General features: G+C 33.2%; 7 protein-coding genes across 11 annotated transcripts; 3 read left to right on the forward strand and 4 right to left on the reverse strand.

Annotated features, from left to right (window-relative positions):
* Positions 1-6,348: 6,348 nt before the first annotated feature.
* Positions 6,349-9,503, reverse strand: LOC7464107 (protein STRICTOSIDINE SYNTHASE-LIKE 10). Its single transcript, XM_002323219.4, has 3 exons — positions 9,018-9,503; positions 7,834-8,097; positions 6,349-7,179 (listed from the first exon to the last, which is right to left on the reverse strand). The coding sequence occupies exons 1-3, from the start codon at positions 9,311-9,313 to the stop codon at positions 6,612-6,614; spliced, it is 1,128 nt and encodes a 375-aa protein (XP_002323255.1). The 5' UTR covers positions 9,314-9,503; the 3' UTR covers positions 6,349-6,611.
* Positions 9,504-28,418: 18,915 nt separating this feature from the next.
* LOC7464108 (two-component response regulator ARR8) lies at positions 28,419-30,660 on the forward strand. Its single transcript, XM_002322589.4, has 5 exons — positions 28,419-29,041; positions 29,146-29,249; positions 29,375-29,452; positions 29,882-29,952; positions 30,084-30,660. Exons 1-5 carry the CDS (start codon positions 28,933-28,935, stop codon positions 30,403-30,405), a joined length of 684 nt encoding a protein of 227 aa, XP_002322625.1. The 5' UTR covers positions 28,419-28,932; the 3' UTR covers positions 30,406-30,660.
* Positions 30,661-31,711: 1,051 nt separating this feature from the next.
* LOC7458928 (uncharacterized) lies at positions 31,712-37,789 on the reverse strand. Of its 4 annotated transcripts, none has more exons than XM_052447989.1 (8): positions 37,647-37,789; positions 36,328-36,513; positions 35,226-35,331; positions 34,309-34,491; positions 32,955-33,443; positions 32,585-32,668; positions 32,425-32,508; positions 31,712-32,065 (listed from the first exon to the last, which is right to left on the reverse strand). In XM_052447989.1, the coding sequence occupies exons 2-7, from the start codon at positions 36,373-36,375 to the stop codon at positions 32,444-32,446; spliced, it is 975 nt and encodes a 324-aa protein (XP_052303949.1). In that variant the 5' UTR covers positions 36,376-36,513; positions 37,647-37,789; the 3' UTR covers positions 31,712-32,065; positions 32,425-32,443. The 4 variants fall into 4 exon arrangements, with proteins under 4 accessions (XP_052303949.1, XP_052303950.1, XP_052303951.1 ...); XM_052447990.1 differs by having other exon boundaries at positions 31,712-32,079; XM_052447991.1 differs by lacking the exon at positions 37,647-37,789 and adding an exon at positions 36,647-37,595.
* A 1,854-nt stretch (positions 37,790-39,643) lies between these two features.
* Positions 39,644-44,467, reverse strand: LOC18106110 (cystathionine beta-lyase, chloroplastic). Its single transcript, XM_006373648.3, has 13 exons — positions 44,266-44,467; positions 43,997-44,165; positions 43,795-43,907; positions 43,382-43,452; positions 43,155-43,246; positions 42,766-42,853; positions 42,553-42,664; positions 42,072-42,168; positions 41,905-41,986; positions 41,157-41,274; positions 40,899-41,006; positions 40,700-40,802; positions 39,644-40,058 (listed from the first exon to the last, which is right to left on the reverse strand). Exons 1-13 carry the CDS (start codon positions 44,329-44,331, stop codon positions 39,883-39,885), a joined length of 1,395 nt encoding a protein of 464 aa, XP_006373710.2. The 5' UTR covers positions 44,332-44,467; the 3' UTR covers positions 39,644-39,882.
* A 5,324-nt stretch (positions 44,468-49,791) lies between these two features.
* Positions 49,792-52,686, forward strand: LOC7458929 (uncharacterized). The gene is made up of 2 exons (XM_024587511.2): positions 49,792-50,163; positions 52,317-52,686. The coding sequence occupies exon 1, from the start codon at positions 49,995-49,997 to the stop codon at positions 50,139-50,141; it is 147 nt and encodes a 48-aa protein (XP_024443279.1). The 5' UTR covers positions 49,792-49,994; the 3' UTR covers positions 50,142-50,163; positions 52,317-52,686.
* A 415-nt stretch (positions 52,687-53,101) lies between these two features.
* Positions 53,102-55,465, forward strand: LOC7458930 (pentatricopeptide repeat-containing protein At2g35030, mitochondrial). Its single transcript, XM_002322592.4, has one exon. It carries the CDS (start codon positions 53,287-53,289, stop codon positions 55,177-55,179), a length of 1,893 nt encoding a protein of 630 aa, XP_002322628.2. The 5' UTR covers positions 53,102-53,286; the 3' UTR covers positions 55,180-55,465.
* A 471-nt stretch (positions 55,466-55,936) lies between these two features.
* Positions 55,937-59,243, reverse strand: LOC7458931 (DNA-directed RNA polymerase V subunit 5A). Of its 2 annotated transcripts, XM_024587510.2 has the most exons (5): positions 58,682-59,243; positions 58,046-58,222; positions 56,680-56,793; positions 56,276-56,347; positions 55,941-56,180 (listed from the first exon to the last, which is right to left on the reverse strand). In XM_024587510.2, exons 1-4 carry the CDS (start codon positions 58,994-58,996, stop codon positions 56,300-56,302), a joined length of 654 nt encoding a protein of 217 aa, XP_024443278.1. In that variant the 5' UTR covers positions 58,997-59,243; the 3' UTR covers positions 55,941-56,180; positions 56,276-56,299. The 2 variants fall into 2 exon arrangements, with proteins under 2 accessions (XP_002323257.2, XP_024443278.1); XM_002323221.4 differs by lacking the exon at positions 56,276-56,347 and having other exon boundaries at positions 55,937-56,180.
* Between the last annotated feature and the right edge of the window lie 2,972 nt (positions 59,244-62,215).

Below are 62,215 nucleotides of genomic sequence, written 5' to 3' on the forward strand. Positions count from 1 at the left end.
AGGCAGTGAACTCGAAGGCACAAAGGATTGCTGGGATGTCTTACGATGTGCCGATAGTGCTGGATCGGTGGAGAGGTAAGCAAGATGTGTTGGTCGTAACTCTTGATGATTACGACATTATTCTTGGCCTTGATTTCTTACGGAAAGCCAAGATTGTATTAATGTCATATCTCAATGGAATCATGGTTGTGAGTGAGGGATGCCCATGCTTCATCCCATGTATAAACGTCGCAATTGCGAACGTTGTGAAAGGAAAGAAGAGCTTGATATCGGCAATTGCTATTGAGAAGGCATTGCGGAAAGGAGGGGAAGTTTTCCTAGCAACAATAGTGGAGGAGGAAGCCGACTATTGTGAGGAGGTGCCGAAAGAGATTGCTAGCGTGCTGCAGCAATTCGAAGATGTGATGCCGCCTCAGCTGCCAAAGAAACTCCCGCCTAGGAGGGCCATCGACCATCGAATTGAGCTGGTGCCAGGGGCAAAGCCACCATCTCAAGCTCCCTACCGAATGTCGCCAAAAGAATTGGCCGAATTGAGGAAGCAGTTGGAAGAGCTGATTGATTCAGGATTTGTCCGACCTTCCAAGGCTCCATATGGTGCTCCGGTTTTGTTCCAAAAGAAGGCGGATGGGAGCCTTCGCATGTGTGTGGACTATCGAGCACTAAACAAGGTAACAATCAAAAACAAATATCCTGTTCCTTTGATTCAGGATTTGATGGACAGATTGTGTGGCGCTTCGATCTTTACGAAGTTGGACTTGCGATCGGGGTATTGGCAAGTGAGAGTTGCTGACGGAGATGAGCATAAGACTACTTGTGTGACGAGGTATGGCTCGTACGAGTTTCTAGTTATGCCGTTTGGCCTAACAAATGCTCCAGCAACGTTTTGTAATTTAATGAATGATGTGTTATATGATTTCTTAGACAATTTTGTTGTAGTCTACTTAGATGACATTGTAATCTATAGTAGAGGAATTGAAGAACATGTAACTCATCTTTCCAAAGTCTTAGGTAGATTGAGAGAACATGAACTGTATGTAAAGAAGGAAAAATGTGAGTTTGCAAAATCTGAAATTATGTTCTTAGGCCATGTAATTGGAGAAGGACAGGTGAAGATGGATCCACGGAAGATCCAAGCCATCGTTGAATGGACAGCACCAAAATCAGTCCCGGAATTGAGGTCATTTTTGGGGCTTGCAAACTACTATAGACGGTTCATTGAGGGATATAGCAAGAAGACAACTCCTCTCTCGGATCTTCTCAAGAAGGACCGGAGATGGGAATGGACAGTTGACTGCGAGCAAGCTTTTGAGAAGCTGAAGACAGCGGTAGCGTCAGCTCCAGTTTTGGGGCTGCCTGATTTTGAGAAGCCATTCGAAGTGAATACTGATGCTTCGGATAGGGCTATTGGTGGAGTGCTCATTCAAGAGGGACATCCGATTGCTTTCGAGAGTAGGAAGCTAAGTGATGCGGAGCGGAATTACTCAACACACGAGAAGGAAATGACGGCAGTCGTGCACTGCCTTGGCATATGGAGAGTATATCTGCTGGGGCCAAAATTCATTGTCAAGACCAACAATGTTGCTAATACATTCTTCAAGACGCAAAAGAAATTGTCGCAACGACAAGCTCGGTGGCAGGAATTTCTGGCCGAATATGATTTCGTATGGGAGCACAAACCGGGGAGCCACAATCAGGTTGCGGATGCACTCAGCAGACGCGAGGTAATAGCTACTGTTCTTGCTATTGTTCAGGTGGAGTCAGATATGCTGGATCGACTTCGCCAAGCTGCTACGGAGGATGCAGCGTACAAGAAAATGGTGGAACTTGTACGAGAAGGGACAATACGGAGGTATTGGTTAGAGCAGGACCTACTCTATGCAAAAGGGGGTCGAATCTTCGTGCCAAAGGGAGAGCTGCGAAAATACTTAATGACGGAGACGCATGATCCGCAGTGGGCTGGACATCCTGGCCGGGAAAGGATGGTTGCTCTCCTATCACAAACTTATTATTGGCCGAAGATGGAGGAGGACGTAGAACTCTATGTCAGGACTTGTCTAGTGTGCCAACAAGACAAGACTTTACGGCAGCGTGAGGCAGGCTTGTTACAGCCGCTGCCGATTCCAGAAAAGCCTTGGGTGTCGGTTTCAATGGATTTTATTGTTGGTTTTCCAAAGGTGGATGGCATGAACACAATCATGGTTGTTGTGGACAGATTCACCAAGTATGCGGTGTTTGTCGCTGCCCCGACGGTGTGTACAGCCGAAGTGGCCGCCGAATTATTCTACCGCAACGTGGTGAAGTACTTTGGAGTGCCTTCAGACATTGTGAGCGATCGCGATGTGCGATTCACGGGCAGATTCTGGACAGCATTGTTCAACATGATGGGAACAAGGCTGAAGTTTTCAACTGCGAACCATCCGCAAACCGATGGGCAAACGGAAAGGATAAATGCTTTGCTAGAGGAATATTTGAGACACTACGTGACAGCAATGCAACGAAACTGGTTGGAGTTGCTAGATAGTGCGCAGTTTTGCTACAATCTTCAAAAATCCTCGGCAACGGAAGCAAGTCCGTTTGAGCTAGTTTTGGGAGCTCAACCCCAAACTCCTGCGGAGATTGCAGTGCAAATATCGGGTGGGAAGAGTCCAGCAGCATACAGGTTTGCGATGGAGCGGCAGGAGCTATTCGAGCAAGCGCAAGATAGTTTGCGCAAGGCAAGGAAAAGAATGCTCAAATATTCCAATCAAAAGCGGAGATTGCTGGAATTCAGTGTGGGTGACAAGGTGTTGCTCAAGTTAACTCCGCAGATTTGGAAGAAAATTGTGGGGACGAAGCACCGAGGGCTGGTGCCAAGGTACGATGGACCTTTCGAAGTCATCGAAAAGGTAGGCGCTGTTGCCTATAGGCTGAAGCTGCCCGAACGGCTGAAACTTCATCCTACGTTTCACGTAAGTTACTTACGGCCTTTTCATGAAGACAACGAGGATCCAAAACGAAGCAAGTCACAACGAGCTCCTCCTACGATTCATAAACAATTTGACGATGGGATTGTCAAGATTATGGATCATCGTAGACTCGGCCAACATCGAAAGAATCGGCGGACAGAATTCTTAGTAAAATGGAAGAAAAATGAGGAGGTTTCATGGGAGAAAGATACTGACTTGTGGCAATTTGAGGATCAAATACAAGACTACCTCACGTCTATTCCGACGAGGACGTCGGACTCTTCTAGTGGGGGTGGTTTGTTAGAGGTCTAGGCGCGGGGCGCGCCAACGAAGGCACATTGCCTAGAATTCAGCAGCGATGGACTGCGGCAGAAACGAATTCGGCAGGCAGCGTGCAAGGGTCTGTGCAAGTCTTTGAGCTGGCGACTTGGCATGGACGTGGGGCTTAGACAATGGACTTTCTAAGTCAGCAGCTGACACAGCAAGGCAGACAATTGGGGCTGCTATGAGGGCAGGCAGAATCATGGGTGGAGGGGCCAGATAATGGAGGACAAAGTGCTTCACCAACCCACTAAGGATAATGGGGAAGGTAGTGCTCCACTAGTCCATGTAAAGGGTGATCATGGGGGAGATAATGCTCCACTATGCCCCGAAATTAGGGGATTATAGGTGAGGATGGAATCTCACATTTGGCTATAAATAGGCTGCCAAGCCTCTGCTGTGTAGCATGCGATTTGTGCATAGCACACACCATATTTGTGTATTCCTTTGTTGATGAGATAAATAAAGGTTGAGAGGGATTCTTGTAAAACTCTAGTGTGCTTGTGTTGCTTGTATTGCTTGTGTTGCTTGTGTTTACTTGTTGTCTACGACGAGGCGAGTGTGAGAACCTCCTTGAGTGAGCGAAACACATAGTCGTAGGAAAACACGAGTGAAAGGGTGAGGCAAGGCTGAGTCTAGTTGGGACTAGACTGCCGCATTGGGTTAAGTTTAGTTGCGAAAAATTAACCCCGTGACAGTTTCCATATGTCATTGGAATGACAACAACTCATGATGCTTGGCAAGCACTATTAAATTAAAAATTGTCGATAAAATTCCTGAACCTTGGGCTCATATATGAATGAATCTATGATGATATCTTTTTATGATTCAAATCCAAGGCCAGATTGTTAGAAAAAGATTATTTTTTGTGTGTGAATGATTTAGTTAATATCTAAACGTGGAGGAAATTAAATTTAATGTGAAAAAATAAATGTCATTTCGAACAGCTCATTTTACTCCCGTATAGTAGACGAGGTGGCTCCATATTTATAATACATTGGTCAAAATGGTCTTTAATTAATGTAATTCAGTGCTAACTTTTGAGTCCCGTTCAACATCGACCACAACGTGAATGTCTTGTCAATTTCTTTAGAATTTCATGTCAAGTTATATGAAATCAGAGGTCACAGCTCAAAGGAAAGGTTTTAAAAAGATATAGACTTTATTTGAAATATATTAAAATACTTTTTTTAATTTTTTAAAATTAATTTTTAAAATTAATATATTAAAATGATAAAAAAATAATTTAAAATTAAAAAATTCTAATTCTAATAATAACAAGGACGAAAAAGATATATGTAAGCCATTCAAGAAAACTCATAAAGTTAAATGGGCACTACAACTTTTTTTTAGTTTAACGTGGGTGTCCGGGCTAGCTTGCGCGCACCTCTACTAATTCTACGGGCCCTAAAGTTAACGATCATGTAAGCCTCCAGTGGCTATCATATGAGCAATCACAGAGCTCGAACATGAGACCACAGAGGGAGCAAACCTCTTGATTCCAAATTCTTACCACTGAACCACCACCTAGATAGTTGACTTAAACGTTGATAGTTTTTTATCTCAAAATAAAAGTTCGGTAGGCTAAATTCAAAAAATTGATTTTGATCCCTACAGTGGGGATGATGCTTGCGAAGTCAACATAAACCTTTTTTTTTTTTCAACTTTTAAAAAAGTCGTGCTTCGATATCCTTGTATGATTCAGCTTCTAGTCAATTCTAAAAGAATGTTAGAGGATATAGTTATAGTTGTGATTATTTTTGAAATGTTTTTTTAGGTAAAATATTAAAATAATATTTTTTTATATTTTAAAAATTATTTTTTATATTAATAAATCAAAAAATATGAAAATACAAAAAAATTAATTTAAAATAAAAAAAATTAATTTTTTTAAAATATTTTTGAAACACAAAAATAAACAAGTCCATTGGACATTCAATAATCTTGTGCTTGTATTTTTGTATATTTTGTAACAATATTAGTTTGGAAAGACATATTATCCGTCTAGAATAAAAAAACCTAATATTGTATAATGATATTGATGACTCTAAATGATATCAATAACAAATACTTTCTTGCAAAGAGATCGAACCCTCTATTGGCCTTTAAGTCAATTAATGGCTAAAGTACCCCCATTCAATAAATTCATGCTCCATATTTGGGCCCAATCCCATTCAATAAATTCATGCTCCATATTTGGGCCCAATCCCATTCAATAAATTAATCATAAGGCATGAGTTAAACTATGCCAACACAACATTTCTCTAATATTCACACCGCAACTCCTTTTTTGGCCATGTTTTTAATATATTTTCCAAAAAATTAAAAAATTATGAGATTATAAAAAATATATTTTTGACATGATTTGATTCGACTAATCTTCTGTTATTTCATAGTTTTGAATCATTTTGTTTATTATTTTCTTGATAACAAACTTGTTTAAAAAACTTTAATGTAAAATAAAAAAAATAAAAAAAAATTAATTTTTTTTTAAAAACTTTTAAAACATGAAAACAAACATACCTTTATCATCTGTTAATGTCATCTCAACATTAGAAAGTGTGGATGGCCATTAATGCATTAGATTTTTATTCTTTAGATTTTAAAATTCAATCAGAAAGGTATTGCTGTACTTTTTGTATAGAAATATATTGAAATAATATATTTTTTATTTTTTAAAATTAATTTTTAATATTAATACATCAAAATAATTAAAAATCACCAAAAATTATTTTAAAACAAATAAAAATTTAAATTTTTTCATAACATCTTTTAAACACAAATAAACTGACACATCCTGTTAAAACTGGTATATAGGAATCGCAGCAACCTGAATTGAAGGGCGAACACTAGTAAAAAAAAATGAATTACTTAAATTTTCTGAGATAATTTGGTTAAAAGTTTTTGAAAATGGAAAATTCAGGTAATTCTCCGAAATTATTTTGGAGAAAATTGGTAAGGGTTCAAGAATTTTGGAAAATCCAAATTATTCTAAATAAAAAAAAAAATTCATAAATATGCAAGTAATTTGTTGCCTGGTTGGAAAAGAAATAAATTACAATGAACCAAAAAGATACTCTAATTATTCCAGAAAACTCGGAATTTTATTATTTTCTTAAAATATAATTAGAAAAATATAATTCGGAAAATCAGAAAATCCCCATCTCCTCAATCTTCTTCATATCAGCACCATTGAAGTTGGGGGCTGCACAAGAAAAATGACATACAGCCTGCTTGTTCACCCTTTTCTTTCTTTATTACTCTAGTTGTTTTCTAACCACAAGGAAATGAGAAGGAAAGTTGGGGCAAAATTCTTACACAGGAGCTTTCTGCGAAACGTTTCGATTACAAGTTGTAAGTGCCAAGAAAAGGCATTAGTACTGAACCAATCCAGAGCTTACCATCCTTCTCCTCTACTTCACTAATAAACCTTAATGTTTTTCCGTCGCAGTCTTCTAAGACATCCAGAACTTTCCCTTCCTCGCTCAGCTTTATGGCAGTTGCATGTGCCTTTCCTCCTACTAACAGTGAGTGCAGTTGCTTGAAGCTGAGTGGAAATTTTAACAATGTTTTCCCAATCCATGAATTTGAAAGCACCACCTTCGCAAAAAGTCCCTTTTTAGAATGCAAAGCCACCCAGAACTCCCCTTTTGAATTTCTTCTGATATTGTCTGGGAATCCCGGAAGCTCGGTGAAAACATCAGACTTTCCAGCATTAGGGCCATGAAGCCAAAACCTTAAAATCCGACAAGTTGTGGTTTCAGCTACTAGCAGAAAGGTAGAGTCCTTGCTCAATGCAACACCATTGGCAAAAGCGAGGCCTCGTGCTAAGACTGTTACTTCTTTGCTTGATTTATCATATTTCAGTAACCTACCCGTCTTGTCTTTGGTCAGGAGTGATAAAATAAATTGTCTGCCAATAAAAAAATATAAACAAATAAAAAGAAAGAATGAACAGACCGCGTATGTTTTTGGAGAAAAAAAAACTCAGGATACAAATAGAAGAATGAAATTTGTTATGCTTCTATCCCACCAAAAAACTTCTAAATGCAATAAGTAGGGGTAATTAAAATCAAAAGGTTAATCTGAATGCAACCACACCTCTCTGCAAATAAAGGCATAAAGGAAATAAATGGCCTGGTCTCCTGTTACCCTTCAATCTGGCATTCTTCTGACCTTTTTAAATAGCAAGTGGTATCTCCTCCTTTAAGATATCTTTAGAGGAAACTTCGACACTGTTAACTATGAAAATCCGCTTAGGTTCTCTACAATAGTCTTAAACTTCCATAGCTATGCAATAAGTTTGACATCTAAAATGCTCAAACTCATAGGCCATTTAAGGCTTCAATTTTAAAATATTTGCATTTCAACATGTATTATTCTCACTGAATTTTCTTTTAACTGGTATTAATGGCACAGGTTTCTCAAGTCTACAAATAGAATTCAAGGTTTAAGCCAAATATCCTGATAAATTCACCCCCACCGCCACAGGAGAAAACTATTAAATATCACAACATTCATGCCTTGAGAATAAAAGCAAATACATGCTCTTCTATGCTTAAAGTACCTTCTTTGGAAGACCATGCTCGTATCTGTGAAGTAAATCACATCTTCCTGCTCATCAATGTCCAAATCATTGGTGAAGCGCATGGGTTGGCCTTCTAATTCAGTGACAACTGGCGTGGCTAAACCTCCAGTTGGACCAACAACTTGAAGACCCAAGTAAGCATCAGCAATGTAGAGATTTCCAGTTTTCTTATCAAATCTTAGTCCTAATGGCCTTCCACAGACATGTTCCATTTCAGGAGCAAATGGGCGAACACACTCGTTCCTTGCAAATTGAGATTTGCGGTGAGTCAAAAAAATGTGAAACTTTATAATGTATGATAGAAAAAATAAATAAAAAAATCCAGTGTGTATTCCTGATAGTGAGTCCTCTCGGTCTATGAAACAGAGGGAATTTACACTTTCCACACAATTGAATACCACCACTGTATCAAACCATTTGAAGTAGTCAACAAATCCAGCAACTACATTTCAAGCAGCCAGTTAACTAGACAAAGCTACCACCAATCCACTTCCTTGACAAGGGAAAGGCAGAAGGAAGTAACGAGCTCTATGCACTTAGATGGTTGAACAAACTGAAATCTAAACCAACAATTATCGGCATCAACTACTGTTTTCTAGAATCAAATACAGCCCCTTAAGCAATCCTACCCGTGGAACAATTTCGTTCAATTCAAAAACTCATTCATGTGATTTCTTTTTGCTTATGCATTCAAATTCGCTCTCAACTTGTGAAAAGCTGAATCTTTTATTTGTTGATAAAAGCTACATGAAAAGAAATACAATCAGAGTCAATTGCAACGGATGCTCAGATATCCAATTAACAGTATTTGACAAGATGCGATGTAATAACAAGAAAAAAGGTGCTTACTGCAATCCCTATCAGCACAATCTAAGCAACAACTCTAGAACAAGAAAATTTCCAAATTTGATCTAAAACGACTTCAGCCCTTCATGAAAATATAAATTTGCAAAAGCAATCATGCACACAGTCAAATTTTTTCACTAAAAATACTCTCTTTTCCATTCCTCCGCTGCTCAAAGAGGAAGATCTTTGCTGGCCAATCATGATTAAGGAGCACAATTTAACACCAAACAATCAAAACAAACACTAGTTTTGATAACTCAAGTAAAAATAATCCAATAAACAATAAAAGACACAAACTTTGCTTCATGGGCTGTTACCGATTAGAACTGGTGGTGGCAAAATCAGTCCAGCTTCCACTACCATCATCTCCTGCAATCCACTTGAGAACTCTACCGTCAGCAACACCAGTATAGGGTCCTTCCCCATTGGGATCAAAAACCAAGCTCTCTGGCCCTACAGCTCCGCTGACATGAAGGATCTTTGCAGAGTGAAGATGGTCATTAGATGTCGGGATGGTAGGTGGTCCAAGGAGTTTAGTTGGACTTGTTAGGAGAATTGAGACGATGGCCACTAACGTTGTTGTTGTTACAACTAACAATAGATTCTTGTTCATGGCTTTTTGGATTTTCTTAGGTTCCTTGTCAAAAAAAAAAGGCTTTTTGTTAGGTTACCCTTTTTGTTAACACAGTACCATTGGAATTTGAGATGGTTATTGCGATAAAAAGAGAGAGAGGCTTTCTCATCTCTCGTGCAGTGGTAAACTAGATAAGGTGTTCTGCGCTTATCATGGCCGAATCAAATTTAAAAAACAACTCATACAATGATCGCATTTTCAGAGGAGAAAAAAACAAAGAATCCGTGTTACAATGTTGATTAATTTAATAATATAATTTACAAAAAATAATGATAAAAAAAACTAAAAAAAACTATTATGTTAAAAAATTTAATGCTTGTTTAGTTGTTTATATTATGAAATGATATTCTTTATATGTTATTAAAGTTCTCAACAATTTTTTTGGGTTGTGAGATTGTGATACCTCACGCATAGAAAAAACCAAATAAAATAAATAAGGTCAATTATCAAACAAATTAAATGATAAAAGGATAAATTAAAAAAATAAAAATAAAAATAAAACAAAACCTGAGTCAATCTGGGTTAATTCGACTATCTCATGACCTGGCATATAAGATCGGGATAATCTTAGAAGAAAAAAAATCACGAAATTCAAAGCTCAATAACCTAATGTCGAATTATAAAATTAAAAAAAAAAACACCTAAAAAAATATCAAAATTAAATCGAGTTAATCTTCAAAACCCATAACTCGAGTTATGAGACCAGGATTATTCTATAAAGAAAAACATTAAAAACTCACAAAGAAAAATTTTTAATGATCCAAAATTATCCAAAATTAAAATACAAAACAATGAGGACAAAATCATTGTTGGCCATCAATATCCATTCTTGCTTTTAATCAAACTCTACTATAATAAATTCCTTTAACCATAGAGACATAACAATAACAGATATAGAAACAGTCTCGGAACTGGGCTGGAAGCTCTAAGCAAAAAGACTGACTGGGTCCAGTTTTAGGGTTTTGAAGCTGAGAAAAATGTCAAGGCACCTGTCGTAGAAGGCCAATCACTAAGTCATGGTTGGAGCTTGGGGCAAACCATGCCAGCCCAAGCATTTTCTTGTTTTAGGTTTACATCTTCTTTTCTATATTTTTCTGCTGAGCCGAACCCAAATCACTCTTACCCTAATCAAGCTGCACCTTCAATTTAACTTGTCTAGATTATCGAGAAACTTAATCCAATTCTGAAAAAAAAAAGGATCGATGGTAAATGAATCAACCCTTTTATCTTGGACATTGCAGAAACTTTAGAAGGCATTTAAACATGGCTGTAAAATCCTGTTAGGTTGATTTGAAACCAGGTAATCGAGATTTTAATTGGATTTTATATAAGTTAAAACTAAAATTGCAATTAGCCCGGGTAACCCGGTATAACTCGAGTGAGACCCGACATCTATAATTTTTTTTCATTATCAAAATGATGTTGTTTTGTTTAGAAACCCCGACCTCCCTTTCTTCATCCCCTATTCTTCCTTTCTTCTTCCTTTTGTTCTTGAGTCTTTTACATCTATAATTTTTTTTTGAAAAACTCAGTCCAATCCCCCACTCTCGCTCCCTCTGTTATTCATTTCATTTCGACATTACTGCATCAAAAGTTCATCGGTAATGTATTCTTTCCCACCGTTGCCAAATCTTATTACAATTGAAATTAACATGCTCTGGTATTTACCATAAGAAGTTCTTACAAAGATTACCATAGTGAACAGTGACATTGTTTTTTCCTATTTGCAAATATTTGAGTGGCGGGAACAAGCTCACAGGTTCACTTTCCCATACTCTCAAGGAAGAGTCTAGCAGTAGACAATTGCAGCTGAGGTTTGGTTATCGTCTTCAACGATTATAAATTTTGGTATGCTAGCCAAATTGTGTTCTTGAAACTACTTCTGGGTGTGTTGGTATTCTCTTTAATTTCTTGCAAAAACATGTCTCCAACAAAACCCCTTTGGATACCATGTGACGAGGAAAAAAGTAAAAAACTTGTCATCCTCGGCAAGTTGGATAGACTTTTATTTGCAAGTTGCCGTAGGTATACTTAATGATGCAAGCCATGATTAGAATTTATGCAAGAATCGTAGCTATCTGAAAGAACAATGCTAATATAATGTGTGATATTTATAAAATTGAATTTTATGAATTATAAAATTTGGAATTGTAATCAATTAATTGCTTTGCCTCTTGGCTTGTAGCTTGCTTTGTTGCTTTTCGTCAAAATATGCCGAAATGCTTATCAATTCGTTACTTTTATTAACATGTTGTTATTCTTTTTTTTTTTTTGTTAAACTTTTTAATAAAGTGGATTAGTGGAAGAAATTATAGTAACTTTATTTGTTTAGGTATTTAATGTGTAGTCCCCCGCAAAATTTTTTTATCATTGATTGAAAATTAAGATTTGAGTTTTTTATTTTTATTTTTAAAACTTAATTTTCAATTTATTTTCATCTAAGAACACAAAAAACATATCCTAAAAACTACCATAACTTAATTTTCAATCTTAAAACACATTACTTTAAAAACTTAGAATTAAACCAAATCAAAGCACACATTTTAAACTTCAATCTAGTTTTTCTAGCATTAATTAAGGCTCAAATTATCTTCATTAAACTCCCTTTTTCAATACAAATCCAATCATATTAAGATTGACATTAGTTGTGACATATGAAAATTATAAACAATAGACATGGCATCACTATATATGAATGTGGGCTGGGACCATTAGTTTATACTCGATAGCTCATGGCATAAACAGCAAAACAGGTCCATAAAAATTTGAAGTTCCTCGGAGGCCTTTTCATACATAAATACCAAATCGAACTTCCTTTTCTTTTTTTTGCGCTGGCTTTGGCCAGTTTTTTTGGTCTAAGGGGTAATTAAATGAAATGGCCCCAAACTGCCTAATGTCTGATCTAAAACCAAGTGCTAAATGCATGGTTGTTTTATGAAAGGGAGGGAAAAAAATTAAGACCTATGGTCCACCCATTGCTTGACCATAAAGAAAAGAGTGATATTAAGAGAGCCTAAAGCAAGCAAATCGAATTTTTTCTCCAAGCAATATTACCAAATATAATATGATCACTTTAGCTCCATCAATGTCAAAGTATTCATTTTCTTGGAGAACTTAAGCTTGAAAACTCCTTCAAGCTTCTCACTATTGAGTCCAAAAGTTCATATATAAACGTCTTGATTGGTTGCTCTTGTTGAGTTAAACTTTCTCGTGAAAGAAAAAAATTAATCATTTTTATCATCTGGATTGCAAGGTTGATGTTCTTAGCTTCTAATTAAGCTTGATTGATTCAGCTCATATTATCAGAAAAATCCAGGATGAATATTGAGTACCAAGTCCAAACCCAAGCCCAAGAACAAGTTCAAACTAAAGGATACATCATGCTTTTTAGGGTTTGTCCACACTCCACTCAAACACAAATTATTGCCCTAGAATTCCATGTCCCTTTTCCCAAAAAAAAAACCTTGTCCATGTAGAAAATAATCGAGCTTGAAATCCGATTGGTTCTTCATTTTTATTTGCCATGACTTTATTAAGCGTAATTAGGCTCTAATTAAGTAATCTGCCGAGATACTTTCTACTTTCTGAAGTTGCATTATTTGCTTTATATCTTTTCATCATCCAGTGTTGAATATTGCTTGTAAAGAAGCTTTTGTACTTAATATTCTTTCAAGGCACTTTCTAATAATCCATTCATGTGGCATCCAAAGCAAGAAATGATTTTGAGAAAGATTTTGGATGCCCCCAACAAGATATCCTAAGGACATTTACAAATGTCCCAATATGGCGTCTTAGGGGCACCGTTTTGCATTGGAATGGGTTAAGCAATGCATAATTCTACCCTAAAAATCACACGCAACGAAGCTTTTGTGTATAAAAAATGTTTGTGATTTGATGTATTATTTATTATGATAAGTTTAATCATAATATATTGTTGTAATGATTTTAATGAGTGTGTTTCTGAGCGTGATTGTTTTTTAAAATGTTTTTCACTCGGAAATATATTAAAATAATATTTTTTTTATTTTTTAAAAATTATTTTTAATATCAGCGCATCAAAATGATCTAAGAACATAAAAAAAATATTAATTTTAAGCAAAGAAAAAAATATAAAAAATTTAAAATTTTTACAAAAACACTTTTAAAACGCAAAAACAAAATCCTATCCCTAAAAAATAATTCCATGGTTAGTTTTTGTGTAAAGATTGCATTTAAGTGCGTTTTAAAAATGTATTTGATTTAAAAATAGTTTTTTTATATATTTTTATATGATGTTAATGTATTAATATTAAAAATAAAAAACTATTTATTTTAATATATTTTTAAATAAAAAATATTTTTAAAATGTACCATATACAATAATATCAAACACTATAAAGATGCCTTACAACTCCCATGATTGACTTGCAGATCCTAAAGTGAAGCCTTATCATGGTATAAAAATAAAATCCTGCAAAATTCAGGCTGGCAAAAAGATCTACGTATCCATTTAATTTCTAGAAATCTACCTGTTTTTTTTTTAATGAAAAAAAATAAAACAATCGCATGTATAATTGGGCAGCTAGATAGGGTGGATCATCACCATGTTTATTTAACCGTGCATGTTATTATTTTTTAAAGCAAAGATGGATATAATTAAAAACAATTAAATCTTCACATCCACACTAAAAAATATTATTATAAACGAACATGCTCAATCTTGGACGTCTGACTCTGGATCATTTCTTTGTGATTTTAATGGCGAACACGCTGAAAACCAATCATCGAAAAGTTTAACTAATGATATAATTAAGTGGTTTATTTATCTCTATTCTATTTTTATACTTTTTAATTTGAGGATAATATTTTTTTTATTAGTGTGGGTGTCCGGGCCAGCTTACACGCACCTCAATTAATCCCACGGACCTTGAATTTAACGACTATGTAAGCCTCCAGTGGCTATCGTATTTTAAGATGGTGGGAGAAGGTAAGTTTATTTTTTTGTGTTAGTATTATTTTTTCTAAATTTAAAAATAATAACATGTGTTAAGAAAATAATTAAGATAAATATTTTTTAATTGTTTTATAATCAATAAAAATAAATGAATGAATTGAATAACTCAAGATAACCATAAAATTATTTTAATCATCTAATTAAAGAAAATGATCAAACATTTTGTACATATATATTTTTTATTTTTCACATGTCTTGTTGCACGACTATATAAATTTTACATGAGCCGAATGTAATTCATATATTAAATAATATTATTTTTTATATTTTAATTTTTTATAAAATAAAAGAAAATTTTTCTTATATAATTGAATGAAAATGTCGCTTAATAATCGAACATAAAGAATAATTTTGATAATAAACTTCGACCTAAGCGTATCTTAATTGTTGAAAAATAATAATTGGGGGGAAATAAAATGTGCTCTTTAATTAGTAAAACTATGAGTTTTTTAAAACACCGATTAGCCAAGAAATCCAGAAAAATAATAAAAAATACCAGATTAAGAGAAAAAAAACTAAAAAAACAAGTTAAAAATCAGAAAATTCACAATGTTCGTGGATGAAAAAGACATAGGTGTAAACTTATTTAATGGTTTCAAGAAACTAAAACCATTAAATAAAATAGGTGTAAACTTTAGCCCGACATAGGTGTAATGGAATTTTTAAAATGTTCGTGGATGAAAAGGACATGCACAACGTTTCTTGTGGGAAGAATTAAGCCTAGTTTAATGATAAGGGGACCATGAAACCCTATACTATAGAAATTTATGTTTTTTACTCTTAGAATTTTGATTTTCTTAATTGTACCCTTCGAGTTTATTTTATGGGAAATACATATTTTGCACCCAAATATGTTTCTTTCGTTTCCCCTCTATTATTTTATGTTAATAAAACCTTAAATTATTAGCTGCATTAATGTGTTCTGTCAAACTATATTATTATTATTATTATTATTATTATTATTATAAAAGAAAACACACAATCATGAGGTCAAAGCACATGTTTTTATATGTATATATCGGTCTTCTTCTTTCCCTGAAATTTGCTCAACTTTTTTTTTTCTTTTCTTCGTTGCTTACCTATTTTCTTCTTCTGGGAAAAGAAGACTACAAGGCATGGACGCCATAGCCCCACGGTAGCCTTTTGCATGTTCTTTAGAAAAGAAAAGTCGACCCACAATGCCCGGCAAGAATCATGATTCCTGAAAGCTCCCAGTTTATAAAGGATCTTTTGTTTGGAATGGCAAAACCTTTATTGGGATGCGAGACTGGGACCATCCACCTTTAGAAACAGTTAATAACTACAATTTGTTGAAGATGTTTGCTTGACTTGTGCTTTGGACACTGTCTATGGATCCGCCATGTCCATCTGCCTCATGCAAGTTGTTCACTTTTCACGAGGGTTAACGCTACATTTGATCCCTCTATTCTCAATTTTGTTTTAGTTTGCTCCCTTTTTGTTTTTCCCCCCTTCCTAACCCCATCTTCTTGCTCTCTGTTTTATAAATGTTAAATCCAGCATTTAACTATTATAATAGATGATATCAAGTGACATTCATGTTTTAAAACCTAGATCACCCAACAAGTTGGTCTAAATTCAACCGACTTGAAACTTGAAAAAATAGATAAAAATCTCTATGACCTGATAAGAAACTCAGGTAAATCTAGTGACCTGATCGAACTATCCTGACAAAAAAATTTTATGTTGATAATTTTTTTATGTTGATATCAATAACAATAAAGGTAATTTAAAAACAAAAAGAAGAAGAAGAAGAAGGGAGGATTACAATAAGATAAAAAGGAACAAAGAAACAAGAGGACCAGACAAAAAAAAAAGTGAAAGAAAGAGGACTGGATACACCAATACCATTAACCACTTTTCATATTACATGGCACTGACCTATTAGAGAAGATATCATTCATGTGGAATCCTAAGCTTTATCAGATGCAAATTGCCCAATTGCTAGAATAATAAATTAAATTGTCAAAAAAAAAAAGGAAAATTGTAGGAGAATATTTGCAACTGCATTGGAATATGGAGAAATATTTTTTAATGGATATTAGATCTTTCCTCTAGTTCCTGACTTCCTAAAATTAAAAACTAGTGAGCTATTTTGGAAATTATCACTTAATTATCTTGTTGGGATATATAAATTGAAGTGGTCAGAGAAGTTGAAATAAAAGGTCTACTAAAAAAACAAAACTGTTTTTTAATGGAATTTTATAATTCATTAAGAATTGAATGACACGGTTGGTCGTTAATTTCAGAACTCGTGAGATTAGTTGAGGTGCATGCAAATTGGTCCGGACACCCATAATAATAATAATAAAAAAAAGAATTGAATGAACATGTATAAATGTAATTACTAATTAGGGTAATATACAAAGGATAATTTGTAAACTTTTTTCTCATAATAGTATGTGTTGTCTGTGACTCTGTGCACGTTTGCAACAATGGTGGAATTAGGGCCTTGTTTAACTTAATCCGTTTTAGTGTCCCAATGGCTTGCTGGGTTTGTCTGCGTATAAGCTAACAACTAGAGCTAGGTTGCTCTATAAAGTATAAATTAATTGTAGCCTTTCTTACTACTACTTGATTTGCATGTAAATTAATCCCAAAAGGGATCTTTGTGAATACAATTATCTCTTGAGATTGCCTCCTTTGTCCCAATCACTGTAGTGTTGTATCTAGCGTAATTAACCTAAGTTTAGCATGTAAAGACTCAAGAGCATGGAGAGAGAGAGAGAGAATGCTTGAATGGATTTTTCAAATTAAGTTAATATTTTTGCCATTTGTTAATTCTTCAAAACAAAATCAAAACATGCATCGACCTGAATTTAATTTCTTAGTGTAATTACATTGTTAATTTTTCCAACACATCAAGCAATCAAATTCTCATCCTATATATCCCTGATACTTGTTCCAACATTCGGTTGATTCTTTCCCCTCGGATATGGAAATCGAAGTGTGAAGAACTAAAGAAGTAAATCAAAGTATATTAGGCTTAATTTCTTCTCAAAATACATGTACAGCACGGCTTGCTTCGAAGAAAGGCAAGCATAACACGTAATGCTTGCGCTAAATAGATATCAAATAATTAATATTGACTTTGATAAAACGCCCATCACCATATCTACTCATGTGCTCAAGAAGATCCAAGAAAATCTATTTTATCATCCCATTGAAGGTTGACCTTTCCATGATTTGTTTGGGAGAAAAGATGATAATGATTTGTAATTAATTACTATTTTGTTTGGTTAGGAATTATTAATACATATGGCATCATTTGGTTCATCTAAACAAGCCAATGGTTTTGTAATTAATGTTTTTTGTTGGTTCTTTTTCCATGAATAACATCATTTGCAGAAGAATACAGAGATAAACAAGATGTGAGAGAATTTTTCTAACCTTGCGTTCCTCTCATGGATCAAGCAATTGAATGATCCACCTAATTAAATTAAATTTCGAGAGAAAAATTATAATTTTGTTTTATAATTGAAGTTACTTGTACTATTGGCATCCATATATATAAACAAAGACTAACATTTTGGTGCACAGTTTTGATGAAAGCAACAAACCAATGTCTCTCAGTCAATCGGCTTAATCCAGTCTTGTTTGTCTAGTGAATTTTTTAATTTTAATTAGAAAAGTAGTTCTTCAGCTAATGATTCCCGAGGTCCCTGTTGGTTCTTACAATGGTTTAATTAAGCTTTTCTGCTTCAAATATCCATCTGTGGCATTAATTTTATATTTGCTTAAATCTTCCTACTTGGGCAAATGGGGTTGGCCTTATACGAAACTTATTTTATTTTAAGCCATGGTGCCCATGATTTGGCCATGATATGCACCCATGACCTAATCTTATGTGTTGATTACAGAGCTTTAACTAATCTCTTGTCTGAATTTGTATGTTCTCCAAAAGATATATCTGCAAAGTAAAACTATATCTTATAATCTAATAGCTTCTGTGGAGGATTCATTGTATCGAAGCTTTGAGACGCTATAATTTAACTGATCTAATAACCTAAGTGGTTGCCTCCTCCTTCTAATCCCTTCAACCACCCCCTTTTCTCTTTGTTAATTTGTAGTATGGTTTCATGTAGTTTTAGAAACCTTTTTTTTAATTTCTCCCTCCAAGTCTTTCGGTTAATTAGGACAAATATAGAGACATTAATTAGCCGAATATTGACTCTTTTTTTGAAGAAAAAAAAGATTGATTTTGTTTTTAATATTGTATTTTCCACCTAGTTTGTCTTAATTTGTTCGATAATCAAGGGGGAAAAAGGGTGAAATATTCATAAATGGATGATGTTTTAGTTGAAGGGGCACATCTTAGGAGTTCGCCATTAATGAAATGAATCTTCAATAGGATCAGACTTAGGTCCACCATATCATGTTCCTCAGCATGCCAGCATTGCCATCTCGTTGACATTGACCTAAACAATTTTTCGTTGTATAGGTCAAATAATAAAAAAAAACAAGGTAGGTTAGTTTGTGAACTCTCTTTCTGCGCCATTTATAACAATTTTTTTTTTAATTTTTTATTTTGTATGAATCATTCTTTCGAACGTATGGATTCCTAACTTACTACTATAGTGACCTTTCGACTGAAGAAACCATGGTAAAGAGATTAGAATTTTTTTAAAAAAATTACATTTCTATAGTGTCCCTACTAATGAGCTAGTTTGAAGTAAAATTATTGTGGATTCCTTAGTTTTTACATGGATTTTCTCTTAGGAGGATGGATTATCAAGTTTTGTTTTACATGGATTTTCTCTTGGATAACATGGTTTTGATCTGATTAAAAAAAGAGATGAACATGCATGGTTTAATGTAAAAAAACCAGTACAAAAATACTACTTAAAAACAATTTGCTGGCATTAATTGATGGGGAATAATATCTCTCGATCCTCATGTAGTGGAATCCAATAAGAAATTAAAACTAATTAAGAAGAAAAAAAATCCGTGATTTACAAAATTCATGACTCCCGGGCATTAGCTCATATACAAAAATGAAAAGATTATAAAACTAACCCTGAAATTTAATTAATCACCTCACGACTCCAAAAAAAAAAGGAAAAAATAATGTTTTTTCTTGAGAAGGCAATAGATATTTCATTGGAACGTAATTGAACCACCATGGAAGCCGTATCTTACCAAATTAATAGTGATTATATATAATAGATGATGATGATTTTTTTCTCTCTTGATAGGGTGATTATAAGAGATCATGATGAGTACCCAAAATCAACTTTTAAGGCCATCTTCTCTTTCAGATATGGGAGAAATGAAGGAGAGGGAGCTGGGAACCATGTGGAGAGAAGCAAAAGGAAGGGGGACCATATTTATTTGGCACCCAAAAAGCCTAATTTCTAATCAAGTAGAATTTCCTCTGTCGAAGTTCTCTATTTGTGTGACAACAAGCCATGTGATGACAAGATATGCCTCCCTAGCTTGTAGTCTTGTACTCTCTACAAGATGATTTTCATCTCATGATTTCGAACCCACCATGTACGTTTTGATTTATTGATTTTCTTGATTTTGAACTTGCTTTCTGATGATCTGTAAGGTGGCCACGCCAAAAACCCATCAAGATCAAGGTAACTATCATACCCGGACCAGGGTTTAGGTTCTGGTAATTGATCAAATTAACTTATCTAAAAAAAACAATGTTTTTTTTTGGATTTTAAAAAAATAAATTAATAAAACAATGTTGTATGAAAAATAAAATAAAATGGTGTTATTTTAAATAATTAATTCGATGAAATCTCATTCGAGTTTAGTCCAGTTAATTGAATTACGAGATTGATTTACATGCTAATCTAGGTTAATTTCAAACATAATTAGAAAGCAAACTGAACATAATTAGTTTTTGTGCTGATAAATCACTAAATTAATCTATCAGAGACCAGAGACGGAGTGTAAAGGTTCTGTGTTGATGAATCTCTATATCATTTTGTTAGAAGGAATTCAGTAACTATTATAAGTAGTAATGAAAATTTGTCAAAACTCAAAAAACATGCATATAGTTAGTGTAATCTACCGTTCTACCCGCATTCAGATGGAAAGAGCAAATAAATCGGCTCTTCCCTTAATTTTCGAGCTTAATATCTCAATCCCTTTCAAACTTCCTTCCAAACAACAAAAAAGACAAAACCATAAATCTTGGACCATCGAGAGTCTCTCCTCTTCCACCAGTTCATCACCAACCTAATCTAACTCTAGTATGTACCCAAGCCACGACTAAGACCTCTAGCAATCTCGTTGTTGATTTTTAATCACTGCAAAGCTTCTCCAACGCCTCTAGCCGACTACCAACATTGTGGATACCTAATCTGACCCTCTCAACAATTTTTGATGGTTTATAGGTCTGATGTAGCCTCCTAGTGGTGTGATTTATGGAACTAGATGAAGAGATGGAGGAGAGGACAACGACAATGACGATGGAGGAGGGGCTTGGGAGGAAGTGGAGGATTTGAGTTTGAATGAAGATTTATGCATTTTTAGGGTTTGGAATTTAGTGCGTCTGTATTATTAATACTCCAATTGAAAGGGGATTTTTCTTTGAATAAGGTCCTTTTGTATTATTTTTTTAATTTCGATTGAATTGTTCTCGCATTTTATCTGGTTTTTATAGTTTAGGGTTTTGAAATTATTTTTGGTTCCTTCCTTGCTAAACTATAATTAGCTGACTGATCCGACGAATTTAAAAAAGTAGATAAAATTTAAAAGAGTAAATTATAACGTAATTAATCCCTATATTGTGCCAAACTTGTTTATTCCTTTTATATATATAGTTTTTTTAAATGCCTTTTTTCTATATAAAAAAAATCCCATCTATCTACTTTTGTTTTCTTTTTTCTATTTTAACAAATTAATTGAAAAACAACATAGATTCGACAAAATAACTATATTATAAGCAAATTTTAGAACATTTTTTTTAAACTACAAGGATTAATTGATTAATTTCATTAAACTAAAGAGACTAAGTTATAGCTAATTCAACTTAAAACTGTGCCTTGAAGGAGATAAATTAAAAAGAAAAAACTTCAGCATATCTTATAACACTCTAGGATAACATAATCTGGCAGTTGTAGATGCACATCATTTTATTTGATTTAATGACTTTCAACAGTATGGATTGATAATCTGTAGCAGAGAAGGAGAACGAATTTCAAAATTCTGACATCCACATAAAAATTTTGGGGCTCGAGCCCTAAATGTTCACCGATTATTTAAATAATTTATAGCTGAAGGTCAATCCCCTTGTGTAAACATGCGTGTGCGTTAAATCAAATTCATTTAAAAATAATAATAATAATAATAATAATAATTAGATAATAATAATAATTAGACAAGATCCAGAGACTTGTATATTTGGTCGATGGAAATACCAAATGTCATTGATACAAAGGTAGGGCCAAGGCGATCATGAAATCTGACGAGTGAACGTGTGAGGTTGGTTCTTAGGCAGACAAGCTCAGCTAGAATCACACTGTTATGATGTAGGTATAAACCTTGTCTAGAATGGTGGGATATAGATGGCCTAGATGCGTACACCCATTCCATTTTAGCCTTGTACATATCAACCCACCAAGGCCAAAACATCTATAGCGATTCATGAACAAAGGGGGGTCTTGGCCACTTTAATGGCATGCCAGAGTATGTAGATTGCATAACGAACACGGCAATTATGGAGTGCAAGGACAATTAGGGTTTGATTTGTTAACTTCTGGGTGGAGGTAATCTTGACCTTGTTTTTTTAAAAAGGAATGGATGTTTGTTAAAGTGTTAGAAAATAATATAAATAATATTTTGAAATTTTATTTTATAATTTAAATTTTTATGTTGAGATAGTATTAGAGTCTTATTGACCAAGTGATCACGTGTTCGAATCTTGTCAACTCTATTCTAATTAAAATCTAATTAATAGCGCAAGGTAAAGTAGGCTCGGGTAAATTTCAAGTTTAAAAAACTTTCACTTGAAAGGGGTTTTAAAGAATAATATAAAACTATTATTGAGATCTCACTTAAAAGCTTATGTTATTGGATTGAGATGATTATTTGACATGATATCAGAGCTTTGTTAACCGAGAAGTCACGAGTTCAATTCTTACCACCTTATTCTATATGATAAAAATTAAGCACAGGATACCGTGAGTCTGTGTAAATTTCAAGTTTAAAGAGTTTTCATTTGAAGTGGTGTGTTAGAGAATAATATAAATCATATTTTTGGACTTCACCTAACAACTTAAACTTTTAGGTTGAGATGGTTCTTTGACGTAGAGATGAAATTCAAACCACAAACATCAGATCTCAAGTGATGTTATTGGACTTGCGATAATGAGTGGTTCTGAGCAGTCAAAAATAAGTTTGCCACGACTAGATGAGGATCTACCAGACCACAATAATAACTCAAAAAAGCTATAACTTCTGATCTGATCGTTGAATCACGCTTAATTTTTTATATAAGTTTCTGGAGGTTGCTTACCTTATATATATATATATATATATATATATATATATATATATATATATATATATCTTTTCATCCTACAACGTTTATACTTATTGGAAATTAGACTTTCTAATTTGTTTCGTTTTACTTTTTATGATGTTATCATTGTTTCATAATCTAAGTTGGAAGCTTTACAAAATTAGCTAGGGTTGATCCGACTCAATCTGAAATGTCATCATTTTACTATTTGAAAAAAATAGTCTTATTTATTATGTTATCATCCTAGTATTTAAAAAGATTTCATTTAATATACATCATTTTTTAATTAATGGTTGATTTGTTTTTATTAAAAAACACTTTAGTAACATCCTTGTATTTTTTTTATATTTTTTTAAATGATCTGACCTATAGCATATACCGCGGGCTAAGGATCTAATTTTCAACTACAGGTAAAAGATTTATAGCATCTTGATTAGCTGCTTCTAGCAAAAAAAAATAATAATAATAAAAATCAAAGAGAATGCTTTCATAAACTAAATACGAGTGAAGGTAAGAACAAGTTTTAGTCATTGGACATTGCCAACAAGATTTATGTACTTTTTTTAATTTGTTTATAATAATATTATTTAAAACTAGCTGATTAAATTAAACTAATTTGTGACTAAATTTGATATTGCTAAACAAGAGATGGTTTAGTTTTGCATACTCATCTCATATCCCCACTAGATAGCAAGTTAAAGTGTGCTCTAGCTTTGTATAAAAAAAAAAACTCTAAAATTATTCACTATTTATATTAATAGATTTTTTTTCTTCATAGAATCGTCCATGCTCATGTGATCACGAATACAAAGTTATTAAATTTGATATAACTATTGATTCAGTCTAAGATTTAAATTATTAATTTGACAGGTTGATTTAGATTAATTAAAACAATTTTATTTTGATTTTTTTAAAAAATAAATTTTGATAATATTATCAATTGATTTATTTATTTTTTCTAACTCAATCCAACCAGATTTGAGTATAATAATAATACAAAAACCAAAAAAACCTTCCCTGTCTACGTCATCATGAGTCATGACCATGCTAGTCCAATCAATAAAATTTGGAACTGAAATTTATATCAATAAAAAGAAATTTGATGCATATACATATACATATACATATACAGATACATATATGTACACACACACGTACATATACTCACACATCCTAGTTATTATTATTGGTGTAGCTAAGTAGGGGGGGTATCATATCATATGTAATGTTTGGCAATTGCTTACATGGCTCCACTAAACAATTTGTAGTAATCTTGCAGGATTGGATTGTACGTGACAGGTTGTCCAACGATTTAAAGTGTGTCGGGGAATCTCTCATTTTTCTTTAATGTTCGTAGCTAACCATGAGAAGGGAATTTTCTTTCAAATTATATATTTTTTTAATTTTTGTTTTAATAACAAATAATCGATGCTCGATTGACTGTAAAATTATTATTTTTTAAAAAAAACATGGGATTCTGCCACTATTTCTTAGAGTGCAGATTAAATTTGATTTTTTTTAACAAATATCAGAAGTTATCGCTAGCTAGTTATTGGTTAAAGAATATGCAACTTGCTGATAATTCATGGCTGTAGATTAATTATAAATTATAAAAAATATTAAAAAAATTAGGGTGTAAACATTGTTTATATCAACAAGACAGCGAAATCATCTCGATTGTTTTTTTTTTTTATATATATATATATATATATATATAAAAGAGTAATTGAATTAAGTTATGGAGGAAAAATATATTTTGTTAATGAATCTTTTATGACGAAAACATATTTTTTCATTAGTAGTATGTTATCTGAAGAAAAACTATTACAGCATAATATAAGGGGATGAAACTATATAAAAAAAAATTCGATAATAAAAAATAAAGAACTGTTCAAGGAACAAAGTAATTAATAGTAAAAATAAAAACACTGCACAATAATGCACAGTATCTCTACGTTTTGTTTTATTAAATAGTGTAATTTTGGAAAAATCCTCTAATTATGATCATCCGCAAATCTCCTCCCTCTTAATCATCATTCATTCAATGTGCAGTCATTTCTCTTCACTCAATTTTTTTACTGGATTTTCTAGAGCCCCAGTATTGATATTGTAGAGAATTTCTTCCCCTAAAAAACAGAAATTAAACATGTTGCATGAAATTTACCTTTTGAATGTATATTTCCCCTGTTATTATCAAGACAAGATTCAAATAATTAAGGTCCAAAAGGACAACACGAACTCTCACAAAATTTGAATGCTGTTTGGTGAAAGACTTTAATTAGGGAGACATTTAGCTCTGCGGTCACAACCCTAGTGGGGAGCACTCCAATGGGAATGCAAGGCAGCAATCGTCTTCCTTTCACCATACTATTCTGGGAGTGCTGAGATGATTAAAAACAAATTTATTTAAAATATAAATTGTAAATCCCCTCGGAGCCATCACATTAAATATTTAATGTGGGAAGAAAAAAAAATTGAAATCTAAAATATATTTTAACTTGGGCATCTCATGATTAATTACTTGAGGGGGTAAGATCTTGTCATGGCAAGGGAGCATGCATCCCTTCTCCTTTTTAACTCCTAGTGTTTACATTGCAAGCAAAGATGTTGAATTTCTGTGGGTTTTCCGATCCTCATTGAATTTTCTAGTGGGGAGCACTCCAATGGGATTATTTGAGTTCCTGAGAATTTTCTTACCTTCATTGAGATGTCTTCAATAAACACTCAATTTTGATATATAAAAACTGATAAAAAATAATAATAAAAAAGCTCGTTCAAGATTTAGATTATGAGTTAACCGAATCAACTTGAAATTTCTTTTAAATTAAAACAATATAGATTAGATTTAAAATCAACAGGTCACTTGATTGACCCATAAAATCAAATCGTGTTTTATAACTATAATATTAAAAAAAATAAACTTAACTTAGAAGTCTCGGAATACAAATTTTAGACGAACAGCTAAGGCTCGCACTCCTGTCTAGTCTACCATGCCTTTGTGATAAAAGCAGGAGTGCATGGTTTTTGATTCACTAATTAGGTCGATTGACAAAATTATTGGAGCAGAAATATGCCCTTTTAAAAAGGAAATCATAGCAACTGCAATCACCAAGAAAGTGAACGCGGATTGTCAAAATGCTGACCACTTTTCTTCATCATTTACATGATCAAATTCTGCAGTCTAAGGTAAAAAGAGAAAGGCATGAAATTTGAAGATTTTAAGCTCCATTGGCCCCACTATAATTTTCTCCCTTGGTCACTTTATTATTTGCAAGTGCCGTTTGCTAGCTTTAGTTAGTTTTCTTGTTAATGGATCTAAACTTTATTATCTACTGTTGCTATAATTATAAGATTATGATAAGTTTTGACAGATTAATACAGGATTTAGATCGGTTTATGTTAATATATATATATATATATATATATAAATTGATTTTAACTTGATTTTATTAAAAATTTAAGTTAACTCGCGACTCGATTAACCCAGATAAAATTTATTTTTTTATTTTAAAAAAATTACTTTAATCATTTAAGAAAAATAATTAGATTACCCCAGATTTACGCTATTCCCTTCACACTTTTCTTGGTCTTGGTCAACTTCACGTGGAGTTTAAAAACAAGCACTAATAGTAGTAGAAATCTAATAGCACGGTAGACAAAATATTTTGGGTCTAATCATAACTATATTTGACGTAGAATTTGTTGACCTATTTTCATAACAATCTTGAAGAAAATCGATGGCTTTCCAGAAAGTTATAAGGTGAATGAGCTTGGAAGCGTGTGGGAGTGCTTCGAAACGTGGAAATAATTATTTTTTAAAGTGTTTTTTATTTTAAAATATATTAAAATAATATTTTAGTTTGTTTTTTTAAATTATTTTTAATATCAGCACATTAAAATGATCTGAAAATATAAAAAATATATTAATTTAAAATAAAAAAGATAAATAAATTTTTTTTAATTTTTTTTAAAAACGCTTTCAAAACACAAAGCAAATCTTGAATGTTGCGAGGTAGAATCCTAGTAAAATCTAGAAAAAATCCACTAAAATTCAAAGTTGTGAAATTTCAAAGAAAAGTTGTTATGAGTTTCCATGTGAGTAGCAATGTTATTATCATAGTACAAAGCCATTTCTTTAATTAATTCAATCTTGAGGATCGACTTGTAAAGCGACATGTTCTTGTTTTTTTTTTTCTTTCTTTGCTATGAAAACTTGGACCGTCTCTCTCCACCTTACCTTTTCTTCCTTCAATTATAATCATCTTTGAAAGAGCATACACCGGTAGTGTTAATATGCTAGCCTTGCTTTTCGTGTTGTTCTCTTGAGTATGAATTCCAATAAAAATTATAATATTTTTTATGAATATATTAATTTAGTTAATTTATCTATGATCTATACCATCAAAATGAAACCTGATTTTAATATATAAAAAAATCCGAGAATTCTCTATTTGTTAAGAAAAAAAAAAAGTTAATAGGAGAATTATCCATATACCACTTGCTTGACTTTAGTGTGTATTTGGTAGCTTTTGCCTTTTGAATTTTAAAAAGTAAGTTTAACAAAAATTATAACTTATAATTTTTTTTAAATAAAGTTTTAAAAAAGTTTTTAGTAGTATCCTTTACAAAATTATAATGTGTATTAATTAACTAAATATTTTAAAAATTATAATTAAAATGAATTACAGTTTTATTCACATTAATTCATACTTTTAGATGGATCGTTAATCTTTTTAAATTCTGCTTTAAGCTAAAAAAATCCTTAATTTAGACCGGCTAAACCAATTTTTTTACCAAGAAGATGTAGTTGTAATGAAATGATTAGATTTAGTAAAAAAAATAAAATAAAATTTGAAATGAAATCCAATCTAGATTAGATTTTAGAATTTTATCACAAAGTTGGCTTATAAAATCAAACTGAGTTTTGTAACTTTTCTTTAGGGGCTCTAAAAACACTCCTTGTAAGTAGGGTGAAGTAAAAAATCAGAAATAATACGGAAACACAAAAATAACTAAAAGAATTGAACCGGTAAAAATACTAAAAAAACCAAAACAAATAGAAAATCATCAACTCTACTTGAAAGCACCAAGCCAATGAAAAATTAATGGAACTAACCATCTAGTAAATGAATTAATAATAATAACTTGGAATAAAAAATCTACTTTCCTGTAGTTTCAAGTTCAGTTTTTTTTGGTTGCTAATGAAAAATCAATGGAACTATTAAAATAGCCATTCAATATTTAATTTTCATTGGTTAAAGAGTTGAACTGCCAGCTCTCCGGACCCTGGTTAGATGCATGTATGGCAGCAAGGATGGACATAAAGAAATGGATAGATAGCAATGTTTTATGAGCTTGTGGGCGTGATGTATGGGCATGGGAAGCAAATCTCGAAAGGGAATCAAGGCAGAAAATTGGCCTCTCTTTGCCCACAGACCACACCATTCCCCCTCTGCTCAAGATATGGTAAGAGCCACATGATTTCACATTAGGGAGAAAAAGGCACCTCTGCTGACATCACCTGAATCTCTCGGGGGATTTTGATGGGTCCCACTGCCACCCCTCTATTCATTTTCTCTCTCCATGTATTTTGCTTTCCTCCAAAACTTCCTCCCTATTCTCCCCTTCCCCTCCATCGTTCTTATTTATATGGTGCTCTACTCCCACCATGTGTGGTCAGTGTAGTGGTCTGGGTCATATAGGTAAAACCCGCCTCCCCCATCTCCTCCTCCGCTTTAACCTTTCCCATGAAGATTTTATTCTTTTATTTTATCAGGTCTTTGTGTTTTTCTTTTATGCATTGCTTGCCCTATAATTCAATCCTGAAATCAACTTGGAAAATTTGCAAGATTTGAAAAGATATCTGGTCGGATTTTGCTTTGTGGGGTGCGTGGAATTTGTTGTCAAGGTCTCATTTTTTTACTACAAAATACGCCTCTCCTCTTCTACTCTCCTCCTTCCATTATAGAGACAACACCACAAAAGCCAACCCAACCCAACCCAACAAAAACAAAACAATACATAGCATAACCAAAACCAAAAACAAGAATCTTCTTCTGTATTATTGCGCTCTATATTGAGGTGATATTGGATCTGGAGTTTGATGCAATGGCAATAACAGGGGATTCACTCTCCCAGTTTCATGTTTTAGCTGTTGATGACAGCTTAATAGATAGAAAGCTGATTGAGAGGCTTCTCAAGACATCATCCTATCAAGGTACTGAATTTACTTTCTCTGGTTAAAAAGGTTAAAAAAGGAATGGTTTTTACGACATGAGATATGGTTTTTCTTGCTGGGTTCTGATTCTTTTGTCATGACAGTTACTACAGTTGATTCTGGTAGCAAAGCCTTGAAATTTCTGGGATTACAAGAAGATGAACAAAGCAACCCAGACACACCTTATGTTTCTCCTAACAATCATCAGGTAAAGTTTCTTTCCCTGCCTTCCCCCCCCCCCCCCCACCCCCCTCAATGTAAGAGATTCCTCTTCTTTCTTGATAATTTTTCATCTTTTCTGATTTTATTCTTTGTTTTTTGGTGCTTTTGCAGGAAATGGAAGTGAATCTTATTATTACAGATTACTGTATGCCTGGCATGACAGGCTATGATTTGCTCAAGAAAGTAAAGGTATAAGCTTTTTTCATTTCCATTCTCATGTCTTCATTTTGAGTAATCATATATTCCCTTCTTTTTCCTCAATCCCCTTAAGATCCATTTCTATTACTGGCAAAATGGGTTCCTTGAAAATTCTTTCCCAGGTTGAGAAATCTTCAGGGTCTAAATGATGTTAGTTGATTGGTTGTCAACATGTGTTCTATTATTGCCACTTGCTTGAGAATTTCAAAGAAAATCTAATAGGAATATTTTGCCACCTATTTTGTATCCAAACAAATCTAGGTCAAGATATTCAAAGATTTCCTTTGTTTCTGCGTGCTACCTTCTCGTGTCATGTCACCCATCAAAGATTTTAATGCACATTTATTTACCATGAAATCAAACAGTGGTTGTTAAAGAGACTTGTTTTTTGTTTTTATTCCTTTTCCTCTGATCTTGCAGGAATCATCATCTCTCAGAAACATACCTGTAGTGATCATGTCATCTGAAAATGTTCCTTCAAGGATCACCAGGTGAAAGACCAAACCAAGCTAGAATTGGGTTTTTTTTTTGGCCTTTTGTGGAAAAAAATACAAGGAAACTATAATTTGATTTTTTGATGTCATAAAACTGAGTGGTGGGCATAATTTCATCCATTACACAGATGTTTGGAGGAGGGAGCCGAGGAATTTTTCTTGAAGCCAGTAAGACTATCAGATTTGAATAGGCTTAAACCTCACATGATGAAAACTAAGATCAAGAACCAAAAACAAGAAGAGCAAGAAGAGCTTGAAATACCAGCTATTCAGTCAGAAGAGCAGAAACAACCAGTGCAGCAGCCATCATCACAGCCACAGCCTGAGTCACAACCACAACCATCAGCACTACTACTACAGCCCAACAATAACAAGAGGAAGGCTATGGAAGAAGGGCTTTCACCAGATAGAACCAGACCTAGATACAATGGCATCACTACTATGGTCTGATAAATCATGGGGACTTTTCTTTTACAATGTAATTCAGATAATATTCTCTCCCCTTTCTAGACGTTAATGCTGGTTAATACAGGCTCAACAGAAGTGTAGAATAGAGTTGCTTCATCTATACAGTTTTTACATGAAAATATTTCATTCCAATTTTGTCTTTGCTAATTAAGCTATAAGAAAAAAAAAAATTGTAACTTAAATTTGGAGTTGATCCGATGAATGTTATAAATGTTACAGGCTCTTATAATTGTTAAATCCTAATCATCCTTACTTTGAATACTAGTAGTACACAGACTAATTAAGATTATAGAGTTTAAAATTTATAAATAAAATGAAAAAATTACAGTTTATAAAGTGAAATCAATTTGATTGCGGTAAGAATCAACCATTTGTATGGACCATGTAGTTAGATTGTTTCTCAACTTTAAAGAAAAGGGTCATTGTATTTGTTGGCAGAATCCGTATAATGTCATTTTCTGTCATCAATGCATCTTCATGTGACTTGACTCTGAAATCCATGGTGGAACTGATTCTGATTGGCAGTTTAGGCCCATTTTAGTAGCTGAGCCTGAAACATGTGTCTTCCCTTTCTATCTATTCGTCTGTTTCTGTATCCCTCGCTCTAACCATGTTCACATTCAAATATCATCAGAAGAGGATGCTTCTGCGATGGGAGAAGGAAGGTTCTGGTATCACTTCCAGGTTCCTTGACTAGTGTGACGATTTGCCAAGTTCATCAAACCCTGAGCATATTTTCACAGTAAATAAACTCCCACCTGCTAATAGAAGGAAGGGTTCTGGTATCCCATCTTCATGTATTTTTAGCTTTTTTTATGTGCTTTAAAATGACTGTATCTTTGAAAAAAACCCAACACACAGGCCAATACTAGTCAAGAAATTTCAACGATGAACTACAGGGCTAAGTTATAATTATCTTTAATTCTGATTTTAAATAATTATTTTTTGAGCTTCAAATTATTTTTAAAAAAATGTCAAAAATAAATTTTTTTTTAAAAAATAATAAAATATTATTTTAATACAATTCTAAACGAAAAACACTTTGAAAAACATCTACTTTCTATCACACTTTTAAACAAACCTGCAATGTTAGGGAGTGCATTTTAAAAATATATTCACATGAAAAAAGCTTCAGTATATATTGATATAAAAACATTAATATTTTCAAACAAAATATTTTTAAAAATATCTCAATACAATACCAAGCACACAAAAGACACAAGAAGAGGACAGTCCAATCTGCACTGTTGTCAAAAAATTATCTGATGCCAAGACAGAGAGAGAAGAATGATATCAAATTTAGAATCTCATTCAAAAATGAAATCCCAATATTACATAATGCAAAGGACCAATCAACAAGAACAACTTTATAATCACACCAAACTGCAAATATATGTTTCTGCAAACACCTAGATTTAGTATAACTTATTACCATGCATTCTCATGGTACTAGAAAACGTACTGTTGCATTATTTTGAACTTTTTTTTCACCCTAAACAATCCTACTGTCAACAGTCATCACTACATACAGAAGTCAGCGAAATTTTACACGCCAATCAATATCTCCAGTGGTTTCTACATCTGAAGCTTCTCCCAAGCTAAATTGCTATTTACAAAACCTGTACTAGGGATGCAGTTGGACCTGCAATAACAAAACTGTGAAAGAAAGAAATGAAAATATAAAGAAAATAAATGCTTTAACAAATTAAATAGGAAAGGCAAAGATGAGACTCTAAGCATGAAGTATCTCCACATATATATCATACCAAACAAATATAGACATGAAGAATGTGCTAACACAAACCATTTCTAGCAGTCTTAGATATATAGAAATATCACCATGAAAGAACTTAATTCCGACGCAGCAGAGGTGAATCGCAGCATAAGCTTTGCTGATAGAAAATTGTACTGATAACCATCTAGTAAACACTAGCAGCACGAGCAACTCAACAAAAAAAATAAAAATAAAATAAAAATAAAAAATCAGCACGAAGAACTCACCATAGAAATTCTAAGGCTACTATTCACTTCCAAAATCATCATAACTCATGCCTTCTGATATGGAGTCCAGCCTTCTATTATCTCCTGTAAAATCAGGGCAACAAATTAGCTTGCTCCTTTCTGATGTAATAAATATTATGAATACCAGGGGGAAAAAAACCTGGATGTTCTCTTTCACGAGAATCTGGGAAGTTATCATTGTCTGCTGCTAGAAAAGGTGATCTTGAATAGTTTTCCAATATTTCTGAACATTGAATACAAACAATTGTAACACTTGTAAATTGGCCAGTCAATGTTCCACACAGAATTACTTGCAACAGAGGACCCAAGTTAAGAGCTGACTCCAATTTAATCAATGACCAACCTGAGTGCTCATAATCGAGTCCTCTAAGAAGTTTGTTGCCTAACTTCTCAGTTGGCCAACAAACAGCTAAAATAGCAATCTTGTGCAAAAGTGCGCCAAAGGGAGAGTTGGGGATTGGAAAATAAAGAGATGAGAGAAGAGGGAGATATAAGGTGGGGCAACAAACCTGAACTCTGGGTAAAATCAGCTGTCAGATCCGAGAGACTGAAAACTTGAGGAATCTGACTTAAAAATCCAAATGAAGAAGTGTCTGCGTCCAGAATAGACTCATTCAAGGCTTGCGAACTGGAGTCTACGCTGCTGAAAGATGCAACAGATGCATCCGCAATAGATGGGCGTGCTTCTAGGACATTGCCATCAGCACCAAACATGTAAGGGGAAGTACCCGAATAACCAGCTTCTGATTTGATCATTCCCCCATTCATTCCTTGCAGCAGACCAATGTTTGAGCTCTGCATTGAAAGCATGTTTGGAGGTGCATCAATTCTATTGGCACGAGCAGATATTTCAACAGCAGCATGCATACTTGAGTGCAATGATGATCCACCATTAGTGTATGCATTTGTCAAACTGGAGCCAATGGGGTGATGCATGCTCTCTGGCTTCAAGGTCGGTCCTGTATGATCTGGACCATAGCATGCTGTATTCTGGTGCACTGACAAAGAAACCAAAACCAGTTGCCATAAAAAGCAGGAATCATACAAGGGATAACAGGTTTGGAGAAAGCATGCTCTACCAAGAAACTACAGAAAAGATTCATAATCAAATTATCCTTGTAAATGCACAATGATATCATTTTGATCAGGACATTCAGATAACATAGTTCAGCAATCAAAACACATGTCAAGAAACCATCTAAACAAAAAGCATACTTAGAGCAAATATCCAAAAATGACTTCCAAAAAATTGAAATTGAAATTCAAAAAAGGAAGGAAACTGTGTTATCTACCACACTATTAAGCAAAACTTTACGAAATAGCACATTCCCCAAATACAGATTGACAGAGAAGGAGATTTTTTAAATCTAATTTCAAGGAAGAAAACAAGGAAACCATCTTTAACATCTTTCCACTATGAAAAAAACTGATACCTCCACAACGTTTCCAACAAGTCCCCTCCCATACCCTACAAATTCATTTGATAGTGGGGCAAATGGCCAGTAGCAAGTCTGATAAAGAGATTTAAATTGCTGGCTACTAGTTATTAATATACAGTAATTACTATTACTTGGAAAATTTCGGAAATAGGTATCATGAACTTTTATATTAATACAAAACACCACAGAAGGCCACCATTTCTCCTCTCCTTTAATCTCTCACTTACAGAACTTTGCTTTCTTTCCAACCAAACAGTTTTTCTGGAGTTATATAATGATTCTGAAATCAAATCATAACAATTACAAAGCGCAACTGCAAAGCAGAGCCCAATTATGCGAAGACTTATGTATCACAATGTTCTTGATGAGTCGATGCCTACAGATCAGACAGTAAAATGCTCATGGGGAAGAAAAGCAGTCTTACATGGTGAGATATGAAATCCATTAGAAGGAGGCATTGGGGCAACTCCGGTTGAATTTAGGTCATGCATCAAGTGAGCCTGCTGCACAAGCAGCTTGTTGAATTCCTCTATTTGTTGCTTTACCTTCAACCTCAAATAATAAGCCCTGAAGAATTCACCATTCTCTTCTTCAAGCTTTTGCCAAACTGGAAAATAAATTTACAAGTTTGAGAATGAAACAAGATCACCTAACTTGAAGTTTCCTGAGCTAAACAATATTAGTTTAGAAGTATGTAACAATGGAAACAAGGGGAAAAGAAAAGGAACCATAATCAACAGGCCTTGCCAGTTCAACTTTTTCAGAAAGAACACTTTCAACCTACTATTTACAAAAAAAAGTTGTAGTTAACTCTATTTAAGTAAGTTTAAGTGAATGCTCCCAAAATATCAATCAACATGGCTAAACTAATATCCGGTCCCAAACTTTTCAACTTATTTATTTTCCAGTCCTTGTGCATTTATTCCATGTGATTGAATACTTAACAGAATTTTAAATTCCATTCAGTAGCTAAAGTTAGAACAATTGAGGAATTCACCGATGCATGTGACACTTCCCATCCAGACAGACAGGCAGACTGATGATGCCTAGTGGTTCCATTCATGAACTGATAGTCGCTTGAAAAATTGCTCCAATAGCATTGTGCTACATACTGTTTTGTCAAATAATCACATAAAGAACAAATAATCTAATGATGCTTAAAAATGGTGGGAAAACTCACAACCAGTTATCCTAACACTACATTGAGCAGCACTTTCAAGGGGTCAAGAAGACAATAAGCAACCCTCAAAAGTGCCACTGTAGGAAATAGTATGCATAGAATCTACTCATTATTAAACTTTCTGTAACACATAAACAAGGAGTTCCAGTATTAATTGTTACCAAGTTCAGTGAAACCAGGCTCAATCTTTGCTTGAGCCAACAACGTTTCCACAACTTCAGTCTGGTTCATGTACAGTTGAAGACACCGCTCTATGAGATTTTGCACCTGGAAAAAAACATCAATAATCCAAAGGAGATTTTTTATGACTGCATTGTTATGTCAAGGTCTAAAAGATTATTAATGATCCCTCAACCCCATGAAAAGAGTTCTGATGCAGAAACCCATTTTTCCCAAAGAAAGATACAGATGAGAGACAATCTCTAATTAACAGCTGTTCATAAAAATATTTTATGGACACACTGGGTATTGTGTGCATAGCAGATATCCAGACTGTCCTATTCTGCGTGGTTATTTACAACTATTTTTTTTCTAAATTAGTTAATGTTGAATGACTAGCACAGAAAAAGTACTACTGAGTCACCAACATAAAAATAAAGCGAAGCTATCACATGCATGGCTCTCTGGACCTGCACACATTTAGCTCAAGATAATGATTTGAACTCCCAAAATCCTATAGACAAGATGCATTCCCTCTGGGTATCATTAACCCTTGCATGGAAAGACAACATAAATGTTGTCTGTTATTTGACCTTTAACTTAAGAACCTGAGATTTAAGCTCATACACAGGTGACTAATGTCAGCTAATACTTCCAAATTTACAGTACATGAAGAAGAATTTCCAATTAGGACCTGGATTTCTATATTAAAATCAAGTTTCCATTTCAGTATTTATCAGGGAAAGGCCTTAGGAAAGAATCAAAATGTGCTGATGGTTATATATAAGGCACTGCTATCTAGCAACGAAGACATGTAATCAGTTCAAAGATTCCTGCATCTATCTCCGCGAAAATCAACTAGAACAATTCCAACACAGGGTCAAGTAGCCTATCAGAGAAAACATTTCGGAACTACATTTGTTATACAAGGTGCTTGAGGAAGCCAAAGGTCAAAACTAATTTTGTCAACAAAAAATAGCATTTTTCAACTATCCTCATTGGCCGCTTACTTGATACAAAATAATTCTACTGCTAAAATTAGTAGAACAAGATAGCACATATCAAAAGTTCATCAACTCTAAAATTCAAAGATCTACAACTTACAACTTGTATGTCTTTTGGTAAGACCCTTCTCACTGGTCCGCTCGACATCTCTTGATATTGGAAATGAAAAGGAGAACAAGCTGAATAACCTTCTATGTGACAATATCCTTCATTAGTCTATTTTATTTTACATGCTATTTCCTTGAGGCTTCAAGAAATATTAGATTTGATGAAAAAGGGTCTAAACTGAAACAAGCATACACAAGAATCAATATTCACGAATTAGTCCTCCAATGTTATCAGATGTTAAACAAAAAACCAAAGATAATTTCCATCAAAATCAGCTATGCCAATAAAGCGAAAAGAAAAGTCAATTAACCATGTAATTTAGCATCAGATTGTCCAGGTGCTCACACTTAAGCAAAGGATTAAGTAGTGGGGATTCGAATAAATACTAGAACTCAGTAAATTATGCAGCCAGGAGCACCCAAAAGCAAAAGGAAAAAGGTAAAAAAAGGTGTTAGCGTGTCAGAAAAATTTTCCATTGCAGAGCATCCAATTACTTAAATAACCAATAACAATTAGAACACGGAGAATAAACCTTAGCAAAATCAAATTACAACTTAGCATTTAAGAAATAGTTGACGATTGAGTTTGAATTCCATTGAATCTAGCACTAATTTTCGTTAATAATATATTAATCCTAAACCACTAAACCCCTAATTACAACAAAACGAAGAATAAAAAAAATCTCCAATCCTTCTCTCACCCAAGTTCATTCCTTTTCAAGCTTAAAAACACCCTTTAACACACAACTTGTCTTTTATCTCACAATTTTGAAACAACCATTAACAATGGAAAAACAGTTCAAACACAAGATTTGTATTCCAATCCATCCAGCTCTAATTCTCCTTAATAATTCAGGTTCATACATAACCTCCCAAGTCCCTAATTACAAAACTAATAATAAAAAAAAACGTTATAAAGCTTAATCCTTTCGCATCAAGTTCAAAGCTTTTCCAAGCCCAAACACCATTCCCCCTCAATTTTCTCGGAAACCAAACACTTCCCCTCCCTTATCTATCAGTTTTCTCATAAACCAAACAGACCCTGTCACAATTCAACAAAATCACAAAAAGAAAAATTTGATCACCACAATTCACCAAAAAAAAAAACCAAAACCCTAGAATCACAACACAACAACAATATCAAAAGAAAAAAACAATTAAAGAAAAGAAAAAAACATTAATTTCGACAAAAAGTAAAAAATAAATGCAGACAGCTAAATAAATATAAGAAAAAATGATAATAATAAACGGATAGAATACAACGTTTGATAATAATAATAATAATAATAATAATTATTATTATTAATCTACCTTAAAAATTGGAAATTTTGTAAGAGAGAAAGAGATAACAAAGAGAGAGGGAGAGGTTTTTTATGGATCGATAATGGTGTCTGCTTTTTTTTTAATCTGGTAATGAAGAGGAATGTTTTTATTTTTATGGGTGGGAAGAAGCATGGAATCATGCCACGTGGATAATCGAGGGAGTTGTGGGGACAAATGAAGAGATCAGGTGGTGGTGATTGATTGGGACTCTCTAGTTTTTGTTGGTGTACTGCATGGTCAAATGTTGGTCAACTTTTGGATTTTTCTTTTACCAAATTTGCTGTTCTTTCTTTTATAATGTGAATTTAAATTTGGAGGGAGAAAATAATTAATTAATAAATTGGTATTGATTATAGATAATTCAATTTGAGGTATCTAATTTATTAATTCCTTCAAAATTTAGTCTTCCTTTAAGAATTTATTTAAAAGTCCAAGTTAATTATTATTATCATTATTTTTAATAATAAAGGGTCATTTTAATCTCCTTTTATGTTAATTTAAACTAAGTTAGTTCTTCAGTTAATTTTAAAGACTTGTCTTTTATATCAATTTAACATATTTAAAAAAAAAAATTAATAATTTTTTTTGTAAATATCAATCTCTTACTTGAAATTCATAAAGACAAAAGAAGTAAGCATGTCTCTTTAAATATAACATTGTTATTCTAATTATTATTATTATTATTATATTTTGTTGGAAAGAAAATATACATTTATTATTGGAGGAGAATGTGGTGATCAATTTATTGGATTTTTTTTTATTGAAATGATTATAAAATGACCCAAACTAGACTGAATTTATAAATATTTGAGTTCATTGAGAGTAAATAATAATAATAATAAAATAGGTGTAAAAGGAAGTCGTTATATATGATGATTGGTTGAGTTTTGGTGAAGGACTGAAAGTATTGTACTTTATAAGTTGACCCTTTGGAATTTCTAAACCTGTTACTTAGGGTGATGATGAACATGAATGACAATGATAGATTGTCCACCGTAATTGAAAACAACTCAGCTAATGCATAAATACAAAAGAAAATCCCCAAATTTTCTTATTCTATTTTATTTTAAATTTGAATTTAATGGAAATATGTTAAAAAAAATTATATAAATATAATAATTATAGTATGATAATAATAATAAAGTTCTTAGCGTATAAAACCTCGAATGAGAATACTTTAATTCTCTCAGTAAACAGTAAAGATAAATAAAAACATCTAAAAAACTTCAGAAAATAAAATTAAAAAAAAAAAGTGTTAGAGAGTGTGGTAATTCATACTTTCAAGTGCATTCTAAGAATATGTTTCATTTTAAAAAATATTAAATTATTGTTTTTTAGTGTTTTCCAATATTTTTTGTTAAAAAATAAAATAAAAATACCATATTTTGTGACCATAAATAAAATATCCATGGTTATTTGGGGGTGGCTCAATGATTGGACTACATAATTGGATAATGCCTCAAATCCCCTTAAATTCCAGTCATACAAAAACTGGCTTTGCAAAGTGAGGGCTCTGTACAGCTAAGAAAACAACTAGGCAGTCCAATTGGCAAAGAAACAAAATCAATCAATGGTTGTGTGAAGGTGGAGTTTCCCCGAAGCACCTTCAGCAGGACAAAATGCTTGGCATTTTCCATTTTTGGGACAGATATGTGGCTGAAATCTTTGCTTGTCTCCTTCGTATTGCCTATTTGCCTGTTAAGTCAAAATCATCAATGCTTGCTGGCCTCACTCACCGATCATGCATCTTTAAACGTTTCACTCATTCAAGCCTCAAAATCTTTTACTGGCTGCCATAATGCATCCCAAGAAAGGTGCATTTCAAAAAATGAACATGGTGGGGTTAATCTTCAAGGTCAGTCTTCGAGCAAGATGCTAATTGCCTCGCCCTTTGTTATTGAGCAAAACAAACACCATCTTGTAGTTTTGATCTGTTTCTATTTGAGTTAATTGCATATACCATGGATAGAATTGGATAGAAGAAATCACACAAGCAGCAGCTGGAAAGCTGCTCTACCAACTTTTATTGTTTTGAATGCATACAGTAGAATTGTTGACACGAACAACACAACACCATCCAATATTTCAACACCCCAGGTAACAAATAATTATGCTATAAAGTTAAAAAAATTCAAATAATTGCGCATTATTTGCCTGTTACAGGTAAAAAGTCAGGGGGAGGCTGGCGTACAATTTGGGGTTAAATTTGGAGACGCTCAAACATCTATAATGGTCCAGTTCTTATTGCATGGTCTAAATCAGCAATCAGATCATTGACATCCTCTATCCCCACTGAGATACGAATAAGATCTTCAGTGAGACCTCTGGCTTCTCGTACTGCAGCTGGTATACTTGCATGGGACATGAAGCAGGGCATGCTTATAAGGGATTTTACACTCCCTACAATAGACAATTACATAGTAAGGAAGGAGCATGCAACCAAGTGTGAGCTAAAAAACATCGGTTCTCAAAACATTCACAATGATCACATTTCAATTTGATCAGACAGGATTTGCAACATGACAATCCACATTTATATACTGTTAACAGATTGGATTTTAAAATTGGAGGCTACGCAACACGAGGCAAACATTAAATCTGCAAGCCTCTTGCTGCAAGCATATATTGGAGCAAATGAATGCCCTCTCATGGAACTTTCAAGATTCACAACCTTAGCTTTTAAGAAATATGAGATGCATAGGTTATGGTGATATTGAATATCAACTGAATCTGTCTTATGAGGTGTGGAAACCATAACATAAAACTAGTACTCCCATGACCTAAGATTTCAATACACATGAGGAATAATCTGTTTCCAAAATCCCACTGGTGGTTTTTTTTTTTTTTCGAGCTTCATTATCTCTGGTTGCATATTCATTGGACATGCATTCAAATTCTAACATGCAAAGACAATAGTGGTCTGTATCTCCAACATCATCTTTCACCATGCAGATATCTCAGGGGTTTTATCAATTGGATTTTAAATTACCCCCAAAAATATTTTCAAGTCATGAGAAGCTTTGAGTAGGAAGAATGATTACCAAAACTGACAGTTATGCTGAAATACTTGGTAGTCTCAACAACATGCTTCGAGAGAGCCAGTGATCCTGTGAGAAAGCTAAGCACTGATCCTGCACCCTTTGCCTGCAAGAGATTTTAATAAAAGGGCTTTCTTACATAAAAGGTTTCACGCTGCAAGAACACAGTTAGTATCGAAGCTAAGTCTAACATCAGGCACACCTGAGAATAGTGCAAATCACGTCCAGGATGACCAGGAAGACCTGCATAATTTACTTTCTTCACCCGTGGATGTGCTGCAAGGAACTCGGCAATTTTCTGTGCATTCTCCTGCCAAAAGGCAAAGATCCTACTAAGTGGGTTGTTACAGATAGGTCATCAGAATATTCACAAGAAACTATTTGGTCAAGTTTGACCTCAGCTTTTCCACCCATCGGATTGTACAATATACAATAAATATGAGTGAATTCAAATTAGCACCTGCTGTTTCTCAACTCGTAAGGCCATGGTTTTGATGCCTCGTAAGCAAATCCAACAGTCAAATGGTGCTAACCCAGAGCCTTCTGCATTTTGGAGGAAATACAGATCTCTTGCCAAGCTGGTAATGCAGGAAAGACTTCAGAAATAAATAAATTATAAATGTTTAAAAGAAATGAAGTCTACATAGGTAGTCACTGCAGATATTTATACTGGCTAAGGGAGAATAATGACCTCAAGTATTTATACTAAGTTTGCCAACTTAAAGCATGAGCATGTGTGTGTCATGCAGAACAGTTCCAATACAGAATTTAGAATACAGCAACTATATCCTCTCAAGTGAAAAAGAAAACAACAACTTCATCATATGGAACTCCATCAGCTTGACAGAAAAAACTGTTTGCAAACACAATAAATTGCTAGGCATTAAAAGTATGGTATGGAAACAGGTTTTCTCCAATCACAAGATCAATGTTAACAAAGAAGCACAAGACCACAAGTGATAGGGCACTTCAACTCTATATCATAAATGGCTATAAAAGGGCAAGTGAAATACGCCAAACAATACACATAATGCGGTAGAATTGTATTTAGCCAATGGGTTTCTTTATACTCAAGCAGTTTGTAACCCTGATTGAAAAGACAGATAAGAGCTCTGAAGAGAGCAAACTTTCTAAACTTAAAGATAGCAAAGGAAACAAAAGACATCCCTTACAAATGCACTAAGAAATACATAAGTTAGAGCCATAACCTTTCCCCTTTTACCACAAGCACACCTGCCATGACATCACTATGTCCAGCTATAAATTTAGTCACTGAGTGCATCACAATGTCTGCAAGCAACATGAATAATTCAAAACTAAGCACTAGGCAGAACTGCAGTTCCTAATTGTTACAACCACAATGCATCGGCCATACCTGCTCCAAGTTCCAGCGGTTGTGATAATACAGGAGACAAAATACTATTATCTACCAAGACAAGAGCACCATGTGCATGAGCCATCTCTGCAATTTTCTGAAACCTTGACAAGATCGGCAAACCATTGTAAATAAAAATAAACAATAAAAATACAAGAACAATTGATGGCTATTCAGAACAGACAACCAAAAAGACAGGGAGAATAGTTATGAACAATATATCCCTGCATCGCGGGTTACTATTGGTCAGCCATTTTTATAAACCAACCATAACTTTTTTTTTGCACAGTATCAAGCAGGATAACCAGAATGCATTTATTCACATATGCATAATATAAATAATATAGAAAAATCAATAGCAAACACTTCTGTATAGCCTAACTTCCAAACGGTCAAATTAGGATATTCTACCACAATAACAATAAACCTGAATGCTTATTAACAAACAAATTTCCTAACTTCGAAAAAGTGTGACTCTTACACGAATATCAGAAATTTGTTGACGAGGGTTAGTTGGGCTCTCTAGCCACACGAGCTTTGTTTGGGGACCAATTGCAGATGCAACTTCATGTAGATCACTTGTATTTACCCGTCTGCGCATTGCTAAGCATAAGTATCTCATATTTTCAGTTACAACAGGATCATGATATACAAAAAAAAAAAAAAAAAAAAAAAAAAAAGAAACCAGACTAACTTAACCACAATTCCGGCCTTCGGAGTTACTTGTGACAACAATCGGTCAGAACCACCATAAATGTCATCTCCAGCAACAATTTCCTGGCCTAAGATGGCATTGAAGAAAGTTAACATGAAATATTCCACAAATTCAAGATTAACTATTTCTGGCCATATTATGAACAAAGTAGACATTCTACAAATACAAATTTGCACAAACATGTGCTGAGTATGGAACTCATAACCTCAAACCTATGTAATTACAGTTGCCAAATGTTTAGAGCCTATTACAATCTCCGGACCATAATGGACTGGGATATTTTGAGACATAGCTAATAATGTGGTATGGTAGATTAAAAAAACAGATTGTGGGTGCAAACAAGAGACAAAAAATAGAGTGAAAAGCACCTGTTCCAACAAGATGAGTGACAGCAGCCAAAGCAGCCATTCCACTTGTGAAGCATAATGCCCGATCTCCTTTATCTAGCTTCGCCAGGAGGCTAAAAAAAAAGAATAAAAACAGAAATAAGCTTAGAAGGAAGAAGATGCAAGGAGAAATGACCAAGGCTATCCTTCTAATACTTGTGAAAACTGCTTCATCAGCATTATACACACCAACAAAAAAAAAAAAATACCTTTCTAAGGCATCCCTTGTAGGATTTCCACTTCTAGTATAATCATATTGACCATTCTCTGTCGCTGATGACTGCAATACAAGGCATAAAAAAAACACTCATTAAAGCCCCCAAAATGAAATGATGCTAAGCAAGTGTTATGCCATACGAATAAGGAAATAGCACATTAAAAAGGGAACTAAGTCCATGTCAAAAGCATATCAACTTCCACAAGCTTCTTAGACTAATGTCCATGACTCTCTATTCCTATTCTCATCACATGCAATCCAAACTTGTTACTTTCTTGCCCCAACTTCGTTATGAACATGACATGACAAATACATCAAAACTTCACCAACATTACACATACACTTTTCACCTCCCTCATCATCTGTAACACACAACACATAAAGTTGCTTCCCTTTCAACAATACCTGCTTAAATGTAGCTGTTTGGTAAAGTGGTGTACTCATTGCACCATAAGGATCGAACTTGTTCTCAAAATTCATCAATATTGTCGAAACACTAGGTTCCTTAATCTCAATTTCTGTAAAAAGATGCAAACTTTACATTAAAAACTGCAAACACAATAAGCTCATAAATTCAAATAACAACAAAAACAAAACAAACACATACCATTTAAACACTCTGCTACACCATCAACCAAAGCTGAAGTTCTCACATCCATATCTTTATCTTTCAAGCAATTCACTTCAAATTTCTTTACTATAATCAAATTCTTCCCCCTTAAACTGCAGTCCTTTTTAACCCAAAAACTTGTAGGCAAAAACCCACTTCCCAAACCCTGCGAAATCATTACACCCAAAAAATAAGAATCACTAGCTCATTGAGTCCATAAACAAAACACCCCCACGCACAAAAAAGAAAAAATAAATCTTTCTCACCCGGTTGTTACTGACTTCAGTATAGAGAGAGCTGAAATAGGGTTTGAGAGAGAGCGAAGATGTCATTATAAGACTGAAATTTAGGGTTTTGGACTGGTTTTGAGGAGGACAAACACTGGCGCCACTGAAAGGAGCTAAAATGGGAACATTTATATAGAGGAAAGAGGGGTCTCAAGAATAGTGGTAGACCCTGTTTGGCGGCTACGAGCAAAATAAAACAGCCGTCAGATCACAATAATAATAATAATAAAAAAATATGTACAAGATATAATTTATAAGATGGATTGGCAATTATGGATATACAAGATAGGTCAGCTCGTGTAAGGTCATGGCCCGTGTAAAACCTTTTTTTAATAGAAAAGAAGAAATTTTTTTTATTTTGATTCGAGAAAACTTGATTTTTTAAAAAGCATATTTTATGAGTTAATATGAGTTAGTAAAATCCTGATTATTTTAAGTTTTTATAAAAAGTGCATCTTATAATTCAAACTCGAGATCTTGTGCAGATTTTAAATTTTTTGTCATCACGTCACGTCCCTTGAAAAATAAAAAATCATGTCTCGCCCCTTAAAAAATAAAAATAAAATAATATTTAGACCAATTGAAGAAAACTTAAGTTATTAACTTAATTGGATTTAACTTAATTGGATTTAATAAACTTAATTAATTTAATAATATAATAAAAAAATCTCACAACAAATAAAATAAATAAATAAATTGACAATAATTAACTTGAATAAATTTATCAATAATATCATAATCAGAAAAAAAAATTCATTGGAAATTTACTATCACTTTGTTGTTGATATCTCCTCACTGGTATACAAAAACATCGGAAACAAACAAAATAAAATATCATTAGAAGTTTGTTTGTATATAAAAAGCGTTAAATTACAAGCAATTACAATTTGATACAGTGTACCTACATATATACACAAATTACTTGGTATTACAATTATGGGAGAATAATGAGCTTGTCATGGGCTGGGAACTGTAACTGCAGCTCTTGTGACTGAGATCTGTCTTGATTGTTGCTGGAGTGATTGCTGGAATAATCATGGCATTAATCAGGCTGAGATCTACCTTGATTGCTGCCATGGTTGTTGTCTACTACTGGAGTGATTGCCGATTGCTGCAGATTGTTGTCAGGGTGATTACTGCTGGAATCCTTAACACGCCCCTGCAAGATTGATTCACCATCATTGATGCCAATCTTGAATCTAAGTGCTTCAAAACGAGAGCGAGGGTGAGCTTTTGTCATTAAATCAGCCAACTGATGATGAACATTCAGTAGCCCTTTTGCAACATATTCACGAACAAGATATAAGTCAATGGTAACATGTTTCTTACGAGAATGATATGCTAGATTGAGACTCAACTGAGTTGCTCCAATGTTACCACATCGCTGAATGAGAATACAAAGTTCCCTAAAAAGAGAAGATAGCCGCCCAATTTCAAAAGTTGTGGCAACTAATGCACGGGTACTCTGTTTCAGTTGAAGAACAAGCAACAGCACATTGCTTTCTTGTGCTCCAGGATATTGGGTTAGACCCTAAAAATACCATGTAAGCACCGGTGGTGGGGGTTCTGTCCTCCATATTGCCAGCCCAATTAGTATCAAAATATGCAGTAACAACCATTGACGAAGCACGTCGAAGATGTAAGCCATAATAGAGAGTTCCTTTGAGATAGCGAAGTAGTCTCTTGACTGCAGACCAGCAAGTGTAAGAGGGCTTGTGTCTAGACTCTCTCGCTTATATGCAAATCGTTCTCGCACAAGAGTCATGCAACTCAAGGAGTCTTTGACTCTTGTTCAACGAGGAGATCGATCAATCGCTGAATATCTCAAAGTTGTTCGATTGACATTTGATGAACTTACGATGATTGTTGTTCAGGTGATTACTGCTGGAATCCTTAACAATTTTCACCAAAGTTAGCAGTCTTCAATTTTGGTATCCTGGTTTATATTGTTGGCATTGTGCTATGCTTATAGGCCTTTAAGATTTATCTCAAAGATCATTCCGCTCCGCGTCCGATTATTTATTTCTTACTTGATCATTTTTTCAGGGTAAAAGGAATACGCTAGTTTGACTGTCCTCCACTTCATGGTGCTATGAATAGGCCAGACAAGGTGAAGGTTTGTACAACTATGCTCTGTACAAACCGCTCATTTTGTTCATGGATTTGAAGCCTTCCATATGATTTCAGGTCGGTGACTATCCCGAAAGAGATCCTTTCGAAGAGGACGAAATATAACCCTCTGGAGATGCAAGAATTATCCCCTGTCTTCTATATTCAACGAAGCTGTAACTTTTTTCGAAAGGAAATAAGACTTTATACAAGTGAATTATACAAAATTCTATATTATAAATTTTGTTTTTAAAATGATATTATCCATCAAACTATTACTTGTTATTCTTCTTAATAAAATAACATTGTAAAACATAAAAACTAAACTTTTAAAAAAATAATAAATATAATGTTAATAAATTTAGAAGCACCTCAAAATTTATAGAAAAAAACAATTCTGACCGTCAATTATATACATAACAAATTATCATACAACAAACTAGAGAGGACATCATATGAATTATGAAAAGATATAAAATTTACCTATAAATATCTCATATTGTGGGGTGTCTTAAAAATATAGCAATATCTAATTCTAAAAAGATCCGGATAAGATCTAGAACTGTGAAATGTTTATTCATCAAATTAAATAGTGGTAACATTCATCTTAATACTATCATAGAATCAAAAATGTTATATTCTTTAAAGACATGTTTTTATTTAAATAATTACAAGAAAATCATTCATTTAAGGCTATTTCAAATAATAATTATCAATAAAAAGATGATAAAGTTGAGTGTAGAAAGAATAAAAAGACAAAAATAACCAAGATATTTGTTATAAATTTTTTAACATACTTATTAAAAAATAAACCTTAAAAATTCTTTGAGGCAATATCTTGTAATGTAGCTTCCTATTGGAATTAGATGGTCAATAGTAAAATAGAATTCATTATGAATAATTATAAATAAAAATTAGTGGATCTTTCTCCTGGAAGTAAACCATTAGACATTAGACCATAAGTAGATTCTTATAAGAAAAATAAAATTTGATGGTACTATTGACAAATATAAAAGTAGACTTGTTGTTAAATAATTTAAACAACAAAAAAATATTATTATTTTAATATATTTTTATCTCCGTCAAGAATACCTAGTTTTTAAAGTTATTTGAAGAAGGGATTTAATCTTGATTAATGTAGAAACTAGTCTAAAAATAATTTTTTATAAACAAAAATAGAAAGTAATAGAGATGGTTGGATGGAGGATAATTTGACCCATCCAATCCAACCTTGTTTGAAAAAAATACTTGACTTTTATCTTATACGATGGGTGATTGGGTGGATAGTTTTTTTTTTCTTTTCTTTTCTTTTTATTTTTATCAAAGACCTCTCATGCATAATTATAAATGCTAGATTGACCTAACATATTGATTTGATACCTAGCTAATTTGAGGTTTAAATTAATTTAAATTAAAAAAAATAACCTGGTTAAAATCCTGTTAATTGTTTTAAAAAATATCAAAATAAGTTGTTTTGTTTTTTTTTTTAAAAAAAAACATCAAGTTAACTCTCATGCTTTGGCTCCCCATCAACGATATCCAATTATAAGGCAAGGCGAGGGAAGTGTTTATATCTTTATGAATTTTCTATTTCTTAATATATAAATTTCTAATGGACTATATGTCAGTATGTAAATCTGAGATATGAAACATTTTTTTTTTAAAGAAGGATGAGTGGACTAAAACCCTAACCCAATTTGATGCGTTTGGCAACATTGATGATTGATTGATAACGATGGCTTTTGCTCTCTTTTATATATATATATATATATATATATATTTAGAAGATTACATGAGCTTTCATTTTTTAATACTTTTTAAAATTATATTTGTTTTGAAAAAATATGATATTTTTTTAGTATTTTTCAATGATTTTAATGTGTTAATATAGAAAATAAAAAAATATTTTAATAAATTTTTAAATTTAAAAAAACATTTTACATCATAATACAAAATAAGCCATCAAATCCAATAAAATTTATGCATTAATTAACATCAGTATCAATCCACATACAAATAAACCAAACCATAAAAGATCAATTATTGCTCCCCTTCCTTGTAATTTTCAATTATTTCTTGTTTATATATATATATATATATATATATATATATTAAATTAATCCACACTATTTTTTTAAAGAAAAATGCACGCTAGTTGTGTTTTCATCACACAATTGTATCCACGTGTCTTTGATTTGCCAATCAAGACATGCAACCTGGTATTAGGCTCGAGGGATTGATAATATAATGGTTACTAAATATTTATATAATTGTTAATTTTAAAACTCGTAGGATTAGTCGAGATATATACAAACTGACCCAAACATCCACATTAATAATAATAATAAAAAGTTTTGTCTATAATGTCCCAACTTAGCTGTGGTTTTCTTTTTAAGTAGCATAGTAGGAAATGTTTTTTAGAAAACAATAGAGTTAAAAATTTAATTGGAGAAATAAAAAATAGAGATAATATTTAATTATTTATTAAATTTAAAATTTAAAATAGCTTCTAAAAATTTAATAAAATTACTCAACTACATATTTTTTTTAAAAGAAAACATCTATGACTTTAAAATCATAGATGAAACTTGCAATTTTTCAAATTATATTATTTTTTAAAATAAATTTTTAACTATACTGTTTTTTTTTCTATGATGTTATTTTTTTTTTTAAAAAAGAAAAACTCAACTTAACTAACAAGATTCCAATTTCAAAAACTATTGAAGTACGCATTTAGTATTTCTTTTATGTAATGTAATGAGTATATCTTTGAAATCATTTTAATAACATATTTAATTTTAATGGATATACAAGTCAGTCCAGTCCGCAATAATTCCTATCATTTAATTAAAAAAAAAAAGAAGGGGAAAAACTTACAAACATAGTTGTCAAATAGAGATTTAATTAGAAAATGGTACGGGTATCAACTTGGGTTAATCATTTTTAACCAATTAGCAATGTTTTTTTTTTTTTTATTGGTTTCAACTTACTCGTTTTTAATTAAGTTTTAACTGATTAACTAAATTATTCAAAATATAACCGAGTTAATTAAGTTTTATCTTATTTAATTTAATTAAACACTTAATGTTTATTTAATATTGTGATAATTGTTGTTTTTTAAATTATTTTTTATTTAAAAATATATTAAAATAATATTTTTTTTTATTTTTTAAAATTTATTTTAACATGAAAATGAAAGTATAAAAAAGTTAATTTAAAAAAAAACAAATTTTTTTTTTAAAATATAAAAACAAATATACTTATCAAGCTATAAATTTCAGGTTTTTCAGATCCACGCGATGAACACGACAGGTCGAATTTAGCAACTCATTCTCCAAGGAAAATAATAAATAAAAAAACCTAACAGTCTTTCCATTTTTTTGACCTCACCTTCTGTAATAACTAACTTTTGACACAATTCTTTCCATTTCTTTGACTTCACCTTCTGTAATTGAAAACTTTGTGTAAAAGGGTTGATCCTGAGATGGGGTTATCTTTTATCCCTTAAAACCTCAAAAACAACAGTGGACTTGTTGTCTTAAAAGGGAGAGAAAAGGATAGAAAGCAAGAAAGGGAAAGAGAAACAGAGGAGGGGGGAAATGGCATTTCCATGGAGCATGGCCTTATGGATGGCAAATATGGTGTGGGTGGCACTTATTGGATGGGTTTCTTCTTGCTTGACTGTTGCTGATGAGCTTGCCAGCTCTCTTAGAACTGGAGATATTGGTCCTTTTCATGTTGGCTGATCCTTTTCCTTAAAAAAAATAGGTAACTCTCTCTCTTTTCCCAAATTTATTGCCTTATCTTCTGTGTATCTGCAAACATTTTCTCTTATCTAATTCAATCTGGAAATTGCTGCTTCTTTATTGATCTTCCCAAATATCCTTCTTTTTCTTTATTGGATTCAGTTTGATTCCTTGGCCCCAATTATTGAATCAATCTGATGTCTTCTGGTGCTTGTTAAATTCTACCACAGCTGCTTAACTGCTGGAATTTACAATATCAAAATAAATTGGTGTTTTTTTTTTTAATTTAGTCTTGAAAGGCATATGTTTTTCTTATAATCAAGTTTCTTCTTTAGTTCCCAGCTTCTGCTGATAAATAGCAGTTCGATGCATGATGTCTTCATTTTGTCGGTGGCATGGCTGAGCTTTCTGTCTAATGTTTGTGTTTGTGTCTTTTGAAATTTCTAGGAATTATGTGTGATTAGGATTAAGAAAGGAGACTACTTTCATAGTTTATGTAGTTGCCAGTATTGCTTAATGTAGAGCTTCCTTTGAATGTAACATCATGGGAAGGAGCTGACCTTGACAGAAATGTAAAACTAGAATGAAGTTGTAATTTCAACGGTAATTCGTTTTTTCCTTGACCTCATTTTTTCTGGGGGGAGAGCCAGCAGTACAAAGGCGGTTTATTCATGATTATATTATCACCAGGTTTCTCTATTAAGGTTTTAAGGAACTTTACTTTTTCATCCCACAATGTCATTTTCATTATCACCGGAAGCTGACGGAGTCTTAACTGACACCTCATTTGGTTAAACAAAGCCAGTGCATCTCTTTCTATATGCCCGTGCATGAACTTCAAAGTTTGGCAGCCTGTGTCTGTGTCTTGGACATCTTAGTTTATGGGCTTTAGAAACCATGGTGGTGGTACTAGCAGTTGAGAAGTTTTCACTAAAATCGTGGCGCTGACTTGTTTTGAATGTCTTGGGATCTCATCTAATAGCTTAAGATTTTGGGTTAAGAATACTTTTTGATATGTTACCAGAGCTTTATTGACCAAAATATTACAAGTTCTAATTTCACCACTGTCATTCTTTCTTTTGTTTAAAATTAATTAATAACACAAGGTAGTGTAAGACTGTGTAAGTTCCAAGCCCTTTGACATATTAGAGAATAATATAAATAATATCTTCGGGTTTCACTCAACATCTTAAACTTTTGGATTAAGGCATTGCAATATGGATTTAGAATGGAGCTCAATTAATCTCATGATATTCATGTCTGACATTTGAATGCTATTTTCTCTGCTAAGCATCCTACTTAGTGAATTTCAATATATGAATTTCTCATTCATCAATGAAAAGAGAGAGAAAAGCTCAATTGCTGCTTTCATTATTGCGAATTTTGGGGAATTTGAGTCCTAGTTCACTAGATAATTTATTGATAGTGGTGGACCATTACCCTTTCCTAATGGATTGCTACTGAGGCATATGAATGAAGCTAGGTTTCTTAACTGCACGGGCTCAGAGGTGGGTCTATGAGGTTGTTCCAATGCCTCAGCTTTTGGGAGAGGACCTTGCTCTGGGGCAGTCACTTATGTTCCATTTTGGTCTCTGTGGTTTGTTTACTCCCTAGCCAACGTTTTTTTTATGACCCTCACAATCCAATTATAGCTTTATTTCAACTATCTTAGCAGCTTATGGCCTTGTCTTTTTATGGGAATCTTAACAAATGAGAGATTGTTTGGTACATGGGGCACTTGAAGCAGACTAATTTGGGCATGAACTTGACATTAGCGATGCATGTTAAATAATCGTGATGAAGTTCAGCATATCCAGTGCTAGTTACAGAAGTTGAATTCATTTCCTTGTCAAATTATGTAAATAAAGTGTTAGGTGTTCATGTGCTTGAATTCGTGGAAGTTCAGCATATCCAGTGCCAGTTACAGAAGTTGAATTCATTTCCTTGTCAAATTATGTAAATAAAGTGTTAGGTGTTCATGTGCTTGAATTCGTGGTCGCATGTTGAGCCTGTATCCTTCTTATACTTGAAATGATTCTTTTACATGATATTGATATCAGAACCTTTACGGCCAGTCAGAATCTCACTTGACAGCTTAAAATTTTGGTTCTACAGGTTGGAATTTTAGTTCCAACACATTGGAATTGTAACTCTTATTTAAACGGACTTTTGCAGATCATATCCACAGAAGAGGAGACTATTCTGCAGAATATAGAGCTCTCAATCCTCTGCAATTGTGCTATGAATGTTTGCAAGGTGTGAGATTTAAAAGATGAACGTTTCAATTGTTCTTTCCATTGCACTGATGGTTGAACGCCAGCCATCATGAATTGTATATAGATCGGCGGCACTGTCAATATACCAATGAAAGGCACGTTCGATTTGGTTTGTTCTGTGTTGGCACTGCAAGAGGGGTGTGATTTAGTGAGCCTTGCTCCTGCAAGGCATTAGAGATATGAAATTATCTTGACTGCTGTTTCTGCCTGTCACGCAATTGTAAATGATTGTGAGACCTATTAATTTTAATTATTTTTCTTACATCAAATATTATTAAATGGAAAATGAAACAAACATTATATATAATATGATTTCGAACAAATTTCGCATTTCATATAATATCTGAGTAAAAAAATATTATTAACATAAAGATAAAATTAAAAGATTTTAGCAAATACACAATTAAATTAATGAATTAAGCCATTAAAATTTCATACATCTCTTAGAAACAATTAAAAATCTCGAATTTTCTTATATTCAAATCTTAACAAAACTTCAAAAACTAGTTGAGCGTTATTTTGAACATGGTTTTAAGAGGATTAATTCAGGACAAGGTCGAGTTCCGGTCTAAAGGGTTAATCTTAAACGAGATTTTTTTAAGAAAAATAAAAATATTATTGTTTTGATATTAATTTTTTATTAAAAAAAATTAGTGTGTTACGATCTAGGTTTTGACTTACTTTTACCTGAATAATATCAAAAAGTTTACACGTTAAGAATTAGGTTGTGACCAGGTTTTTACTTTAAACCAGGTTGGTCAGATTGCAGGTTCTGCCGGCCTGTCTGAGTTTCTTAAGCAGGATAAGCTTCCTTTTGTCTCTGATAAAAAAACAAAGACTTGGGTGCTTGTCGATTGCTGTGTTCTGAAATGCAATTAGTGTTTAAAATATCAAACACTTTGTCCTCTTCAAGAAAAACTAATAAACTACCCTTAATTCTATGTAACCTCTATCATTCAAGCAAAATTTCAGTACCTAATAGAGATTGCATTCGCAATTCTGACATAGCACGTTCCAATTGGCTAATCACTAGGCTAAGTAGAGAAGGGAATATCAATGACGCACGTCAAGTGTTTGACAAAATGCATGAACGAGATGTGGTGACATGGACAGCAGTGATTTCTGGGTATATAAAATGTGGATTGATTGTGGATGCAAGGAGGTTGTTTGATAGAGTTGATGCAATTAAAGATGTGGTCACTTGGACTGCGATGTTAAGCGGGTATGTGAGGTTGAAGAGGATTGAGGAAGCTGAGAGGTTGTTTGAGGTGATGCCAGTGAAGAATGTTGTTTCTTGGAATACAATGATTGATGGGTATGGAAAAAATAGGGAGGTAGATAAGGCTATTGAGGTGTTTGAGAGGATGCATGAGAGAAATATGGTTTCTTGGAATGCAGTGATTGCTGCGTTGGTTCAATGTGGAAGGGTAGAGGAGGCTAGGAGGAGGTTTGATGAAATGCCTAAAAGAGATGTGATTTCGTGGACTACGATGGTTATGGGGTTGGCGAGGTCTGGGAGAGTTGACGAGGCTAGAAAGGTTTTTGATAGGATGCCAGAGAGGAATGTTGTGTCATGGAATGCGATGGTTACTGGTTATGCCAAGAATATGAGGCTGGATGAGGCTTTTGATTTGTTTGAGAGGATGCCTGAAAGGAATTTATCCTCGTGGAATACAATGATCACAGGGTTTATTCAGAATGGAGAGCTAGCATGGGCAAGGAAGGTGTTCAATGAGATGCCTGAAAAGAATGTTGTTTCCTGGACTACCATGATAACTGGGTATGTTCAAGAGGGAGAAAGTGAATCAGCATTGAAGGTCTTTGTGGAAATGATAAAGGATGGTGGAGCCAGGCCTAATGAGGGGACCTTTGTTAATGTTTTGGGAGCTTGCAGTGACATGGCTGGTCTTGGTGAAGGGCAGCAAGTTCATTTGTTGATCAGTAAAAGTGTTTATCAGGATAGGACATTTGTCGCATCTGCACTCTTGAATATGTACTCGAAATGCGGAGAGTTGAGTATTGCAAGGAAAATATTTGATGACGTAGTGATAAGCCAGAGGGATTTGGTTTTGTGGAATGGTATGATTGCAGCCTATGCACATCATGGATGTGGGATGGAGGCAATTGAATTGTTCGAGGACATGCAGGGTTTAGGGTTTAAGCCTAATGATGTTAGCTATGTGGAATTGCTCAGTGCTTGCAGCCATGCTGGTTTGGTGGATGAGGGACTAAACTACTTCGACGAGCTTGGGAGAGACAATTCCATACAATTAAGAGAGGATCATCATGCATGTTTGGTGGATTTATGTGGCCGAGCAGGGAGGCTCAAGGAGGCTTATGATTTTATTAAGCAGCTAGGGACCAAGGCATCATCCTCTATTTGGGGCGGTCTACTTGCTGGATGTAATGCCCATGGGGATCTGGAAATAGGGCAGCTGGCTGCAAAAGAGCTCGAAAAGGAGGATCCCGAGAATGCAGGAACCTATTTGTTGTTGTCTAACATATATGCTTCTGGTAGGAAATGGAGAGAAGCCTCGAGAGTGAGGTTGAAAATGAAAGAAAAGGGATTGAAGAAGCAACCTGGTTGCAGTTGGATTGAAGTTGGAAACAGGGTTCATGTGTTTTTAGCTCGTGACAAGTCTCATTATCAATCTAATCTTATTTATTCTTTAGTCCATGATATTCATGCAGAAATGAAGGCAGAGCATGTACCGAATAATGATTTTGTAGATGAGAGGAAGATTTTTCATCAACTCAGATAACCAAAACTTCATGAAAATGTAGTCAAAGATGAACAATGAAGGATTTCTAGGCAGAAGGATTCATGTAATAGCAGTATATTCATTTGATTGACTAATTATAAACACTGTAAATGTGAATCACAATTGATGGCTGTCAGTGAACCAAAATCGAAGCTCAGTTCTATAGTGTAACGTATTTGGTGCATGGAGTACTCTTTTCTTGATTCTCCGACAGTGCACTGTGTATTAATGAATAACATTTTGGTCTTGTGAGCAAGAATTTCCTGTCATCAGAGTGGTCATATGATGATATGAAATAAAGGAAAAATCAATCATTTTTGTAATGAGAGGGGGAAAATATTTTCAGAACTCGACAATTCAAAACCAACTGGAGAATATAACCTAGATATTAATAAGCAAACACTAAGCTTTCCCACTGCATCATCTGTCCTGAAATTGTAACAGACCAGCCCATACCCTAGCAGAATTGGCAAAAGCATTGTTAAGTGGCTAGTGGAGGATTTATCTATGGGGCCCAATGCTAGTCTTATCTGATATATCCCACTTTTCTTTTTATTGAGACTTTACAATTTCAAATAACTAATGAGATAAAGCTGCCCACTATGGTCTTGAGTTTCAAACCAAACACAGACTACATGCTTTCAATTCCCAAAATATTACCCATTCCTACAGTTAATACTCTTTCTAACTCTCTGGTTCCAGTTGTGCCTCCCTCTAAGAGCCAGAAAGAAAGAAGGAGATCATAGAGAAGATAAGGTTGCTACACACTACCAATGATAAAATGTCATTGAAAAGTATCCATAACACAAGCAGGAATAACATACAACAGATTCTACAACATCCACTGGAAGACATAATGTGAACAAAACATTACATCACCAGACACAGCGATAAGTTACATGTGACCCCGTAATATCACCATCATAGGTGACCTTCACCACCTGTCCCCTCTCGAGGCCATAGTATCGTGAAATTGCATCTTTCTTTAACAGTCGAGGAAGCTGTCAAATAACAGGAAATGGAGAATAATATTAGAATTGAGAGTTGAGGCTACCAACCAAGTAAATTATAAATAATATGAGAAATGAAACATTACTCAGATTGAGAGAATTAGTCAAAATCATGCCTTGACTGTGTAGTAAAAACACAACTTTTGCATCATTAACCACTGCACAACTAGGGAAAATACTTAGGAGAATAATTATATCATTTACTAATCTGGTGAATACAGCTAGAATCTATTATATTGATGCATTGACCATTACCATGCATGTGATATAGAAATTCAGATGATCATTTTTCTCAAGGCGAGCCTTCTGCTTATGTCTTATTCTATATCATCCCTGCTATTTTTTAATATCCTTGTGACAGACAATACTCAGATAAATCAATCAAGAAAAGTAATTAACCATTTAAGAAACAATACACATAACAAGGGAGCAAGCGAGAAATATATTCCAGGAGACATCCTTTATAGCTTTTCTTGGTTTCAAAGCTGACCTGCTTTTCTTCTATACTGTACTTCTTCAAGAGCCTTTGTTTTGCCTGCTCACTTAGCACCTGATGCTTTGGCTTTAATATATGCTTTGTGATATTAACAAGCAAGTCAGTTATCTGAGGACAAACCAAACCATCGTCAAACACTAGGAACATAATTAGAGAACTTCATGACTGGAACACAAAAAGCAATCAGCATACAAGTTACATATTGCCAAAAGCTACATTAACATAGGCAGTTACTGTCTAAATATTCACCCTTTGTCTAATATCCAAAAACAAAATTATATAGAGAAAAGTCATGTAGAAATTGTTCAGCACTGTCTATGCTGTAAAGCAAGAGGGCACACTAAATTACCATAAGATAAAAAATGCACAAGTAAACAAATTTGGGCATACAGTAACCTAAGAATTTGTTCTGAACAATATTGATTTTCAGCTATAACTCCTGCATTTTAGGTCCTAAACCTGAACAAGGGTGCAGTCTAATTTGTTCTATTGTTGCATGGCTCTGTCAGCAACTTATAAACAGCTGAACATGTTTTTCCAAAACAACTTCCAACATTAAACCATCTCTGTCGATGCAATTTTGAAATATGATTGCTTCCTAACAATTCATTTAATTTTGACATGCTCATGGCCCCATGATTCGCAAAGCAATGGAATTTCAATATATCACTTCTCATTTATTTGCAATCAAGAAGTAATTATGAAGATATACCAAGGGGGCATAATTAAAATTTTCTTGGAGGCTGCAAGTGAAATGAATCCGGTTGAAAATTAACAGAATGCAAAAAAGAAAGTTTCCACCACTGTTAATTCTCATTATGGACATCCTCCAGAAGCACTCAATGAAGAACATTCTGACCTCTCTGAACAAAAAAAAGAAGAAAAATGCAGCCATAATCAATTTGTAGAAGTACCACCTAAAGCACAAAACTCCCATGAGCCACAGTTAATGGGGATAAGAACCCAAAAGACACTTAACATTATGACATCAAGAAGACAGCTCAAACAAGGACATTTGATGTGAAATTCAAACGACAACCTAAAACTGGATTTGCATGCTATTTCACACCATCCATTACAACAATAAAAATATGGCATGATGAATTTAATACATAAAGAAGAATAAGGGCCATTGCCCAGTCCAATATTAAGAGTCCTGGGCTTGGAAAAGAGAAAATGAAGATTCCATACATCAAAACAATCACTTCGTGCAGAATCGCTGAAGGGTAAAACTCTAGTGTTCCTACTCAAGATTCTACATTAGCAGGTACATAACTAGGCAGTGGCTTTTTTTGCCCTTTCTTAATAACATCTAGATATGTAAAGCATGAAAATAAGATTAATTACTTAGGAGTCATACCTGGAATATTTCAATCTTGAATTTGAAAAGATCCAGAGCTTTCATAGCTTGATTAGTTATGTTGTTTTGCAAGACTAATATCAGACCAGTCAAACTGTCTCTGTCAGTAATCTGAACCGTAATGAGACGAATCATGCCAACTTTAACCACACCAAGGCCACAGAAAATCACCAGCATCTGCAATTCAAATAACCAGTAATGGCATTAACTGACTCCTTCAACCAAAAACATGGTGTGATTGATATAATACTTCCATCTCACAATTTTGTAGCCACAATTCAGAAAACATTATCACAGCAACAAACGTTGTTATCTCACCATCCATCATAGTCAACTGTATTCAGTTTCATTTTGATTATCATGCTACTTGAGCTGAACAGCTTCAATCATGGTTTTCACCACATGCATGATTAATTAACTGCAATCTTAGGTTAACTTGGGTGCAGATAAAGGTGATCAATGTACATGCAGTGATTGATTTCATCTACTGACACAAATTCCAATACACCCATCCAAAAATCATACGGGAAAAGGGAATACATTGCAAACCCAAAAAATAAAAACTTCCTTTTCAATACAATTTTCTCAGTAACCAAATAAGAAATGAAAAACCAACAAACCCTAGAATCAACATACCCTTTTTGAAGGATCTGATTTATGGGTGGCAGAAAACTTGAGGAGTTCAATATCAGGGTTTTGACCATAAACGCCTCTAAAATCTTGCAAAGAAATGTCAATCTCTGAACTTGGAACAGAATAGCCTCTATCTTTTAACATCTCAAGCACAGTTCTTCTGGAAAGATAGTATCTGTGGCTCTCTGTGCTACCTTCATCAACAAAGCTGCTCAAGCACCTCCCCAGAGACTCCATTCCAAAACTCCCATTTTCTTTTTCTTGATGAGCTCCTCCTTCTTCTTCATTCGGTCTCTCCGTTAGTAAATTTTGCTCCATTTCTCCCAAGAACCTCTTCTCTTTGAAACGAACGTGACTGTGTCTGTTATTTTTTCTCTCTCTAAATGGAAGTCTGTAACTGTGCCTTTATTTGTCAGATTATTTGTTTACTTTCTTCAAATTGGAACTGTATGAACTATGAGTTGTGCTTTCTATGGTGAGAACATTCTCACAGTAGACTGATCTCTCCAATTTCTGGTGACATGTGTGCCATGGCTCACGGGGTATAATACAGGGATACAATAATTTCCTATTTATCATTTATGTTATTATATATAAAAAGAAGAAGCAATACTCCAAATAAAATTCAGAAAATGAAGTTTCAAGCAAAAATAGATAAAGAAAAGATTTATAAATCTTTCAAAGAAATGCTAAAGGTGAACAATACCAAAATCTCAGGAGGAAACAGATTAAATTTAGAGAAAAAAAATGATAATCTTAAAAATATAATAAAAAGGTAAAAGCAATATGAATTTTTTTGGTAATGTAATCTTTTATGTAAATAAATCTTACTTTGTAATAAAAAATTATTTCATACCTGCTTTGACCTATATTTCTAGAAGTCTTAGCTCAAATATTAAATCATCTTTTAATTTAGAAAAAAATTATCTTGATCATCCTCTAGTTTAATAATTTTTAAACTTACTTTTTATATTTTAAAAAATTATAATTTACATTTTTTATGCATATAAAATAAATTGAACTATAGAATGATATATAATGTAAAATATTATGTGCGCAATAAATTTGGGTTATAAATTGTAATTTCTAAAAAAAGCATATACTTTATTAAATTTATTAAATATATTGTTTCATTGTTTATTTTTTTTTAATTGATTATATTGAACTGCCTATTTAAAATCGATAATTGATAATTGATATATATATTGAAACAGATAATTTTGTTGCTAATAATTTGTTTATTTAAAGTTTATGAATTGATTTTATATGTTTAACAATGTAATAAGAACTTGATATTATCAAGCATGATTTAACAAGGATTTTACTTCTATAAAAACAAACATGTTGTAAAACTAAAAATCATAATTTTAAAGTTAATAATTAATATACTATATCGTTTTAACTATATGCAATTAAAAGTAATAAAAGACGTGGTAATATTTTATTTACTTTTCACAAGGATTATATATATATAATTAAAAAAATAAAAAAGAAAAGGAAAAATATTTCTTATATTTTGATCAACTTGTTTAGAAATATAAAAATTATTATTTTTTAAAATGTTATTTGGTTATTTTTTAAAATGTTATTTGTTTAAAATATATCAAAATAATTTTTATTTTTATTTTTATTTTTAATATTAATATATTAATATATTAAAACAATTAAAAATATTAAAAAATATTAATTAAAATAATTTTAATTTTAATTTTTTTAAAAATATTATGGTACCACGTTACTTAACGGTAACTAAGAGAGTGTTTGGCTTGGAGGTGTAATGGTTTTTTTTTCAAAAATATAATATATTTTAAGCACAAACAATATCTAACCACATCTTTAAAAACTATAAAAATATACTTTTTATTTTTTAAAAAAGAAAACACAAATTAACTCTCCTCCCAACACTCTATAAAGCTGGGGGTATGAGATCTTTCCCTTCTTAAATTGGGATTTATAGGAATTTACAGTACCACTACCGGTGCTCTCTGGTTACAGCCATTACTGTTTCACCCAGAAATAACATGGAGGGTGATTGTTATTACGTCACAGCCAGAATTCTTTTCTTCTTCCGGAAATCTGCCTCCTGTCCAAGGGAAAAACCTGCGGGTGAGGTGGCTATGTAATTCAGCAGTGACGTTAAAGTTCTCTTTTAAGATTTGAATGTTCAATGATAGAAAGTTCTCGTCATTCGCAAAATCGTTTACTTCTGTGCTGTCTGAACTCTGAAGTTCTCGTTTTCCGTGATATCCCACGCGATAGTCTGGCGCGTGACATCACTGCAGTAAGGGTGATTTCGTTAAACGGGCCTGGATTATTGGTAGGCCCATCATACTGGGCTTTGTTTCGACTTTGGTTATATTTTGTTCTCTTTCGATGGAGTTTTGATAACCTAATAATTGTATATAGTTATTAAATCAGGTTTAACGAATTAATTTGGATTTTAAATTAAATAAAAAATATTGATTTAATAAAATTTAATTAACTCAACAAAATTGACTCGTGACTAGACAAAATTTCATCGCACTTGATGTTTTTTTTTTATTCTTGCATAAGTGTGCTAAAAATAAAAAAGAAATGGCACGGTTCTAAACCCAGCAATTTTTTAATTTAACCGAATTATATAATGCCCAATTTGTAAAAGCAAGACAAACCAAATAAAGCAAAAATTTGAGTTATATATATATATATATATATATATATATATATATATATATATATATATATATATATATATATAATAGACTTGTGTAGCATATTATTTGAATATTAAAGTTAAAAGGTTAGCTATTTTGTTGTCAAGGGTTGGAAACTTAGAAAGATAATGATGTAAAAGAATTGTTGTTCAACCTGCTACAATTACGATGAATAATAAAAAAAAAACACATAAATTTAACATAATTTGATAATATATTTACAATGAGTTTATATCTAATAGAGCAATATAATAATTTGATAACAAGTAATTATATAATGTATTTAATTTTAAGGGATGTAGTTTAACTAGTCAGATTCTAGATTTGCTTTCTAGAGGTCACCGGTTCGAGTCTCACAAATCTCAGGATCATTACAGGCTTACATGATCGTTAACTTCAGGGCCCGTGAGATTAGTCGAGGTATGCGCAAGCTGGCCCGAACACCTATATTAATAAAAAAAAATTAAATTCTAAAATTCAACACCCATTATTTCTCTTAACTTCCCTGAGAAATTTCTCAACTGTGGAGCCAAAACTCAAGGTCTAGGCGTCATAATAATAATTGATAACAGGCAATTATATAATGTATTCTCCTAAAAAAAATATGAATATGGAGGTTATTAACTCTAAAAATCTAAAAATGTCAATCAATAATAAATATTTATCCTCAACAGAGACAGATGTATTAATGATGATCACATGATATATGATAGAATGATTCTTTTTGAAAACGACAGCGTAGCTAGCTTAAGAGGAAGTGAACTCTTGGGGATCTAAGCACATGAAGCTTTACTTGAAAGTTGAAAGGGATACCCACAAGATGATGTTTCATAAAGTAGCCACA

Source organism: Populus trichocarpa, chromosome 16 (assembly GCF_000002775.5).
Source record: "Populus trichocarpa isolate Nisqually-1 chromosome 16, P.trichocarpa_v4.1, whole genome shotgun sequence".
NCBI classification, from domain to species: Eukaryota; Viridiplantae; Streptophyta; class Magnoliopsida; order Malpighiales; family Salicaceae; genus Populus; species Populus trichocarpa.

Bases quoted from the DNA above. Each gene is read 5' to 3' on its own strand.
- LOC7464107 (XM_002323219.4), bottom strand. From the start codon at position 9,313: ATGAACAAGAATCTATTGTTAGTTGTAACAACAACAACGTTAGTGGCC. The intron at 8,098-9,017 runs GTAACAGCCCAT...TCAATTTGCAAG, and splicing joins GCCACCACCAGTTCTAATCG to GAACGAGTGTGTTCGCCCAT. The intron at 7,180-7,833 runs GTACTTTAAGCA...TTTTATTGGCAG, and splicing joins AGCATGGTCTTCCAAAGAAG to ACAATTTATTTTATCACTCC.
- LOC7464108 (XM_002322589.4), top strand. From the start codon at position 28,933: ATGGCAATAACAGGGGATTCACTCTCCCAGTTTCATGTTTTAGCTGTT. The intron at 29,042-29,145 runs GTACTGAATTTA...TTGTCATGACAG, and splicing joins CAAGACATCATCCTATCAAG to TTACTACAGTTGATTCTGGT. The intron at 29,250-29,374 runs GTAAAGTTTCTT...GTGCTTTTGCAG, and splicing joins TTTCTCCTAACAATCATCAG to GAAATGGAAGTGAATCTTAT.
- LOC7458928 (XM_052447989.1), bottom strand. From the start codon at position 36,375: ATGTCGAGCGGACCAGTGAGAAGGGTCTTACCAAAAGACATACAAGTT. The intron at 32,669-32,954 runs GTTTGTTGCCCC...TTCAATGTTCAG, and splicing joins TGATTTTACCCAGAGTTCAG to AAATATTGGAAAACTATTCA. The intron at 32,509-32,584 runs GTTTTTTTCCCC...CTGATTTTACAG, and splicing joins TCGTGAAAGAGAACATCCAG to GAGATAATAGAAGGCTGGAC.
- LOC18106110 (XM_006373648.3), bottom strand. From the start codon at position 44,331: ATGACATCTTCGCTCTCTCTCAAACCCTATTTCAGCTCTCTCTATACT. The intron at 43,247-43,381 runs GTATTTTTTTTT...CTTTTTTTTTAG, and splicing joins ACAAGGGATGCCTTAGAAAG to CCTCCTGGCGAAGCTAGATA. The intron at 42,665-42,765 runs GTTAGTCTGGTT...AGCAATGCGCAG, and splicing joins AAGGCCGGAATTGTGGTTAA to ACGGGTAAATACAAGTGATC.
- LOC7458929 (XM_024587511.2), top strand. From the start codon at position 49,995: ATGGCATTTCCATGGAGCATGGCCTTATGGATGGCAAATATGGTGTGG.
- LOC7458930 (XM_002322592.4), top strand. From the start codon at position 53,287: ATGCAATTAGTGTTTAAAATATCAAACACTTTGTCCTCTTCAAGAAAA.
- LOC7458931 (XM_002323221.4), bottom strand. From the start codon at position 58,996: ATGGAGCAAAATTTACTAACGGAGAGACCGAATGAAGAAGAAGGAGGA. The intron at 56,794-58,045 runs GTATGACTCCTA...GTTTGTCCTCAG, and splicing joins TCAAGATTGAAATATTCCAG to ATAACTGACTTGCTTGTTAA. The intron at 56,181-56,679 runs GTCAGCTTTGAA...GTTATTTGACAG, and splicing joins ACAGTATAGAAGAAAAGCAG to CTTCCTCGACTGTTAAAGAA.